A 60948-nucleotide genomic window follows, 5' to 3' on the forward strand; every position below is an offset into this window, starting at 1 on the left:
GCCCAGAGAAACGTCACCTTACTAACAAAAGCCTGATGAAAGCTGACATTTATTGAACACTTACTGAACGCCATGAGATGCTCCGAACACTTACAGGAACTAGCTCAGTGAATTCTCACCATGACTCTAAGAAGTAGACAGTATTTATTACTTTCTCTGTTCTCTGAAAGACGAAACTAAGACACAAAGAGTTTGTACAAATCGCCTAAGGTCCTCCAGTTGGTGAGGGACAGAGACAGCAACTGGGCTCAGGCAGCATGGCTCCAAGAGCAGATGCTTAAGTCAGGTCTAGGTTAGTAGCACCCCAACAACCAACGCCAAGTGCCTGCTCCGTCACCCAGCCAGAGCCCACCTGGAGTGGAGGCCTCTTGGTGGCCCTCCGGCCATATGCCTGCACCACTGTGCGCTCCTTTAAAATTCCACAAAAGATGTGGAAAGGCATTGAACTGAGAGTTGGAATAAAGTAGCTGTGAAACACTGGGGTCAGCCCAGGGCGCAGCTCAGACACCTCCCAGCACTACCATCACCAACATCTTGGAGCCCTAGGAACTCCATGGACTTCCTTCCAGAGTTGATTCAGGTCAGGATCACTTCTAGGAATGAATTTGGACAAGGACTCCCAGAGCAACATACAGCAAGGCAAGGCTGCCTGGCTGGCAAGTGGCCAGGTGCTAGACCGCCAAACGCTCCCCCAGGACCATGAGCCTGGGGGGATGGAAGCAGGGCCTGCTCCCTCCCTTGCCTGACCCTAGAGAGGAAATTCTGGAAGTTGTTCTATGCATTCTTCTCCATCCCATCAGCAGTCCTCCCTCAAGACTAGAATAACTCATATGGTCCTGTGTTATGTCTCTGATGGGGTGAAAACTTTCTAGAGAGAAAGGTTCCATGGCCATTCCCAAAAGATACATGGATGTCTAGCAGGTAGAGACATCCCTAACTAGCCCTAAGCCTCCCTCCAAATCACAACGCAAAACCACGAATCAATAAAAGTGCTCGCTTTCAACTTCTGCTCTAAACACCTGCGCCTGCTAATTACTAATTAACATAATTGCTGCTTTCTCTTTTGCATTCATATATTTTGGTGCTAAGATTTATCAACAGCTTACCTAATTTCAACCTGTTCCCCTAGGCTATCAAAACATGGCATTTACTCCATCTTCAAAGTTTCTCGGTTGCCAAAAAGGCAGATAAAGTTTGAAATACTGCTTCGTAAAATAGAAGTTACAAGAGAGTAACGGAATGACTTTCCAAAACCTGGGCTTCGAGAAACATTAGATGCTTTTATAATCTTAGTGTTCCAAACAGAGGCTATTGCACTGACAGTTAGAAGGCTGAAAGTATTACTAGCACAAAGAACAAAGTCAGCTCTCCGGACAGTAGGATTTAACAAGATGCACACCTTCGGCCATGCCTACCAACTGTATTTAAAGGGTACACACACACACACACACACGCCAGTGAAAAGGGAAGTCCCTCATTTCTTCTGCACTTAATCTTGATCTGAAACTTTAAAATTTAGTAAACCTCCATCTTCTTATATAAAGAGGGATACAGTAGTAAAAATGTATTTAACTTATGAATACTTTTTGGTTATTAAATTGGTCTCTAGTATCTTAACCAAGCAGTGAGCAAAAAGAAATAGAAGATTAACTTCAAAGGAGTATCATGGTTCTTGCTACAAGACCTATTCAGTGAAGAAACATTTCAAAAACCATAACTAACTCGGGATGATTTTTGATTAAATTAGGGATAAAATACAAGATGCCCTGCTTAACTGAGACAGTTCCTCACACAGGTGGCTAATATGGTGTGGGCTGGGGGGCAAGAATGACCTTGTCCCAGGAATGGAGAATGTGATAAGATAAAATGTTCAAAAGCTAAATTTCTACGTCAAGAAGTGACTGTATCTCATAGCTCATACTCTTTCTATTGTCCTTTATGACTTTTTCAGAAATATGCATTCAAAGCTAGTATTTACTGATAAAGGATGGGTATCAAAAAATCCATCTGAAACAATTTTCTTTCTGCACTTCCAATTTGATTTTTTTTTTAATCAGGCTACATGTCTCAACCAATACATTTGAAGTTCTAATATTACAGGACACTGTGAGCATTGAATGGTTGCTGCCTAGCCTTCAATTTTATTGGACTTGAGATGATCCGTTCTATAGGATGTCTCTGGTACTGGAGTCTGAAGACCTGGGCTTGACCCTTCTTGCATCTTTCATTAGCCCTGTGGTCTGTTTCCTCAACTGCAGAATGAAGTTGTAACACCCTCTGCGTCAGCCAGCATGGGATCAGGAGAACAGAAACCAGGGTGGGTGTGTAAGGTTGAGGGAATCGGAGCAGGTGGATTTGCTAAGCAGGTGATGGAACTCAGGCCATGCAGGGATCAGGGAGGCAAACCAGAGCTTGCAAGCCGGTAGAGGGAAGAATGGAGGGACAGAGGGAAGGGCGGTGGAGTTACTACAGGCCTTGCCAGCAGAGTTAGAGCCACCGTGATGCTGCTTGAGGCAGAGCGAGGGCAGCACACCCTGCTCCTCTCCTCCCTTGCCCGAGCCTCCCACTAACTGAGCTCAGCCAGGTCAGCAGCCTCAGGAAGTGATGTGTGCTCCTGTGACATGGCAGCGGGAGGGCAGGCAATGCACGTGACAGCAAACAGGCGAGGACCAGGCTGGTGACCCGTTCAGTGCCTTCGAGCCAGTTCTCTCTGCCACCCACGTGCAACTTGCACCGCATGGTGAGGGAGCCACCCTTCATACAAATGAGGATGCCCCCATCCCCTGCAAGGGAAGAGGACATGCAGGCCCCCTCATCAGGTCCACAGAGGCCCCTCATGGTCCAGGGACCCATCTGTTAACACTGCACCAAATCACCATCAGAAATAGCAGGGTGAAACCATAACCCAAGTGTGTGGAGCAGCTCCTGGTCTGAGCTGTACTGGTCGCCAGGCCAGAGTCAATGTGGTCAATCCTGACTGTCAAAGGTTCCCGTCTGTAAATTCATCTACTCGCTACGAGCAACCCGTAGCCCCCAAGTCGACACTCACAAAGCACATGTGGTCCTTGGTAGAGGCGAGCAGAGCTCCCAGCCGAGGGGGAGGGAACGCCCTGCCTTCCTGTTCCAGCTCTTACACTGGAGACTCGCGTCCTCTGTCCTGCTCTGGTTGCACCACATTTGTGCATTTGTGGGCTTTTTGTTGGTGGCTTCACGTTGAAAATGCCCCCAGGCACAGGCCGACCGCTGCCCAGCGGCGCGGAGCGCCGTGGGAGGAAGCACGTGCATGGGAGGGAGCTTGTTCAGGCCTGAGTCACAGAGCTGTTGGCCCTGAGGTCAGAGTATCGCATCAACAATACATATTGGACAAAGTGTCTTCAAACAGAAGCCCACGTAAGACAAGGCCACATCCCGACAGACTGATGCAGATGTTGCGGGTTTCCCAGGGGTGCAGTGCCTCAGCTTCATGACTCGTGCTGGTGGTGACTTCACGAAACATTACTGCTGCCAAGAATGAGGACCAACTGCAAGGCCACTCCTCCTCCTCCCACCCGCTCCCTCTCCCGGCCCCTGGCCCGCACCTCAGCCAGTCGAGGCTCTTTCCCTTGGGAGGGCAGGGGGTGACCTAAACCTTCCCACCTCAGGGAGGTAAGCCCCCTGTGGTCCTGTGTTTACTGAGCTGCCGAAGCTCTGCACTGGCCTGTACTGTAGGATGTGGAAATACTCGGCAGCATGCCTGTGATTCCCAGGACCCAGTCACACTCCTGCCGGTCCCCACTGGGTAATAAAAACCTAACTTTCCACTTGGAAATGGGATTAAGCAACCCGACCATGAGAGTACCCACCTCCCCCGACCCCCGACCTGTGGTTTCAATGGCACGAGGAACTCAAGACAGTCATGTGGTGATGGAGGTAACTTCCTAACCACCATCCTCGTGGTCCTTATCACCGGCACTTAGGTGGGACACCCTCTAGTTAGCATCCCAAAGCCTTGCACCCAACCACCATCCCAACTCTGACGACAGGTGGTGGTTTAGGCAGCCTGACACACACCCATGTCCTAGGTGGCCGATGCCCCTCCTCCACCTGCAGGAGGGGCACCACTGTGTGTTCAAACCTGGAAGCAGCCCAGTCCCATGAGCCCATCCTGAAGATCGGGCTCTGGCACTAATTCTGGATCCATGAAATTTATCAGTCAGGGGCCAACTTGAAAAACAGGCCATTCACAGATTTAAAATAGAGGGACTCTAAGGGGGAGGGCGTATAGCTCAAGTGGTAGAGCGCTTGCTTAGCATGCACGAGGTCCTGGGCTCAATCCCCAGTACGTCCTCTAAAAATAAACCTACTTACCCCCCCCCAAATAAAATAATTAAAAATACAATAACAAATAACATATTTTTAATAAACAGAGGGACTCTAATGAAGGGAACAGGTTATATGGGAGATGGAAAGGCAGAGAAGCCAAATCAAGGACACAACCAGAGATGAGTCACACGAGGAGCCGTGACCACGCTGGGCTGGAGGCACAGCGGGAGGAGGTGGGGCTCTCGCAGCTCAGGGAAGTGGGAACCACGGCAGCCTTGTCTGACAGGAGCCAGTACCACAGACAGAGTGCAGCCCCTGGCTGGGACACCCAGGAAACACAGAGAGGGAACCCCTGGGGCTTTTCCCTTCCTCCTGCTTGGCTGGTCTCCAACCATTGTCCCCACTGGCTGAATCAGCCGTTCTGAGAGTCTGGGAGATGGGGCCTGCTGGGGTGGCCCCCAAGTGACACAGAACCAAACAGGGGACAGGGGAGGAGTAGATCCAATAGTAAAAACTGACAAGGACCAGGACCCTGCATGGCAGGCTTGGGGTGAGAAGAACCCAAGTACGCAAAGCAGGTTGTGCTCCAAAAGATGGGCTCCAGGGCGTAGTGATCCGGAGGACAGGGGGCGATGCTTCAGCATGAACTCCCGTGACCTGTAAACAGAACTATGACTGTGAGCAAACAAGAGGAAAGAAAATATGATGTAGGAAAGAATCAAACAAACAAATATTTATGTCAGATAAGGAGTTCGCCCTCCCAGTGTGACGCTCTGGGCACAGCAGGTCCCTTCAGTGCACAACGGGGATGAGTGTGGACTTGCTCTGAGCAGAGCTGGAGTGGGGGCCGTTGCCTCGTCCACGCACCCTCAAGTTCACAGGTACTCAGAACTGTCAAAGGCAAACACAGGTCACAGATCTCAAACCCCTCCTTTGCAACCCTGTGCGTATCTTTTCAAGTCGTATCTCAAAAGATGTCAAATCATCACTACTACTAGAAGCTAGAATAGTGGGGGTCAAATTTATCAAGCTGCAGCAGGTCATAGTGGTGACCTCGTCCAGTAATGAGCCACCTGCAAGCAACACACTATCTGATTTCAGGAGAAAGAAATCTCAGATGTTACATTAAAGGGCGGGTACAGTGTTGTGATTCCTGATTTTAAAAGTGACCATTTTGTTCCTTTTTTAAAGGAGACCTGCCAACCATGTTTTCTTTAAACTGGCTCTTGCGCAGCAAGATGGGTTCATCACCATCCGTTCCTTTACAACTGGAGAAACCTGCAACCAAAGAAGCCACGTGGCCTGTTGCGCAGGGTCACACAGTGAAAGGCGAAGCCAAATTTAAAACCCCCTTCTCCCAATTCCTAATCCAGTGCTCCTTTCTGTTGCAGCCAGTGGTGGTTGCCAAGAACAAGAGCTATGCTCTCACCCTTAGCTCGGGAGATTAAATGAGGCAATAGCAACCTTGCCTGACCCAGTGACCCCAAGGTCAGCCAGATCTGTGAACTATTGCAACAGCCCAACCTATGTCACAAGATGAAATATCAATCACAGTTGTAACAGACCAGGCTTCAGATGAAAAATTTGTTTGAGAGAAGGTCAGACTTGAGACAACCCTTGGCTCTCATTTGGGAAGAAAGCACGCAATATTTTGAATGCCCAGTGTCACGTACATTTACTTGATCCTCTGTCTGCATCTCATCCTGGGCTCCCCTGGAACGTGAGCAGACACCCTTCGCCCTTCCTTCCTGGACCTCCGCTCCACCTGCGCTAGGGGCTCACAGCTCTGTGTCTCTAGTGACAGACGGTTCCAGCACATATAGCACATGAAAAAATTTGCTCAATAAATGAGTGCACAAATGAGTAAAAGGTGATGACCAGTTATCACACTTTCCAGGACCGACAATTCCTGTGGCTGTAAAGAGACTGTGTCATGCACACACGTTTTGCTGCTACTTTCCGTCAACCAGGCAGCATATGTGGAGCAGTAACAAGTTAGGTTAACACTCCTTGACACCGGTTTCTCATAAACTGAGAGCTGACATGCATAATTCCTAAAAATGTCTGTTGAAGAATATTTACACATGGTTTGTTATTATTATATAATAGTATTATATCGCATATATTAGCACCATATAAAGAGCTAATAGGAACATTCTCGCTTTTAACGCAGAAATTTTTCTTATATATATTTGTTAACATGACTTTTGAGCTCTTGTTTTTTAATTGATTAAGATTTTATTAAGGCTGATTTATTTAGAAAATTATTTCTAAAAAGGCAAATGAAAAGCTAAACTCGGTGAGCACTGGCGCAGACACAGATGTAACGGAATCCGGGCTTGTGAGCCTGGGTTGTTGCCAGAGGAGCCTGTGTGTCTCAAACTAGGTGTCCCTGGAGGCCGACTCCGGGACAAGCATACAGGTGGAAACAGTGTCTGTAGGAGGTGACCCTACAGGAGGAGTCGGGAGGTGAGGCAGGGAAGGGAGGCCAGGCAGTGAAGGTTGTGTTAGTGAGGCAGGGATGTGGTCACAGGGAACAGGGACTCAGCTAGGGCATGAAGCAGGCCTCACACTGTCCCCTGGGGAGGAGAGAGAGCAGGGTGCTCGCCCACCCACTCCTGCCCTCGCTCACTGAACTGCTCCTGCGACATCGCCTCCCTGGCTCCCCACGCCTACCCACCAGCGGGCCGGCCACGTTTCCAGGCAGAGCCAGGAGCCAACAGCTCCAAAGAGAACCAGCCTTAGGTAAGTAACTCCCCAGGTAGGCTGGGATGACACAGGCTGGATGCTGACAGCATCCGCTCTGCCCTCTGCCCTCTGCCCTCACTAGGCGTGGGAACCCGGGGCATCCACAAGACTTGGATATCATCAAGGCCTTCTCACAGCGAGTATCAGCTCCGTGCCTGGTCATCCTCCAGAACTCACAGGGTCCGAGCTTCCCTGGACGGATCTGGCCGCCCCAAGTGAGGAGTGCTGTAGCGTGGTCCAGGGATGACACTGCCATTAATGAAAACCATGGAGTCCAATTATACACACTTCTGTCAGAGAAATGCCAATTCAGAAACAAATATACTGAGAACCCAAGACACCAAAAAAGAGACCCGCTAGTACAAAACAAAACTCGCCGAAACCATGTCAGATGTGTGAGGAAACATTCCTTTCAGCTCCCCAACCGGCAGCCCACCGACCCAGTAACTAATCACGAGCGGTTCGCACCATTTGGCACTTCAGGGAAACCCAGGAGACCCGGCCTGGGCTCGGCTGAGAAGAACAGAGACACGAGGAGGGGCAGAAGTAATGAGCATGGGGGCAGGGGTGTCCTGGTCCCTGACGGGCAGCTCCTAGAGACACACGTGCAGCGGACACGGTGAACCAGCGCAGCCCCACGGCACGGCCAGGACTCCCAGCACGCACTGCAGCTGGTGAGAAACACCCAGCCCCGCCTGCACCACGCGCAGCGTGGGCACCACCTGCGTTCCGAGGCTGCCCGCCGACCCGCTGCTGCCCTCTTCCTCCATCCAGCACAGCCGGTCACCCAGGATCTGGTACTGCATCCATTCGGCTTGTCTCGTAGGCTACCTCTGCTCTGGAACATTCCTATAGCTTTCCTTTATCTGTCATGATCTTGTGCTTCTGAAGAAGAACTTCCTCCCCCCTTTTAATGGAATTGCCCTCATTTAGGGTTTGATGCACCTCTGGCCAGTAAACCACAGAAGCAACACAGTGTCCTTCTCAGGGCGTCCTGCCTGGAGATACGAGGGGTCCATCAGCCCCTCACTGGTGACACTCAGCAAGGTGTTACCAGTTTCTCCCCCGCAGGGTTACAGCTGCGTCCTGGAACGAGGACGCAGGCTACCGCGGCGCACGAGGAGGCCATGCACATCCGCCGATCCTCATGCGGCATTCCCCTTAGACCCAGCATCCATCAGCGACTCTCGCCCGAATCAGCCCTCGCTGTGATGACCGCCAGTAGTTTCCCATCCCCCTCACTCCCCGCACGTGGCCAGCCAGCACTGGGCGTTGCTGTCACAGTGCCCTCCTTTCTCTCCCTCTTACTCATCCTTTAACTGTTGTTACGGACTCGGGGACCCCTGTTTTCTCCGACGGTTTGTAAGTCTTACTGTACTTGTTTGGCTGCTGAAATCAGGCCAGATTTGGCCGAAGAGAGTCCCATCAAGCTGGCTCCTCGTCCTTCCTACACGCCCCATCACTTTCTTTTTTCTTTCCTCCTAAATCACTCTTTATTTTGCGGCATAAGGTATCCCAGGCTCATGGACCTACGCTGTCCCAGCCCTGAAGTCACCATCAGTCTGAGGACCCCTGGCTCCTTTGGGGAAAGTACTTGGCTCCAAGGTCTGGGCACAAGTGTGCTCATCGCGCCTGACGCGTACGTGCTTCTAGGCCTGTCAGCGGACACAGCACTCCACGATGTCTTGAATGACTGGACAAATGAGTGCGTTTCTATCGCAGGGGAGACCTTTCCAAGGGTCAGCTTTTATCAGGACCTGCGTTATAAAACACGGCTCTATGTTCTCTCTCAGGAACGAGGAGTCCTAGAGTTCAGGCTAAGAGAAGAAAATCAGTAAAGACACGTTGATAAAGGATTGGGTTCATTGTGCAAAAGGGCACAGCTCCGAGCGGGAGCCGCCGGGACTGAGAGCCCCGCTCAGGACTGCGCTTTCAGACCGGAGCCTGGGCGCTGCTCGTGTGAACTTCGGTCCTTCCTGCGGCTTTGGACAACAAGCCACGAGGTTATCTGAACTGGAATGTGGAGCAGCGCACTTTCTGGGGCACTCGTGGATATCACAGGGCGCTACTTGGATTCCTCATCAGCCACGGAGCTGACGGCGGGAATTCAAGGACACCTGCGCACGAATCTGGGGCAGCGCTGGCTCATGTGCCCTTTCTATGACCGCACGTTATGAACAATTTCAGACGCACACAATCGTAAAAGAACCCGTGTGGCCTCACCCACCATTCTTAGCTCATCCACCCACCCCCTGCTCCCCCATACTTTTTGGCAAGAAAATTTTAAAGCAAATTGTAAACATACTTCAATATGCATCTCTAACAGTTAAGGACAATACTAGTATCATCTCCAACAAAACTGAAAGCAATAATCTAATTACCTAAGATCATCTAATAGTACCCAGTCCATGCTTAACTTCCTGCAATTATCTCAAAAACGCCTTTTCACACTTTAAATTAAGATCTAAGCAAACAGTGCCCACACGTTGCACTTGCTGGGTAGACCCCCAAAGAGCATTTCCACCCCTAGCAGATCCCCTCTCGTTTGTAATCTCATTTACTTGTTGAAGAAAGTGGGCTCTTACAGAATTTCCCACATCCGGGACGTAGCTGATTGTTAGATCAGCTCTTAATACGTGAAGAGTGTTTAGCTCCGGAGAGATTATTCCCTGACCCAGTGAGTGGCAGACCTCGTGGGTGATGTGCTGATAAGAAGTAGGAGGGACAGGGTGCGCTCCTGGGTGCCAATTAGCAGGTGACAAACTCCAAAGGAAGAGGCACGTCTAAGGCAAACACCTCCAGGGATCACGACACAGGTTCAGCGGAAAGAAGGTGGCCTGACGGGCGGGCACGGCGAGCTGGAGTGTGTTTGCTGCAGGAGAACCAAAGCCCTCTTCTCAGTGCTGTGGGAGGGAGCCGCCGAGTCCTCGCCAGGCCCCCACGGGGCGGCCGCAGCACGGCTCTCTATAAGTCGCTCTCTCTGCTCATGTTACAGGAACACTGGATTCATTCTTATCATGAACAAACAAAAACACATCTCAGCTCATTTTACAGCCTTTCAAACAAAACAAAACGCTCCTTACAGTCGCCTTTTTATGTTCGTTTTTATTTAATTGATGACTTTACCTTAACCCTTCTTTGTTTGTGTGTTTAAAACCTGGACATGTCACGAGGCCAAGCTCCACAAGCGCATCACGTGGGGAACTGGGGGCCACTCAGCTCCTCCCGACCAGCTGTCTCAAACACGGCGCATCCCAGTTTCCTCCCCGAATTAGTTTCCTGGGGCTGCCAGAACAAAAGACCACAAGCCGGGTGCCTTAAAACCACAGAAGCTTATTCTCTCACAGTTTTGGGGGCCAAAAGTCCAAAACTGAGGTGTCGGCAGGGCTGTGCGCGCTCCGAAACCTGCAAGGGAGGGAGGTTCCTTCCTCGCCTCCGCCAGCCTGGGGGCTGCTGGCAGACTCTGTCGCTCCTTGGCTTACTGATGTGCAACTAATGCCTCCCTTCATCCTCACAGGGCGTCCTCCCTGGGTCTGTCTCCCTCCACATGGTCGTCTTCCTATAAGGACAGGAGCCATATTGGATTTAGGGGTCCGCCTACTGCAGAGACCTCGTCTGATACACCTGCAACAACCCACTTCTGAAGAAAGTCACGTCCGCAGGTACTAGGGGCTTGGACCCCAACATGTCTTTTGGGGGAGACATAATTCAAGCCATGACACTCCCCTCTCACACGTGAGTAGCTTCAAATAAAGTACCAACTACCAACCTCCTCTCCACTTAAAGCCATACGTCTGCCTCGTCCAGCCTGACGTATGGACGTCTGCAGACCACCGGCACCTGGAGGCCTTGTATGATGCTGCTGTCCTGAAGGTGGCTCGTCCACATTCCCTCACCTGCACAGAACGAGTGGATGAGCGCCCACAAGCCAGGCTGGAGGAAGACTTGTCGGGGAGGAGCCCAGAGGTGCTGGGCACCAGAGGGAAGACCAGCAGGAAGCAGAGCCAGGACCCAGAAACTGCACCTGCATGAAGCCAGGCAAAGATGTAACAGTCAGAGACACTCCCAGGTGAAGCTAAGCAACCTTCTGTAAGTCACCGAGCTTCACGGCATTTGTTTCCTTCTCTGTCAATGAGACACTAACTCGGCCAGCAGGGTTGCGCGATGGAGGAGTGAAATGATGTTTGCCTGGTGCCGAGCGCACCGTGGTCTGGACACGGCAGATGTTCCCACCTGCGTCCGTCAGGCACAGAAAGGCACAGAAGAAATGCTAGAACCTGATCCAAGGACTTGCATATCCTGGGCCCCCACTTCCTCCTCCCAGGCTTTTCAGGGTGATGAATGCACTTCAGATGTGGGTGCAGTGGGGACGCCACCCTGCAGGGGGTAGAGGGGACACAGGGCAGGGTGGCCCCATCCCGGTAGCATGGGGCTTAGAGAACAGTCGGGTTTTTTTGAACCACAGACCAACCGGAAGGAAGCTGTGGGACACCTAAGTAGAACCTCGACCAGGTGTTCATGGGGTAAACGTTGCCATTTAAACTCTGCTCTGTGGCTAGATGTGGGAAAAACAAAGATGCCCAAAGGGTCCATCTGTGGCATCCGTGGGAAGATGAGATACTCCTGACTGGCGACACGCCATGTCAGCTGGGGTCAGGAGTGGAAGAGAGTAATAACACTTCACATGTGGATGAGAACCTGGGTGTGTGGTTGTCCACTGGTGCACGTGGACAGAGGTCATTTAAAAGGGGAGACTGGTCTCAGTTCGGGGACTGAAGCACCTTGCTCCAGAGAATCACTGCCCCAAACTCACGCAGAAATGAGCAAGATTGCTCTGGGGACTGCAGAAGTGAGAATGCCACCTAGCAAAGTGACTGAATTCTGCACCAGATGCTTCATGGGCTATTCTCCAGCCCAACAGATTGCACCCATTTGAACCCCAGTTCACGACAATGCATGAGCAATGACTGTATCAAAGATCTAAATGACGGTGCAGGAATCAGGAGTAAATAACCACCACACTGATAAGAAACAGCAAAAGGCAAACGGCCTGCAGTCATTACCAAATGCTTTCTACCAAACTCTACTGAACTTGAACACACTTAACACACACTGACTCTTGCCCAGTTGAGCTCGGTAGAGTGGCTTAAAGAGGCTCACCCCACATTCCATACCTGACTTTCATCCTACGTTCATTGTGGATGAACACAGATTCATTACTTCAGCGTAGATTCTGGTGGAAGAGTCTCCCCAAAACTCTATATACGTTTTTCAAAGTTAGGGGCCAACATCTGAAACAGAAGAGAAGATGGGACCATTCTTTGGGATGAAGTAATTTATATTCATAGAATATAGAAGACATGTCAGTTACAGGTCCTCAACACTATCAGACCCCATACCCACCTTTTAAAAACTATTTTGTAATGCCATCTTAATCTGAAACAGGATTCCTAGACGGTATCACTTATACATCCTTTTGAAAAGAATCACCCTAACAACCTAAATCTAATGTAAAAGCAATTCATAATGAAATACTTACTTCAACACGTAAATGCTTGGGTACCATTGTGCTAGAGGACAAAAAGGGCCCCACACATTTCCAGAATACTCCCTAGGAGGCAGTACCACCCCCACCAAAAAGCATGAAGGCTGCACTCCGTGACCAGGGCCACCGACTGGACCACGGAGACCCCCTGGCCCAGGAGGGCTCGTCCATGTGGTGCAGAAGGCTCTAGCCAATAGTTCGCAGAGCCAAAAATGTCCTTCCAGCATCTGTACTAGAGAATGCAGAACCTGTTGGCCAGCCAGAAGTAAAGAGAAGGGGTGGGGACAAAGTCACTGGGGAAATAATGGTACAAGAGAGAACACTACAGGGAAGTGGGGAGACACTCGCCCCTGGAGATGGCTCTGATCCTGCTGGCTTCCAGATCCAGCTCCATTCCTGAGCCACCAAACACTCGTTCGCATACCTTTTCTTTAAGATGCCCTGACTCAATTTCTATGCTCTAAAATCAACATGATAAAAATTGTGGAGTGAAAAGGAAGTTCTGATGAGGTGCTTTTGTTTGCTTGTTTTAAATCTACTCCATTGCTGGCTTGAGAAGTGACTTAATGGGGAGATGAGTGCAAGCTGTGAGAGCTGCGATTTCTAATTCTCTGTCAGCCACAAATTCACTGCAGAGCTTTAGGCAAATGTACATGACATCGCATCCCTTGCAAACACCTCTTCCTCCTAGTTAAAGCCGGAAAATCTGGTACGGCTGACTACCAGTGACTTCAGGATTGGAGCTGCTGACAACCACCCATTCCCACACCTGCGAGGAGCAGGCGCCCCCACGGGCCTGCCTGCCTGACACTGCTCGTCGTGAGCCTCCCGCCGCCTTTCAGCAGAGCTCTTCTCCCAGCAGGTGCTGAGTCATCTGCATGGCAACTGCCAAGCAGGTAAGAGGTTTCCAACTTAGAAGGAAGGTGAGGGCCTGGTGAAACCACCTGCAGACCAAACCATCCATGATAAAAAGATGTAACGGCCGAGATAGGGTAGGGCTTTGTTCTGGGCTCCATTCTAATGTTAACCAAAATTTTAGAAACGAAGACTGGATAGATGTTAAAGGGTGTTTATCTGGAGTTTATAGGACTGCAGCCTGCGACACACAGATTCAAGTACTTGTGTTCTTTCAGACTCCAAAACGGGGGAGGGTTATAAAGGCAAAACCCAAAGATAACAGTTAGTTACGTAAGTTGTTTATCAAGAATGATAATTGGAGCTGCAAGAAGTGAGAGTGCTTGTTAAGTGAGGGTTGGTTGGGGACTGAAATGATTGCATAATTACAAGGGGACGGCCTTGAGACCATAAGGTTGCAACTGGCAGGTATGGCTCTGAATACAGCTGGTGGTGTCCTTGGGTCTGGTAGAGTTCATAGAAAGTTCAAGTTCTCAGTGGTGCAGAGACCAGAACCTCGATGGCCATCCGACCATTTGTCGCATGCCCAAACTGTGATTACGTTGTTATAATATCACTTTGTCATCACTGCCAAGTCCTGGTGCCTCGCAATTTGCAAAACAGCCTCGGCACACCCACTGGCACTGGAGCTGTGTTCTCCACCCCAGCTGAGGTCTATTTCATGCGCTTCACCTTTCTACCTGCCTTGCTCTCGGCTCACCTGGGTTTTAGGAGGACATCTAGGAGCAGACAGAGGCCAAGGAGCTGGGTGATCTCTAGAACCACCTGCCCTTAAACTCTGCACACGTTCCTCCACAGACAACATCCAGATCAGCCGCTCCCAGCAGCACGCCCTGAGTGAGGGGCACCAGCGTGCTGTCACAGTGCCACTCCTTCAGGAGAGACATGCCAGTTTGGATCTAGGAGCTATTTCATTTCCCTTGCTTTTCTTCCCCCCTATAAAAGGGATAACCAATTTCTGGCATGGTGCTTTTCTGCTTTAAAAAATTAATTAATTTTTAAAAATGGGCAATGGGTCACATTTTCCCTGAAAATCTGGCCCAATATTAGGTTTACTTACTGCTAGGGGTTGAATTGTTTCCCCCTACATTCATATGTTGAAGTCCTAACCCCCTCCCCCACCTTAGAATGTAACCTTATTTGGCAATAGTTACCGCAGGTGTGGTTAGTTAAGACGAAGTACTGGAGGAGGGTAGGTCCTAATCCAGTAGGACTAGTGTCCTTATCAGATGGCCTGCAAAGACACAGAAGATGAAGGCAGAGATCCAGGCGATGCTTCCACAAACCAAGAACAGCAGAGTGCCAGCAAACCACCAGAAGCTGGGAGAAAGGCATGGGTCAGATGCTTCCCCATCCCTCAGGGGAACCAGCCTGCTGACACGACACCTTAGCCGCAGTCTTCTAGCTCCAGAACTTCAAGACAATCAATTTCTGTTACTTGAGCCACTCAGGTCTGCGGTATTGTGTTACAGCAGCCTTAGCAAGCCAGTACACTTATTTCAGTTGCTTTTTGAGTTTAAACATTGGGCACCTAATAAACGACAGAAAACTACTAGTATTTACATATAAAATCCATAACGAGGGCCATTTCTCATCGCCATACTTAACAGCTTTTACTAAAAGGAAAAGATTCGTATGACAATATTTATCAGAAACTCCAACTGTGGGCCCCACTCATCAAAATCTGATCTTCTCTAAGAATACTCCTGACTTTCCCAACATGCTGATGTGGTGTGTTTTGAACAGAAGGGATTAAGGGTAGCAGTTGTACCATGAGAAATACCACCCCCCACGCACACTCTAACCCAGAGCAGCCAACGGAACAGAGTAACTGCCGGTTAACTACTTGGTGTCCAAATCAATCAACTCACCATCAGATGCTTCCCTCTCACGCCTCCTGTTCTCGGCCTTCTCTGGGAAGGTTGACAGTAACACAGGTCAACCTCACATCAGCCCCCAAAATAGCTAACCTGGAACTCTCCCAGTGTGTAGTACAGGGATCTTTATGTGTTAGTTATTTTATCAGGTTTTAAATACTGGTGATTCATGATTGTTAGAAATAGATTCCAGGTTCCAGGTTGCCAATCTAGCTTGCATGGCTTTAGAAAGGGTCATTTGGGCCTTCTAGCACATTTCCTTAAAAGAGATATCTTGATAGCAACTGGTGAGAGGGTTATGTCATAGAAAATTATACTAACATTTTGATGGTGTCATATGCAAAATTATAACACACCTTACTCGTTATTTGCTCATCTGGCTGTACTTAAGACTAACCCTCAAGGGCAGGCATCTGGGCATTAAATATATCATGTTTATTTTTCTCCTGCCCATAGAAGAATCAAAGGCAGATTAAGCAGTTCAAGGAAAGGAGCTGGTTCAGCCTTTAGCTTCCAAGGGGAAGAGGTGACAGTGAGAATACTTAATCTCATCTGAATAACAAACTCTGCCACAACTCTGGGGAATCAAATTCCACATCAGAAAGGTGAAGGCTAAGAGATATTTAGCATCTGGGTCTCACTATTAAAATCGATGCAGTTCTTTGTTTTCCACTCCTTAGGAACAAGGCGTATGGATTTTAACAGCTTCTGGAACATCGGCCCTGGCGGTGCACGTGATGGCCTCCCTGGGCATGTGTTCCACGAGTTAAGCTGTCCCCTGGGTGTTCTGGCTCAGTGAGGAGGATGTGAATTTCTTTCTGGGGACAGACTTTGGAAACAGACAACCCAGTGTGAACAACAGCAAGGTGATCATCTTTTACTAATAAACAGAGCTTAACGAAGTCTCCCTGCCCTGAGAGAAAAACCATGAACCCGAGAAGCCAAAGAACCTTTGATCCGAAAGGTCTGGGCTCTGAGGATTTGCTAACAACTGTTTCACCATGTCTCTGCGTTCAAGTTTCTCTCTGATGATTGGGAAAGCAAGAAGTGCTGGAGGCCTCTGTTAACCTTTGTTGGGCTGAGGAAAGCCGAAGATCTGCCTTCTCTGGCTCATGAAGCAAGTGTCAACCCTCCTGGAGATGAGCGCCTATCCCAGGGGGATGGGCCAGGCAGCAGTGGGTGACGAGGCCAGAGCAGTGGCCCCGACTCACCCGCCCGGAACTCCTGCAGGTTCTCCGTCAGGAGAGATGCGTAAATAGACTATTTTACGTAGGAAACTCTGATCTACGACTTCTCTTCCTCCAAGTAAGCGAATGCCTGTTACCTGACACGAGAAGTTAATACTAATTAACTATGGTTCCAGGTGAAGCTGGCAGGAAAAATCAACTGTCTAAAGGGTGCATATTCTAACCTAGAAAAACTTCCTTCAGCCCGCAAACTACATTGGTCCCACTTACCTTGCCAAATCCAAATCCCTTCTGGCTATTTCCAAATATCCAATTACAGGTAAAGAATTTGAACATCTGGGGGCACCTGGAGGTCCTGCCGTCCACCCTCAACGCACTTATGGAAAGGCGCTGGTTTTCAGGTGCGACGAGGGAACATTCACAGCACAGACAGCCGACTCTCCCCAAAGAAACGTCTCTGTCCCACCTACCCGCGGAGCCCACAGACATTCCTCACATGAGGGGGACTCCTGTGTGTGAACTCACCCCAGCTTGCTCAGCTGAGCTGGGACTTGCCCCGAATCACAGTTCTTCCAGGCTCAGGTTGATGGAAACCCAGGTTGGATAATCCAAGCCCGCCCCCACCTCTGAATTCCGTGGGCATCACCACAGAAGCCAGTGGCCGTCGCGGCAGCAGCAGCTGTTGCATCTCGTGAATCGCCTGGGTGGCAGCGACAGCACCACAGAGACGTTTGGGAACAATCAGCACCTGGGCGTTGGTGGTGAGCTTCTTTCTGGGGCATAGTTCTGAGTTCCAGCTTGTCTTGGCTGCAAGCCTTTGAGTTGCAAGTGATGAAAACCTCACCACAAACTGACTTAGACAATCATGGGGATTTATGAATTTCAACTCTCAGGTTGAACCAAAAGCTGCCGCCAATCTTATGACTCAACTTGTCGATTTACCGTAGTAGAATATGCTTCCAAACTCATAAAAAGTTCCACGATGGATCTGGAAGAAAGGTGTGATCCAGCAGCTTATCCAGTGTCTCCAAGAACTCAGATTGTCCCTCAGTCCTTCCACTCTGCCTTCCATGGGGACAGCCTTATCCCCAGACCTCATGAGTCCCCACCCCAACAGGACCCAAGATACCTCATGATGCCAAAATGGCTAGAAAGCCCCTCTGACCCTTTCTAAAGCCATGCAAGCTAGATTGGCAACCTGGAACCTGGAATCTATTTCTAACAATCATGAGTCACCAGTATATAAAACGTGATAGAGTAACTAACACATAAAGAACCCTGTACTACACACTGGGAGAGTTCCGGGTTAGCTATTTTGGGGGCTGATGTGAGGTTGACCTGTGTTACTGTCAACCTTCCCAGAGAAGGCCGAGAACAGGAGGCGTGAGAGGGAAGCATCTGATGGTGAGTTGATTGATTTGGACACCAAGTAGTTAACCGGCAGTTACTCTGTTCCGTTGGCTGCTCTGGGTTAGAGTGTGCGTGGGGGGTGGTATTTCTCATGGTACAACTGCTACCCTTAATCCCTTCTGTTCAAAACACACCACATCAGCATGTTGGGAAAGTCAGGAGTATTCTTAGAGAAGATCAGATTTTGATGAGTGGGGCCCACAGTTGGAGTTTCTGATAAATATTGTCATACGAATCTTTTCCTTTTAGTAAAAGCTGTTAAGTATGGCGATGAGAAATGGCCCTCGTTATGGATTTTATATGTAAATACTAGTAGTTTTCTGTCGTTTATTAGGTGCCCAATGTTTAAACTCAAAAAGCAACTGAAATAAGTGTACTGGCTTGCTAAGGCTGCTGTAACACAATACCGCAGACCTGAGTGGCTCAAGTAACAGAAATTGATTGTCTTGAAGTTCTGGAGCTAGAAGACTGCGGCTAAGGTGTCGTGTCAGCAGGCTGGTTCCCCTGAGGGATGGGGAAGCATCTGACCCATGCCTTTCTCCCAGCTTCTGGTGGTTTGCTGGCACTCTGCTGTTCTTGGTTTGTGGAAGCATCGCCTGGATCTCTGCCTTCATCTTCTGTGTCTTTGCAGGCCATCTGATAAGGACACTAGTCCTACTGGATTAGGACCTACCCTCCTCCAGTACTTCGTCTTAACTAACCACACCTGCGGTAACTATTGCCAAATAAGGTTACATTCTAAGGTGGGGGAGGGGGTTAGGACTTCAACATATGAATGTAGGGGGAAACAATTCAACCCCTAGCAGTAAGTAAACCTAATATTGGGCCAGATTTTCAGGGTGGAGTCTGAGATTCTGCATTTAGCAAACTCACTGGTCTGCAGAACACATGTTTAGAAGCCAGGGTGTAGGCCTTACTAACATCCCTTAAACATGAATACATGTATACTTCACTACAATAAAAAATAATAGTACATAATGGATCACGTTCAATAATGATGGAGCTTTTTGCTTTTTGATACGGACAGAGCTCTGTATTTTATTGTTAAGTGACAAAATCTTTCCAATATGATTCCACTTTTCTAAAGGAAAAATATATACATTGAAATACTAATCATAGTTACACATAGGTGTCCACCAATTTAAATTTTCTTTTTACATATTTCTGATTTATGTCTTGTTTTGTTTTACTTTTATATAAATGTATATAAAAGCAATAACTATAATTTGAAAATTCCCATTTTTGAAAAATGTATATACAAAAAAATGTATTTATAAATACATGTATTTATTCTTTGCATTGGGCACCTGCTCTTGGCCACCTATAGTCTGTAATCTCCAAACAGATCCTTCTAAATGTAAATCAGATCATGTGTGTGAAGCCAGGCAAGCTTCCTTGCTCTTCAAATGCCAGGCACACTGCTGCCTCAGGGCCTTTGCACTTGCTGTCTCAGCTCCTGGGAATGCTTTTCATGAGACATTTGCATGGCTCATTCCCTCGTTTCTTACAGGTCTCCACCTAGATGTCTCCAATTCACAGAGGATTTCCTAATCACCTACTTAAAATCACAGCCCTCTGTCCTTTATAGGGCCAGCCCCACTTTACACTATTCATAATACTTTTCACTGACTGTTGTTCATGCTCTGCTTCTTTATTTACCTGCTGTTTGCAAATCTCCTACTAGAACACAGCTTCCTGAGGGCAGGGACTGTAGCGTCCTGCTCAGGGCTGTGTCTCCAGGCTGAGATGGTTCCTGCCTCATAGCAGGCACCCAGTGATAGTTGGGGGGTGAATTTTAGGGAACAGTTGTGAACTGAAGAGGGATGCTTTCTCCCTCATTCTTACACTTATAACTAGTGGCTCTTGACCTCTGGGGAATAATAGGCCACTTAAAAATTTAAGAAAAGTTACTAACGCCTACTCAGAAAAACCATGCACATGAATAAGACGTTTCATGTAGTATCTGGGGGCTTAAAGACCCTTAGAGCTGCTTTTTGAAGTTGTAATTGGTGCCACTCATTTAAGCCTAATTGCTATTCAGCTAGGCCAGAAGTTACCAGAAAGCTTCCCTTTGGGTTTCTCCCAGTGGGAGACAGGTAACTACGGCTGTCACAGAATGGCAGCTGATTATGAGAGACTGCACATAACACCAACACACACTATACGTAGAAATTTCTAATCTCTACTTGAGATGGTGAGGTCAAAGCAACAGTCCAGATCCAGCAGAATAAATTACAGTAGGAGCCCCACCAACCCGTCTCCACTGAGTCTTGTCTCTCCCCTCGCCCTCTGAAATACTTAACAACCAAGGCCCACAACCCGCTGGTACTCAAGAGTCTGCCTGCCCCAGTACCTATCCACCCCGACTATAACTAGCTGAGTGCGTGTTTATCAGTTCAATTTGTTCCCAGTCGGCTTATTGCAGTTCTACCTGTAATTGCAATTGCAACATTTAATTGAATATTATGTAACTTGGAAAAAATGAGGTGCAAAAGGGGAGAGGTTCCTATAAAGACCACAGAGACTATGCTGAGTACTTTTGAAAGCTTCGATAAAGGGGTTGTCAAAAGGCCTGGTTAGCTGTGGACAAAATAGTTATAAAAGACCAGGTAGAGAAGTACAAAACTCTAGGAAGACTAGGGTACCAAGAAAGTGCTGGAAGTCTCTCTAGTTTCTTATTTGACTTTAAGAGAAAGCGAAGTGATAAATGATGCAGCATCGATGCAGTTAGTGGACCCGCTCTCAAAGAAAAGCACCTGACGAATGAACATCTGGATGACCTTAACAGGATGATGACTTTCCACTTTACCTGATTTTGAGTGATCAACCCTCCAACCACACAGCTAAGGGGGCTTCTAGTGCATTCTAAACATAGGGAGAGGAGGCAAGCAACCAAAATCATAAAGGAAAGAAAGGACATCCTATGAGCATTATGGAATTAATTTTTATAAAGACAGAATGCATCAGAGCTCTTGTTTTTCTCCTGGCATGACTCAGCAAACTGCGGAAGAACTGGCTTCCTGCGCCCGAGGAGAGCGCGCTTTAAGTGGAGGAGGGGCACAGGTGAAGAGTCCCGGGCCACACGCTGGCTCTGCTGAGAACAGCCTCATGAGCAGAGAAATGAAAGGGTTACGGAATCCAGTCTGAACCTGAAAAATACAGAGAACCAACTACGAATGGGTCCAGTGCTCAGCAGAGATGATTCTGGAAAACAAGAAGCCGTGAGGAGCATTGGAGAGAAGGGCAAAGACCTACTCCATGATTTCCCTAAAAGGACTGTTTTCTCTACTACATGAAAACTTCTGCCAGAAACACTGAGATGTTCCCAGCTGCATGTGCTCAGAATTCTCCTGCAAGTTACTCAGTGTCTGGGGGTAAATCAGTGACCAAGCTCACACCAAGAGGAAAAATGCCTCAGTGGTAAGACTTGAATCCTGAAATAATCACTATTTTCCCAGGAGGAGAGTGTCACTTGGGGCCCCCAAAGCAACAAGTTTTGGTTAAAAGGAAAGCTTTTAGGGACTGGGCTTATAGCCCAGTAAACTTTACTAGCCTGGAAGAGTCCACAGACTCAGGTCTGGGGCAGGTTTGCTGAAGTCAGGAGATACTGCAGCTCGGCAGAGATAAAGAGTAACTAGCAGAAGTTAATCAAACTCGGGTCCAAGAGCACAGAACTTTCCTAACCTCTGGGTGTGTAACCAGCCTTGCCCTCCTTCCTGTTTGCAGCTGATAAACTTCTACCCTCCCTCACCCTCCATCTTTTGGAAAGGCTCCAAGATCTAGGCACTGGCGTAACCTCAGCCAGCGGGATCTGGCATGTGAGACTATCACGGCTTTGACAGATAACATCTTTCTCCGCCTCTTGCCATTGCTGAGAAACTTCTGGAGTCTAAACGCACCTGTGCTCCAATATACACAGAGCCAGCCTTCTGGCTGCCCTTCTTAATGCTCACTATCCTCACAGGCTGAGGAGCAGTGGGGCACAGGCCTTCAGCACCACCTTGGACTTGCTGTCACCCCCATGGCTTTTGGGCAAGAATGATATCAAAGTAGTGTCTTAGTAAGAATAATCCGAAAATGGGGACAAGACATTAGAAATAAGAGTGGGAGGTGGGAGACGAGCCAATGGCCTTCAGTCATTTATTAGTTTAGTTATCCAGTCAACAGACACCTCCTATGTCCCAGGAATTGAACAAGGCTTAAAAGATACAGCATGAAACAGAAGTAATAGCATGGACAGACTGGGTGGGCAAAGCCAGGGAGCATTTGCAACAAAAATTCAGACGAGCTGTAAGCCTGAACTAAGGCAGTGACAGTGGAGGTGAAGGGAGATGGATCCGGGTAGACAGTAGACAGACCATTAGAGCTATTTCTTACTTTTGACTGCCAAGGTCATACAGTTTCATTCAAACAATATGTAAGAGGACAAAAATACAAAGTTAAAAAGTAAGAGTCCCCTCGCGGGTTTAACAGCATGCCGATTCTAGGAGGCGATGTCGTGAGTGGGATGTGAGGGGGTCCCATTCCGGGCATGAACTGGACAGGTGCTTCTGAGATAACAAACACGAGAAGACCTATTTCTTGGGGGTAGAGGATGTCTACTTTGCTTGTGCTCGTTTGTTTTTTTTTAATAACAGCTTTATTGAACTGTAAATCCCACACCATACAGTTCATCCAAACTGTACAATTCAGTATCTCTCAGTACGTTCACAGGTATGTGCAACCATCATCACGATTGATGCTCGGACATTTTCACCACCCCCAGAAGAAACCCCATACACATTAGCAGTCACTCCCCACTTCACCTTAACCCTCCTCCTCCCTGACCACTTTCTCGTCTTACGGAGCTGTCTATTCTGAGCATTTCATATAAATGGAATCTGACAATATGTGGCCTTTTGTGACTGGCTACTTTCACTCAGCAGTGTTTCCAAGGTTCAGCCACGTTGTAACATGCATAGTACTTTTTGTTGTCAAATAATTCTCCTTTGCGTGGATAGACCACATCTTGTCTATCCGTTCATCTGTTGATGAACAAATATCTGGGCTATTTCCACTTTGGGGCTATTAGGAATAATGATGCTATGCACATGCATGTACCAGCTTTTGTATGCACACTTGTTTTCGATTTTCTTGAGCATATCCTCGAAGCTGGATTGTTGGGTCGGAGGTAATTTCATGTTTAACTTTTTAAGGAACTGCCACGCTATTTCCCACAGTGGCTGTACCATTTTACATTCCCACCAGCAACGCACAAGGGCTCCAGTCTCTCCACGTCTTTGTCAACACTTCCTGTCATCAGATTTTTTGATTATGGCCTTCTTAGTGGATGTGAAGTCGTATCTTATTGTGGTTTTCGCTGTCATTTCCTAACGACCGATGCTGTTGAACATCAGTTCATTTGTGTCCTCACCAGCTTTGTACACCTTCTTTGGAGACGTGTATAATCAGATCTTCTGCCCCTTTTTCAACTGGTTTATTATTGTTTATCGAATTGTAAGAGTTATTTAAAAGTCCCTTATTAGATATATGATTTGCAAATATTTTCTCCCACTCTGTGTTGTCTTTTCACTTACTTGATGGTGTCCTTTAAGACACAGAAGTTGCTAATATTGATGAAGTTCAGTTTATTTCTTCTTTTTAGCTTGTGCTTTTGGTACTATTATCTAAGAAACCACTGCCTATGCCAAAATCATCAAGAACTATGCCTATGCTTTCTTCCAACATTATTATGAATCTTTTGTGTTCTTGAACTGATTAACTGAGAAAATGAATGTGAAAGTAATGCTATTACTTATAAAAATATTAAATAATTTCATCTGACAATTCTCCAATGATTTCTTTCTAAAGAGCTATTGACAAGCATAATCAAAAAAGTGAAGTAACCAGTTTAGCAATAAAATATTAGGACAATGTAATAATAGTTTTCAAAGTTGTTGAACGTTCACCACAGGATAAATGTCACTTAAAATTACCATGTGAATTTCAAATTACTTCTACCAGAATTTCTAATTGTCAGCTATTTCCAGAATTCTGCCATGGTGGCCAAGAATACTAAAGCAAATAGAATTTTTTAATCTAAAATTGACAGCATGTCATTTTAATGGTTTCTTAAATTATTTGGGCTGAAGGTGAAACTTTTGCAATTGCACCTTTTGCACCATGTTTCTGGAGGACCTACACTGCAGACAAAGCAAACTTGTTTCACTTGCTTCTTTCTTTAAAGGGAATGGTGATGGTGGGGTCCACCACAGCCCTGCCCTGGAAGTATAACTGTTTCATGGCCACCCAAAACCTTGAGTCAACTTCAGCTTGGTCCTAGAGCCTCCAAATACCACCAGATGCAGAAACCCACCTGTGGGCCCACCTTCCTTAAGACAATTTGCTTTTATGGGAAATTCTACTTCCAAAATTCACAGAAGCTTTATCTGGTCCACAGTGAATTTCATGACTTACAGGATTCTTTGCATCACCTGCCTCGGTAGGAAAAAGGAGTGACCAGGAAGACAAGGTGCCTGAAGCAAGAGCAGAGAGAAGCAGCGAAGAAGGGCTCCCTACTTCACGTTCATAGCACTTCCCCTGACAGATACATCACTCCCACCCACAACTTGGGGTTCGTTTTCTATCTTGACGGAAATGTTCATATTTTGACAATCAAAAACCAAGCGGAACTGTGGTTTATGTTTTAGAATTTACATAATGATTTTGTGACCTCAAATTCTCAAACGTCTCTTGATTGCAAAATATGCCTCCAGATGAACCCTCTCCCCACTCATTCACCGTGGGAATCCCTTGTGTCCTTTCCTGTTATTTCTGAGATTGACTCCAGGCTTCCTGCATAAAACCTCTTCCTCTCCTGTTGCCCCTGCCCCGTCGCCCAGCTCCGAGCAGCTGAACACAGCAGATACCGAAGCCCAGCCCCACCCCTCCATCAGGCCCTGCCTGCCCCTCGCAGGAACGTGGTAAGGCTCGCTGAGGGCAGGGACAACGTGAGAGCTTGCCTGTGCTAATGCTGCTGGCACAGGGGTGGACACTCATCTCGCAAGGGTGACTCTGTACTATCCCCAGCACCAGAGCTCTCCACCCTGACATGGAGCCAAACCAGACTGGGCCTCTGGATAAGGTGACACAGAACACAAATGCAAGCAGAGAAGAGGAGAAAGGAGTCAGGCCAGCCTCACAGGTTCCTGCGCACGGGCAGGATGTGGCTATTAACTGTAAACATCACAATTACGATTCTCTTTGCCCAAATTTCACACACCAAGTATCTCATCCTAACTTAAAGCAAGATTTCCTCTAGGAGATCCAGATGGGGGACATGACACATTCATTGCACGTGTAGGCTGGGCAAAGGAGTGCAACCTTGGTTGTCATGTCATTTCAAGCCTCATGAGAACCTGAACACATCTGGGGAGAGGAGGTGTGAGTACAAATGCAGGCGGAGGCACGAGTGTCCTGCCTTAATCCCTCTGGTTATACTGTTTATGTCCAGACACACCCTTCATTATAATGCTGAACCCATGTCTGGACAGTGAACCGCCAGCTCTCCCATCCTAGAGGAAGAACTGCGGAACATCCGATGGAAATCCTTGATACATAAGCATCAGAAAGCAGAACAAAGGCCTCACAAACTGTTTTCAGTGAGCTACTGACCTATCCATGATTCAATGGTCACGACAGCATGTTTATGTCAGAGCCTACTGACTTGTCTGCGGATGTGTCAAAGCTCAGAGGGATGTGCGTTGGAGCACTTTCAAGTCCAGTCCAAGAGGCATGATTCTGTTTCAGGCACACGTTTATTAAAATCTGAACAAAGGATTCCTCTGCAAGGCATTTTCCCACGTGATACGGCCACCCTGCCCCACCACCCTCCTACATCCACTCTAACGTTAGTTCAGTGACAAAAAAGGCAGAGGCTGATACATGCTATTGATTATAAAAATCTAGGCTTTAAAAAAATTCCTTTCCGATGTGTTTTAGTTATTTCTGAAGAACTCCATGGTCGTCAGTTGGCTAGCACGCCGATAGAAACTTGCAGAATCATCGCTAACTACAAAATACGTCGAGTCTATAAAATCACCTCCCAAGTTTCCACCTTTAAAGAAGGCATGGGGCAAAGAATAACAAACCGAGGTGGGATGACTGAATCGGCCCACAGGAGCCACACCAGAGTTCCCCAATTTCTCCAACAATCAGATTCCAAATGTCCCGCGATCCCTTTCAAAAGTGTTTTTACAAATCAGGGAATCAGCATGTCCTTACAGGAGCGAGCACATAGAGCATCTTCACCTCTGAAGGAGGACTCTGCAAAACCGTAGAACCTGTGTAAGTGAGAGGCTCTTTGGAATGACATTTTTAAGCTGAGAGAAGGGACAGTGGTAATTTTCCCTCATAGTTCACAGGCTTTTCTTTATGTTGTTAGTGTTTTTTAATCAAAGAAGAGATGGAGTCTCTTTTGTAGGTCCTACCGGACACTTTCTCTTTTTATCATCTATCCAATTGCTCAGGTAGAACAATTATTAGAAATCTTTAAGCTATTATTTCTGGGCCTTTCTTAATTTCCGTGGGGGGGGGGGAACTACGTTGGAAACATCCAATACCTGATTATTCAATTAGATGAAGCAACAAAAGGAGAGATCAAGGGTGCCCCTCCCCGCATCACACAGACAACTTGGGCCTGAATGATGAGCACATTCAATGACTGCCCAACAAGCCGATTCTACACGTTAGAGACACTTTTATACCAAACAGGCAGGCAAAGGCGATGGCATGGTTTAAGTGATCGTGCCCACAATAAGCAAATGACATAGTGATGTGAACATCAGAATAAAAAGGCACACTCTGAAACTTCGAAAGTAGAAATAGGAGAACAGTTCCTTTTGGTTTGTTTTTTGTCTAATGTAGGCGAAAAGCAGAACAGGTGTATTCAGATTATTTTCAGGTGAAGGGTTCTGTCAGTCAAAGCAGTTAACGGTGGCTTCTTTCTCCTGGGGCCAAAGCAATCTTTGCTTTCGTCGGCTTCTGAGAATGTGTTTAGTCTTCCGATGTGTAGAGGTGATACATCAGGGCTACGACCAGTGCCGAGGCGGCTGGGATCACCCAATTGGTCCACCAGCTGGAAAGAGACAGCAATGATGCTTGCATGGTGTTTGGAGCAGGGACTCAAAACTTTTGCTCCTCCTACCACGAAGGCCACCGTGGCACGTTTTTATTACCTTTCTAGCTTATTTGGGGGAAAAAGTAATTCTGAGCTGCAGAAAGTGACATGCATACAACACACATCCGGGAACACTGGCAACTGCTCTAGCCCCCAGCCTTGTAAGAAAACTAACAACTTCCCCGTCCACTTACATCTACTTCTGTGCACTTACACAAAGCTATGAATCACCCCCACAACAGACGCCACCTAAGACTAGTGACTTATCAAAAGGACACCAGATCTGGGTTAAGTACCACAAGTTCACAAAAGTGAATATTCTTAACAGGTTTTAGTCTAATTACATCCATTAATTAAGAATTGAAAAATGGCACACTGAACTGAGAACCAGAAGATCAAGGTTCTCATCTCGGGAGAGCCGTCAGCAAGCAAGCTCTATCAGCCAAGGGCAAATCATGTCCCTGAGCTATAAAATTTGGGAGTTTGAGGCATATGATTACTAAGGTTGCTGCTAGCATCACAGCTCTTCCCTCTGTGATTCTGTTTTGAAAATCTAATCTTCCCACGTGTGTGGCAGGTTTAAAGAGTTAAGAAACAGCACGCCCCAACTACTTAATCTGTGGTCCACAGCTGTAAAGTCACAAAAATCCCTCATTTAGTCTTCGTTCAGTCCCGGTGCACAGAATTTTTGATCTACTATAAATGACAGACTATGAATCAAATCAGGGGCAGAGCTAGGAAGACTTTCAATATAGATTTGAACCTATAATTTCTTGGAAAACAAATTAATATGTAGGTTTTAGAATTTGAATAGAGACAGGTAACACCTACATATACATAGATTTTCCGTCATAAACTTTTTATCCTTCAATACTCTTTACATGTCAACCCATTCAAAGACCAAGTTCAATATAATGATTTTAACGGCAAAAGGACTATAAGTGTAAATTTCATCTTGGTGGATTTTCAGTTTCCATTTTAGAAGGAGACATTTGAGTGAAAAGCAAGGGAAGCACTGCAGGGGACACACCAGAACACCGACAGCTGGGGGCAGTGGTATCCAAGAGGGAGAAACAGAACAGGCAGGAGTGTGGCTTTGATCTTGGGTCCAAATATATATATATGTATATTTGTTTATTTATACATATGATGGTAATAATACAAATCAGTATGATAGAGCTGCCAAAAATGTCAGTATGATCTTGGACTATAATAAATGAATCTAGTCCCTAGAACAAGAGATTCATGCTACACACTTGGATTTCTGGGTTCAACTCTAGGGCCCACTGGAGGAAGGGAAAACTGAGCCACGCTTAGGGAGATATAATCACGACAATTTAAGAAACTGACCACATATCTGGTGAGGAAGAAAACAGAATGTTGTGTCTGGAGATTAAAAGATTGCCCAGGTCACAGGACTGCCGTGCGGGAAAAGGAGAGTGGGTTTGTTCTGCTCCTTAAGGCAGATGCAGCTGGAGGGTGAGACCTGTGGTTGTTCTGAAGAGTGTCCATGGTCTGAGCTGTCTGACAGTTTAGGAGGGAAGGCCCTGTGTAGTCTGGGTGCTTAGTGGAGATGACCCTGGGGGTGTCCGCTAGAGGGGCACAGTGGGAGCCTGGGATCAGAGGCTCCTCAGATGAGGGGAGAGGCCCCCAGATCAACCCTTGTTCTAGGAGCCTTCTAATCACAATAATGCTTTGAAAGAAAACTACCACATACCTGGAATTAGAATCAACAGTAGTAATAAGAGTCTCCTGAAACCAAGAGAAAAAGTGAGTTAAAGGGAACATATGAGTACACATAAAATTGACTAAAACCTGTTTTAAAACAAGATCACAATAGGTTATTCAATTCACTTCTTATTCAGTGCAGTCCTCAAAAAACGTTGAAAGGAAAAATTGTATCATAAATGTCTTTTCATCTAAATGCCCAAAATTTCACCATTTTTTCAGAAGAAAAAAATTTAAGAATGACGTATATTTAAATTATTTATGAACATAACCTAGATAATTTGAAAGAAAATGTTAAAAATTAATGGGCTACCTAAAATATTCTGCACACAATAGACATCTAAATACTTTAATGTAGAAACTGAACACAGGTTTCATTTACACATACACAGAACCTATCATTACCTTTAAAGAGAGCAGTTCCATTCTTTGAAAGCATGAATGAAACGTTCAACAAAACATATGAGATTTAATAAAATAACTGATGAAGTAAAAGTGTACTCAGATTATAAGATATATTGGCCAAAAAGAAAAGAGTAAGTGTCATTTACATTGTAACACTCTAGACTAGTTTTCCTGGCCTTCTTTAACTATGGCAAGAAGGCTCCAGAAAGACACTGGAAGCCTCAGAGGCTTACTTCACACTGTCACCCACCAAGAAACCTCCAAATGCCAGGGTGTTTCATGATTGCAGCTTGTTTTACTTCCCAGCACTGAGGTCCCTCCTGTCAGTACTGTGAAAGTGAACTATGGATGGCTCTAGGATGTCTGCTTCCCCAAATAGCTGGATAACTAAGGTCTAGTGAGAATGGAAGCTTTTCTGGGCCTGAAAACGTGTTAAGAAGCATTCTCCTGAAGCTCCACACCAGCAAAAGTGTTAGTGCCTCAAAGGAAGGTAGCCAAAAACAAGCAGAGTTCTCTTGTTTTCCAAAGCACAAGTTAAAAAACCAGTAGCAAAACAATCAGCGGTTTGTAGTGAGGCAAAGCTACACACAGCAAGGCGCGTTAAAGACCCTCCCGTGAAAAGGCAGAAACCTTTCAGGGAGGGGCAAGCAAAGCAGTTATGAGACCCACCAACCTGGAAACATGACCTTTAAGACTCCTGACACAGGAGGAGGGAAAAAAAACAAGTCATTTCAAAAGAAAACTTCACATTTATTATCTTTTTAAGCAACATTAAATCTTAGAGACTACAAAAAGTATTTGTAACCACTACAAGATTAGTTTTCAAATTTTGTACAGATAAATAAAATTAACAAGGATTACTAGAAGTAATTGGACAATGAGAAATTATTATTTGTTAGAAGGAAGACACAATCAATTCTGAAACAAATACAACAGTTCATTCAAGGTAAAATGTTACTGTCGCACTAGAAAGTTAAGCCTGAAAAAGTCAACAGAAGGCAAACGTGGATCTGTTACTTCGTTATACTGAGCACATGCATTTCGCCAGACATGTGGATAATTCTGTACGAAAAGCAGCTGGCCTGCCATCCTCCACTGTCACTGTCACCATGAGCACTAATGTCCTGCTGGCACGTCATCACCGCCAGGCACAATTATCCCCCAGAGAGCTGAGCTTTAACAGATCATATACATTTCTGACTGCTCACTACCTGATAGGCTCTTAACCCAGGGGTGCTTCAGAGTTAAATCTGATTTACCACTTGGCACTTGGACCTCGGGTGGGTTTTGGAATGTAACTACCAAGTATGTCAATAAACAGGGAGAGAAGACTCCAGTCTTTGTTACAGGCTCTGCCTCCTGTTCACTCCGTGACCTTGAGGGTTCAATTTCAAGCAGAAAAAGGTTAACGATTAAATTATCACATAGTAAGTTCTCTATATAGGCATGCAAAGACCATCAGGCTTTTGCAAGGCAAAGTCATCTCATTTATAAGTTCATCTAACTTAGCCCATTCCTTCATTGGAGAGCTTTCCCCAAAATACTTCTGAGGCAGTGATGCCTTCCACGCAAAGGCTAGAGCCTACAGAGGCTTGAGAGACTTGCAACCACTGAGCCTAAAGTGGGTGCTCGGTGTGGTTCTGCAGTGACCTTCAACAAGGTCAAGGCTTGGAATCGGGTTGAGCTTCACTGTCTCACGTTCCCTGAAAGGACCATGGATCCCCAGGGATATCACAAGAACCAAATCAAGTCACTTATACAGCAAGGCTTTGAAAACTGCAAACATGGAAAGATACTGCCACCACTGATACTCTCCATGTAGGCAAATTTGATAGATATATATTTGCTTATTTAAACATGCATGATCTGTGTCTACAAATATCTTAAGTTGACAACTTGGCACGTTTCCCTTTAGGCAGGTTCAAGCTAAGAATCTCTGGTGCATCTTATTTCACAATTCAACTAGATCTTTTAAGCAGGCAACATTTCAAAAATTCAGACCACAGCATACATTTATCAGCCTGGGGACAGATGGTGTGGTTATACAGACACAGCAGAAGAAATAATGAAGGACATTCTCTTCTTCTGATAAACTAGAAGCACAAGAAAGATAACTCTAGAAAAGTGGTTATGTTTGTTCTTTCATTGTGATGGCTTGTGGCCTCTAAGAAAAACAGCAGGTTCTTGGCCCACATTCCTTGGCCCAGTCACATATGTTCTAAAGGAGGAAAGGGGCTGTCTTTCAGAGGTAAAGCAGTTATGTGAGAGATTTAGTCCCAATCGGTGCTTTCTGCTGACAGGAATCATGGTTTGGGACACGGTTGGATCCACATTAGTTCTAAGTTCATGTAATGAGCCTTATCAAATCCTTGCTTTACCAAAGCTGAATGATAAGCACCAAGATGATTAACATACTGAACACCTAACAGGAAAAATTACTTTTTCCCCGACAGACTGGAGAAAAAGCAAAACTTCATGTTGTGCAGAATTTCAGTTGTCCAAAAAGTAGCCTCAAAAAGGGACTCAGTCGTCTAAGTGAGTTGGTCAGCTGAGAGGAGTGCTAATGAACCAGGGCATAAAATTACCATTACTAGATTTTCCTTTCCTAAGGAAAAAATGCATCAAAAAGTTATTATTTAATTAGCATTAAATTCAACCAACAAATATTTATTGAACACCTACTATGTCCCAGAGACATGGAGATGAGAAGACATGGCTAGTGTCCTCAAAAGTTTAATTATTTAATTTTAAAAATCTTTTTATTTTTAGGGAGAAGGTAATTAGGTTTATTTATTTTTTAATGGAGGTACCGGAGATTGAACCTAGGACCTTCTGCATGCCAAGCACACACTCTACTACTGAGCTATACCCTCCCCCTGCCAAAGTATTAAGACCTCTGCTCAGATTTTCACTTCTCTGAAAAGAAGCCTTGTGTCAAATCTTTCAGTTAGAAGCACAGTACTATTTATAAAAAGTAGCTCTTCAAAAGGCATCTGTTGGTAATTATGATGAAAAAATTATTTTAAGTATTGAGAGTCTTGTGAAGAGAACATACAAACTATCCTACTGAAATATAATGATGGGTCTAAACAAATAAATTTTGTTGAGCCAACAGGTTACATCTTCATCTAACCTAGAAAGACCTGTGCTGGACTCAGGTAAGTAAATGACCTTTGCCCTCCAGTTTGATGGGTACGAAATACAGTGAAGATTAACTATAGTCACCGAGTACTGCAGAAGACCACACTTACCGGAGGCTTGGTTATCTTTGATCTGTCATCCTGCAATTAAAAAAATAAGATACATTATAGGTTACTACAAAAAGAATATAGAAATGAATATATGTATGTAAATGTATGACTGAACATTATGCTGTACACCAGAAACTGACACATTGTAAACTGACTATTAAAAAAAACAAAGGAGAAACAGGACTTGAAAAAAAAGGGCACATTATATGAAAGGAAAAACATCTGCAAAAGTACCATTTCCAAAGTGCTTGCTTTTACTGAGTTTTTTTTTAAATTACTGTTTAGTAATTAGCACTTCAGGTTCTATCTAGGTTGTTAAACACACAGTTTGATCCATTTGACTGCAAAAATTAATAGCAGATTAAGTGCCAAGAGGTATTTCGATCTAGAGTTCCAAAGTTTAGAATAGCCGTGATAGTCAAATGTGCACACTGATCTGTACACACACTTATTAGACTTAGATCCTGATTTGTAATTCAGGGAGCAGCTAAGACCTAATCAGGTTCTTCTCTTCTATCTTCTGAAATTCCCTTTGGGGTTTGTGTGTGTGTGACCTGTGTGACATCCTCAGTGAATTCCTGCAGTCTCCCAATTGGAGGGTCATAAGCTACTTAAACTTCCAGCTGAGCCAATTCAAAATAAAGTACATTTGAGGCTGACCACAGGTGAGCCCAGTCGGCAGGTGAGGCAGAGATGCTGTAGTCACAGCCTGAAAACTCACCTGCTCTACCCCAACAAGCTTTGGAATGGAAAGAATAAGGACAGGATGGAACATTTTAAGGGAAAGCCTCTCTGATAGTCTGATTACTTCATTTTGGGGAAATAGAAAGATAAAGATGAAAATATGTGGGCGAATAAACTGTCCAGATAAAGGAAGCTTACTCTCTCAAAGTACCATCTCCTACCACCAAGAAGAACCACCTCCCCACTCAAAGGAAACTGCTCTAAAACGGATTTCCTACCTTCAGGACTTCCGCAAAGAGCCTACTTCAAGCTCTCCTGCATTCATGGTCATTACAAGAAACATCAATCGCACACGATGAAACGTTTCGTACGGTGTTTTGTCTTTTCATATGGTTTCTCGTGTGCTCACCGTGGTTAAGACTATTTGCCTTCTTGTCGGAGAGCCCACTTCTGGCGGCACCGCCACCGTTTCAGTTTGGCCACTGGTAATGCGCCCCGAGCCGGGGAAGGAGAAAGGTGTTCACTGGCTCAAAGGAGAGGTCCATGCACTCTCTAGAGTTAGAAGGGACCCATCTGTCTGCTTTGGATGCTCAGAGAATTCCACTACTTCTCTCCAACTTTGCAGCTCTATCCTTGATAACTTTGGTTGATGGATAAGTGAAGTTATAAATGGTCATTTGAAAATGCCACAGAAGATTCTAAACTCCTATTATAGCCCTGGGTTTACATAAAAGCTGAAACAGGCTTGTGTTTTCCCAAAGTCAGTCCATAGACTGGCACCAAAGATGATATCCTCAAAGGTCTGAGGGAGAGTGAGAAGAATGAGGAGGACCATGTGTGGGCTGTGCAGGAGTCAGAGCCTTTTCATTTAACACAGCTGATTTTTTTTTTCTAAATCATTTTTTAGAATTAAAATATCCTCACACTAATGAAAGCAGAAAATTAGAAAGGGTTATTTTTTTTTTTTAAGAAAAATACTTTGGTCAAAAAAAAATTAAAAATAGAACTATTCTGGGTCTATACTTCTACCTTCTAAGATCTGCTGCTCAGGGATACTTCAGACTCTGAGATGCCCTGTCCCCAGGACATGACCCTGGGATGAGAAGATCCTAAGTGCTGGTGAAAAATGCAACCATAGGATGCAAAGAAATTTCTGGTCAATGTATTTATGACAAAAATGGTATTCTAAAGTTTTTTGCTTTACTCCTTTTAAAATTTTGTAATATGCAAGTCTACAGATTTGAGTAAGGTCAACCCATAGCCTTAAAGAGAAACAAGGCCCCACAAAGGTGCTTACCGGGTGCAGCTCCCCAATGATAAATGTTTTGGACAATTCTCTAGCATCTGTAGAGTGCCCGACATCCTCAAAGTTTTCAGTAGCATCACCTCCAGCTTGTTCCCTTAAGACTTCTTCCCCACCAGGATGCTGTTCAGAGGACAGATAGATAAAAAATTAAATATTTTTCTAGGCAAATGAGTTAAGAGAAAATGGCCAGTTTACTGAACCAAATAGGCTACTTTAGAAGTCACAGATGACAATGTGGAAGTATAACTCGCTCATAACATAGGTGAAAACCACTCTTTTGTATTCAATTTCCTTCTTGAAAGTTCAGAAGACCCTTTCTCCAATAGTAAAATGCTCATTTCCTGGTTATTCACATGGTAATAAAAGCAGAGGGCACACATTTTTAATCCTTTGGGAATGTCCTCTTTGCTTTTTTCATAAAGCTCTCAAAATCTCAGTACAAGCTTTTCTCAATCTTTACCCAATCTATTTTTAATTGGGTCTTATACTTTGACCTTTGACTTCTTCCATCTAAGCGTGGACATATCATGCCTGAGGTGATAATTCATCTTTGAAAAGCTCTCTGTGTGCCTGCCAAGTTTAGCAGCACCCAGCCTGTTGGACAGGCAGGTGAGTTCCTTTGCAGATCTTACTCTCCAGTAGGAAGAGAAAGTGAAGCAAGCAAGTGTGGTAGTCACTTGCTCAAGATGCTGCCATAGGACATGTTATGGATAGGGAACAGAGGCAAAGAAAGAATCCAATCCTACACGGGGGAGTTGGGTGGAAAGAGCCTCCTGTGGAATTAAAGCATTCCAGGGCTCTTAGCTGCTTTAATTGGTGCAACAAAGGATGCGCTATGCTGGGACAGAGGACTGATGAGCACGGCCCAGTCACAGATACAGATGAAGATGTTTAGAGACTGAGGGAAGGGGTTCTCAGACAAGTAAAAAGAAAGTAAGTGCTTGCTTATATCATCCTAAATACTTCTGTAGGGGGAAAAAAAAAACCTCGTCTTAGGTCAAATTCACCCTGTCCTTGCAAATCACCTACAAGTGTCCAGTAATGGAACAAAACAATTCTCCCCTAATAACTGACTGCAAGCTTGATCTCTCGGTTAATGGAGTACACAGAGGCACCTAAGACTACAGAAGAGTGAACAAGCATTCTGTTTTGAAACCCGTTTCTCCTTCTACCTTGTTTAAACATATCTAGCACTAAAGGAATCTACTTATTTTTTTCTCTACTATTTGCAAAAGTTATCCATAAATATTGGAAAGCACAAAAAAGAACATAAAGATCACCTAAATCATCCACAGTCTTACCATCTAGAGAAAGCTGGTTATACATGTATGTAAACGTGTAACTAATTTTTAAAAGAAAATTGTGATCATTACCTAAGGCATGTGGTTTTGTTAGATGAAAAGCAGATTATAATACATAGTCTGGGGACAGTATTGCCTAGTGGTTACTACTACCGTGAGAACTTGGGAAAACAATGGTACTTATCATTTAGTTTTTGAGGATTAAATGTGTTACTGTATGTGTTAAAATGACCAGTAAATATTATCCAGCACTTTTATTAAATATTTTCCAATGTCACTGAGTATCTTTCCTCAATACGACTTTTTACATGGCTACATAACGTTTCATCCTGTAGGCATTTCCAAACTTCTTTGCAAGTCTTCCACTAGGGGCACGGAATATTACAGTCCACTTAAACACGGGAAGCCACCCTGGAGGTGCACTGTGAGAGCCCACCTGAAGCTGCCTGGTGCATCTCCAAGGCTGTGGCAATGACAAACATGGTTTGCTGATTCTCAAACAGTCTGTTTATTCTCAGGCACAGCCTGAGATGCACAGACACGACAACGTGGGAGACACAAAATGACTAACTTACTCGGCACCCACAACTTACACAGATTCACAGACTGTCGTTCCTTCTGTGTGGGTGGCTTCACTCATGAGTTCCTTAACTTTTGGTTCCTGTTAAGAATATGGGATCACAGACAAATCTCCCAAAATAAATCATTATTTTCCAATTACAGCCTTAACCTTAAACAAGGTTAAAAACACAGATTGGCCTTTTATAAACAATCATAAAACTAGACAAGTTTTTAAAATATAGAGTTTGATCTTTAAAGTCCTATACCAGAGAAAATAAACATTCTGCTTCATAGAAAGTAACACAACAGCCTTCACCTAAAACAAAAAACAACTCCTCAACTTAATTTCTAATCAGGCACAGGAAACAAAAAAGTATGTGTCTATATGTACGTATGCATGCATGTATGTATCTGTTTATGATTTACACCTGGCCTAAGCCACTTATAAGGCAGTTTTCTAAGGGAAAAAAAAATGAGAGAAATATCTCAGGTTATATTGGTTTCAATGACCACTGTTTAAGAAAAAATACAGTATAGAATGAACGAATTGATGCTAAAATACTTTGGCCCTACCCTGAGGATTTTTTAAACAATTAGTAAGAAAAAGCCTAAAAATTGATTTTTTGGAGCAAAATAATTCAAGTCTTGATAAGACAGTAAGAAATATGGGACTGGCTTGTTACGTGCAGTGAGAGGGAGACAGACAAAAACACATCAAGGAAACCAACTCTAAATCATGATGGTGTGGCACTCAGCCATTTACCCCGTCACTGTCCGCACTCTCGTGAGCAAGTTCATGCTGCAGTTGAATAAGCACCCATCACATCTGAAGACTAAAGGAAATGCTCTTCCTTACCTGCCAGCACTCAAAAGCGACAAAGAAACTGGGAACGCTGCTGTTGGCACCATCTTAGTCTTTCCGAGATGGTCTGTGTCTGCTATGTCTGTCCAGAAACTCTCACAGGACACATACTCCCATCTTCAGGGCAGGTTATAGAATTTAGGGGAGCCAAAGAAAAAGTCAAGGCCTTGAAAAAGGAAAGTAGTAGAAGAATAGGCAAGTGAGATTATCTGAGGATTTTCTGAAAGATTAAAGAAAAGACCAAAATGCCTAGTCAGAGGGAGGCAAGATTACAGGTAACAAGAAGAGGTGAACTTCTCCTAAAGAGTCTGAGCCAAACTGGTGCAGCTGGTACCAGAAAACCGTCCCAGTAAAGCACCACTAGCCAGAACCTCCACTTATCGCACCATATGCAGGCAGACAGCCGTAGAGCCCAAGAGAGAGAAAAAACGTCAGGAGTGACTGCAAGGAGGACGCAACAAGGACAGAGCTGGGGGCAGTCATGGCCAAATTCCCACCAGAGCCATACCTGTAACGTAAAATCTCCCATTTTTCCGGAGGAAGATTCCATTTTCCACTTGCCTTACTATGTGCTAAAGTTAATTCACTCCAAACACACATACTAAGTGTCTCCATGTGCCAGACACCAAGGTGTGCCAGATGCAATAGTGAGCAAAGGAGGTCACGGCTCCTGGGGGATTTACAACCCACTAGGGATCCAACAAAAATACTCCCAGGCTGCACGACTGCAAGTGAAAATCAACATTCTGACCCTAAAGAGCACAGTGCTGTGAAGAGTGTAACACGGAGAAAGGGCAGGCTGGAGGGCCGAGCAGGCTCACGGGCTCACAGCCTCTTCAAGGATTCCTCCAGCCTTTATCCTGCGAAGCCATCGGGTGGATCCAAGAAGGAAGATGACAAAATCAGACTTAGTTTTAAAACTATAACCTGGTCTTCGGAGTGGACAACAGCTGTGAGAGCAGGAGAGGACCTGGGAAGACTCTTCGCTAAGGCCAGTACAGTAATCCAGGCAAGAGATGACGGTAGCCCACCATAGGCTGGGAGCAACGTGGAAATGAGGAGGTGTGGACGGGTGTCGGATAGAGCAGTCAGCAGGATCCTGTAGGCGTGAAGGTGATTGATGGGAGATGAGACAGCATGATGACTCAGATTTCTGGCTTGCAGCATCGAATGGACGATGGTGCCAGTTGCTGGGAACGGGCTGGAAGGAGACCAGGTTTAGGGGATAGATAGTTCCTCCCACACACTGTGTCCACATATCTGGTGAGCCAATAATTCCCTGTCGCTTCTGTGAAACCTTCACTTATTGTAAGTTCCCCCAATACACTTGCACTGGCAGCATGTGAGAATCTCTAGATACAAACCAAGGAATATCAATAAAAGAACTAGAAAGAGCCTTCACTTTTTGCACCTTTTTGCATTTAAGGGTTATTTCAGGAAAATAAACAGGAAATATATTTTAAAAGATGAAAGACTGGCATAGTCCGTAATTCAGAAGACATTTAACTGTCACAACCTCCACCCATTCCTAAGGACACTTTCAGAAAGACGAGGTAAATTCTTACGGTACAAACAGTAACGCTGGCTACCAAGTCCTGAATTACAACTGGCTTTCTACCACTCAAGCCATCAGTGCTTCCAGCAGCGCTGGCAGAGTAGATCTCTTCTCCTTGAAGTACTTTCCTCACATGGCTGCCAGTACAACAGGCTCTCCTAGTTTCCCTTCAGCCTTACTGGCCACTCCTGATCTTCTCCAAGTCTCAACACAGGAGCACCCCAGCACCCAGTCTTTGGGGGCTCTCCCACTGTCTAGCTCCCCTGATGACCTTACCTAGCCTCCGACTCAGAATATCACCTGTTCTCTAATGAGTGCAGTTCGCCAGGCTTCCCCTGAACTCCAGGCTCCTTCCACAGGCAACAGCCTACTCACCTGTTCACCCGATGTCTAATGCACAACCCGAATGAAACGTAACCAAAATCGAATGTTTTAGTTTCCCTCAAAGTACGCTCCATCCGAGTCTTTCCATCCTCAGTGAATGTTGCCACCATGCATCCAGTTGCTACAGCCAAAAACTAGAAGCCCAGCTTCATTCCTTTTCACTCTGATCCATCAGCAAATCCAGCTGGCTACCCTCAAAACATATCCAGAATCTGCAGAATCTAACCACCTCTCCCCACTTCATGGCTACCACCTTAGAATAAACCACCACCATCTCTTGCATGGACAACTACAATCATCCCTTAACTGGTCTCCTGCCTCCTGTCAATCCTTCCACAGTCAACCCCACAATGCCAGGAGGATTTTCAGAAGTTAGCTTAGTCCAGGGTAGCTGGTCATAGCAGAATTAAGAGAGGTAACAGGTAATGGAGAAAAGCGAAACAGACATGCTTCAGTGACAGGCTGAAGGTGATGGGTCCCCCCACACTTGCAAATATCCAAAGTCTTCCCACTTCCTACAAGGGCCCCATGTGAATCCTTGCCACACAGGCTTCTGACAGGCCCGAAGACCTGTCACACTAGTTCCCCATCTCTGCACCCTCACACTTGCCTCTGCTTGGAATGTTCTTCTCTCAAACTTTGGTAAGATTTCATCCAACCCCTCATTTATACTTTGCTCAAATGTCAGCTTTTCAGAGCCCTTTGCTGAGCCGCCTGTCCAGAAGAGCCCGCCCTGCCCCCACACCATGGTCTCCACCCTCTCCTTGCTTCTTCCTTCACAGCACTCAGCACTCCTGTAGTTCTATTTAAATCGATTTATATGTAAGATTCGTGAGCACAGAGACTTTGGTCTGTCTTGCTCATCACTGTTGCCCAGTACCTAGTTCAACGCCTGGCACATGGCAGATACAAAGAACTGCTTTAAGTAATCTGGGCCAAAGAAGTGGGATAAGCACGGATGATCACACATTGGTCTTAGAACTAGTACACACAACCAGTTAAGTGCCTGATGACAACTTTCTCATTCCATCTACTCCAGTTCACGCCCTGCTCCTTCTCCTAAACTATAATAGTCCTCACCATTCAGAAACCATATAATTTCACATTCAATTGCTGTTTAATTCATTTAATCAAAATATTTACTGAGTATCTACTACGTGCAAGGCATTGTGTGGGACATGCAAAGTACAGGGAAAAAATCAACATGACTGGATCCTGAAGAAGCACGCAAATAATTTGAGATTAACGAAATAATGCAGAAAAGACCTTGGCTTTCACTGATACAGCCTCATGGTTTTGACTACTCATGAGTGAAGCAATAAGTCCTAAACACACAGTAGTACACACCACCAGTAAAGTAAGAATCTGAACCACTCTCCCTGAGAGGCAGGAGTGAATGGTCACTGAGCTACTGAGAGTGCTGCCCCAGCCGCCCCAGCGTTCATATCACAGAGCACTTTGATGATCTCAACTTCTTCTTCACCATGCAGCGTCTTTTGTTACTATTGTGATAAAAGCTTTGATTTTCTTGTGACAAATGACTCTTTAAAAAGCCACCTGTTGGTGACAGAAGTGAAAAGAAAACCAGGAAATACAGTTTTGCTGCCAGACATTAGAAATTTGGTTTCCAGTAAGATGTGAATTCACAAATGGCTTAGAATTGTGATGTAAACGATTCCACCAAGTGCCCTATCTGAATAGAAACTAACAAAAATATGACACCTTCGCAAACGCTGCTCTAGCGAGTACTCCAGACCGGTGCTGTCCTAGAACTTTTTGCAATGATGGAAGTATTTCTATATTTAAACTGTCCAACATGGTGGCCAGTAATGACAAGTGGCCTCTGAACACTTGAAATGGAGCTGAAAAACAGAATGTGAATTTTATTTAATTTATTTAAATTTAACTAGCCATTTTTGTCTACTAGCTACTGGATTAGAAAGTGTAGCTATATGCAACACATTTTTCAAGAGACAGAGACAATCTAGGTGAAAACTGAAAAGGCATTTCATTTGCAGTGAAACACATGAACATTTATTTTCTGTGTGTGTGTGAATAAAGGTGAGCTCACACGTTGAAAGGAGCACTTCTCTATGTGGTGTGATGATAAAAGAAGCAGTGGCGTCAGGTGACCCCATAGCTTCGGCAGAGCCTCCTCTCAAGGCAAGGAGACCCGCAGTCAAGGGTCATTGGTTAGAACAAGAAAGAGTTCAGCACAAACCAAAGTGCCTTGGAAGAAAAAGCTTTTGTCAATTGATTCATCCAAGGAGAGGCTACCATGAAAGCTGAAGATGGCTGCAGATCAAATGACTCCTTTCTGTGGCAGGTTTTAGGATCAAGCCTGACCTGTTTTACCATTTTATCAACCGCAGGGCATCACAAGGTGAGAATAGGTTCTCACCTGTAACATGACAACGCAATAAATGCCTGCGTGGCATACACTAGTTTACTTTGGTTTACATTAACTTAATATAAATTGTTTCATGACTTTAGTCCTCCTTTTACAATCATTAAAGGTTTGAAGTGGTGTCTTAGGCTTTTCAGTTATACTTTATTTAATGTGGGGAGCACAGTTATAACTGTGCTTGTGAATTTGAGGATTTGTCAAAGTCAAGGGTCTGCCAAAAACATACAAAAATGAGAGGAATACAAATAAGGCAGAAAAGGAAAAGTGCTAAATGAATATCAAAATTCAAGGAAAGGACAGATCATTTCAGCTGGAGGGCAGGCAACAAAGAAACCCTCAATATGCCAATCATGCAGGATGACTGATAGGAAGAAGGAGGTCACCCTCCCCTAGCAAGGGGTCACCCCAATTAATGAAACTCACAGAGCCTGTGTAGTACTTAATGATCAAAATCCTCAAAGGTGTATCCTGTTTTTAAAAAAATGTAAAAGCTCAAAAAGGAAGAAAATAATACAAACGATAAATTCTTCTTCACTGGGCTCCAAATATCCACAATGAATTAGGCAATATTTAGTCCTTCGGTCAATGCTAACAAACAGAAAGAAGCTCAGATTCTCACTTCATCTTTAATTAATAGTGCCTACTATTAATGCCAGTGTTTTCAGGTAAACACTGATGAGTTACCTGCTATGAAAAATCCACACACTTAAAACCAATGACGAACATGTTAGTCTTGGTTTACAAAGCTGGCCTAGCCATGATCCCACCCACCCTTCTCTTTCCAAATATGACCTACTGGTAAGAATTTGCTTTAATCTGAATAAACACGCAGTGCAGGTGGCGCTCAAGTGCTCTTGGGATTGCTTCCTTCAGGAGAGATAGCAAAGCTATCAGGGTTAACCTCATACTCAGAGCCTCCCCTTCGAGACCTTATGATAAGCGTCATTCACAACCACAGTTCCAAGAATCTCACCAAGAAGACACATGGCCCATTTAAAGCTATGGAGCTCAATGGTTTATCTCCTAGGTCATTACAAAGAAAGGTGTGACCCAAACCCGATGGGCAATGCTCTTGTGGTCCATCAGTGCCACACCACACTATTCAAGAGGCAAAGGTCAGTCTCTAGAAGGTCTTCTCATTGCACCTTATCCTCTAACTACCAAATATTCTCCACTGCAGTGATACCTAGTAGTGAGAGAGACCACACACAACATGTAACTTCTTTCCAACAAAAATAAGAGTCTAATTTCCTATACACAGGGGGAAAAAAAAAACAAAAAGAATATCAGAGTAAAACAGCAGAAGGTGCTTTACCAGTGCAAATACATCAGGGGTCGGGTACAGAATAAGCACAGTCAATGAAGAAGGCAAGGTCTTGGATCACTTCTGTATGCTAAAAGGCCAAGAATTCTAAAATCAACATAAGAAGAGTGATGCTTCAAATCCTTTTTACAATGAGGCCAAGGGAAATGCTAAATAAAGGAATAAACACATTATTAGCGATTCCATAGGATGAAGGATTTTTTTTTTCATTATAGGAAAATTCTACTTCAGAGTTAATAGTATGTTAAATAATAAATAGTAGTAATAATACACAAAAAATGGATACATAAAAACTGGCAAGATAAAAAAAGATAAACAGGGGGAAGAAAGAACAAAGGGGATTGAAAAGGTATTGGAAGAAATCATGACTGAAAACTTCCCAAACCTAAAGGAATCAGATATCCAAGTACAGGAGGCTCAGAGGGTCCCAAACAGGAAGAACCCAGACAGACCCACACCAAGACATATCATAATCAGGATGGCCAGAGTCAAGGATAAAGAAATGATCCTAAAGGCAGCAAGAGAAAAACAAAGAGTGAGTTACAAGGGAACCCCCATAAGGCCCTCAGCTGATTTCTCTACACAAACACTACAGGCCAGAAGGGAACGGCAAGATATATTCAAAGTCCTGAATGAAAAAAAGATGCAGCCTAGGATACTCTATCCAGCAAGGCTATCCTTTAGAATAGAAGAAGAGACAAAGAACTTCATAGACAAGCAAAAACTAAGAGTTTAGCAACACTAAACCCATGCTAAAAGAAATATTCACAGGTCTACTCTAAATAGAAAAGAAGCAGGATGCTACAAAAATGAGAAACTCATAACTGGAAAGGAGATAGCTGCCACGAATTACAAAAAGAATAAACACAAAATTGTAAAAGAAGACATCTAAGTCATTAAGAGTGGGAGAGGGAAGCAAGGAAAACCACTGTGGAAAACAGTATGGAGATTCCTCAAAATACTAGGAATAGACTTACCCTATGACCCAGGAATCCCGCTTCTGGGAATATATCCAGAAGGAACCCTACTTCAAAATGACAGCTGCACCCCAAAATCATAGCAGCACTATTTACAATAACCAAGACATGGAAGCAGCCTAGATGTCCATCAACAGATGACTAAATAAAGAGATGGTATATTTATACAATGGAATACTATTCAGCCATAAAAACGACAACATAATGCCATTTGCAGCAACATGGATCATTCTAAGTGAAGTAAGTCAGAAAGAGAAAGAAAAATACCATATGAGATCGCTTATACGAGGAATCTAAAAAAGAAAGAAAGAAAGAAAGAAAGAAAACAAACAAAATATAAATACAAAACAGAAACAGACTCATAGACATAAAATACAAACTGGTGGTTGCCAAGGGGGGGGGGGGGGTGGGAAGGGACAGACTGGGATTTTAAAATGCAGAATAGATAAACAAGATTATACTGTATAGCACAGAGAAATATATACAAGATCTTGTGGTAGCTCACAGAGAAAAAAAAAAGTGACAATGAATATATATGGGTTCATGTATGACTGAAAAATTGTGCTGTACACTAGAATTTGACACAACATTGTAAAATAACTATTACTCAATAAAAAATGTAAAAAAAACTAAAAACTCAGTAGAAAAGAAATAAAAAAAAAAAGATAAACAGATGCCACCCCTGATACAGATTATTTCCAATAAATAAATTCTCAATATGAAGGCCATAATCTTAATCAGAGAGAAGATGTTGTGGTTAAAGTCAAAGTCATTCTAGATTCAAATTCACAGCCTGCAACTACTATTAATTCAGAAACTGATAATCAAGTGAAAATACCCTCCAGGCCCATTCTGCACTCCTGCTGTTTGTTTTTATGGCCATTTATAGTTTCTTGGATTATAAAATGGGTATATATTATCTTTCTGAAATTATCTTTGCTAGATATATTCCTCCCTGACACAAATAATTTCATAAATGAGATACTCTTAGGCTTGATACAGAACTATATGTTTTGCTTAGTCTTTGAATTTAACTGCTAGAATTCCTACATTTTAGCAGCTTTGGAAAGACAAGTTATAAAATTTCAAAATCAGAGGTTAGAAGGTTTTGTTCTGTGAAAGGAAAGCCTTACATTCTTGTAACTAAAACCAGGAGTGCATCTAATCAAGTGCATAGCTCCAGTCCCTCAGCCCATTCTTAACCATCTTATACACCACTGCTAGAATGTTCATCCTCAAATACCACTTGACACCCCCTACCCCCAACACAAACTTTTAGCTGGGAAATTCAGAATAGAGATTTTCCCAGATGCCCCTGCAGCTGGGTATGCCATGTGATTAAATTCTGGCTAATGAAATGAGCTGAAGTGTCAGGAGAACCTTCCAGAAGTCTTCCCTTCAGAGTGGAGTGCCCCTTTTTCCTTGCTCTTCATCCCCTCCTTCATCTTGCTGCTAGAATGGGAATGCTGCCTTTGAACACAGAGGTGAGGGCCAGACCCTGGGGATGGGTGGGAAGTGAGCTGGAAGGGTAGCCCCCTGAGGGCCTGACGGAACACAGCTAACACACCAGACCTGGATCGCAGAGCCCATTTCTTCATGACATATGAATAAACTTCTAATCTGTTCAAGTACAGTTATTTGAGGGTTCTCCTGAGATGAACTCTAATTACTACATGAATCATTTTGTCAAAAAAAAAATACCAGGTGGTAGGCACAGTTCTAAAGTCCTGAACACATAAAAGACGTGGATAAACATAGCTCCGAGTGTCAAGAAACTTAAAACCAAATTAGGACAATGCTTTCCACAGACATTACAATTAAGGGACCATCTTAACTGTCGACTGAACTGAGTAGATGTCTAGAAAAGTAGAAGCTTTTTTAAAAAAGTAGTCTAGGCTGCTTTAGTCGAGTTGGAATTGGAATAAGCAGAGTAGATAAGGAGGAATAAGCTCAAGGAAATTCGAGCAGGAATGAAGGCTTACTGGTGACACATGCACGGCTCGGGGTGAGTGAGGAGAGAAGTGTGAATACAGCCAAACAGCAGAGGCTGTGTGATGGCTCATTTTACATGTCAGCTCAACTCGGGTCCAGGGATGCCCAGGTGAGACATTATCTCCGGGTGTGTCTAGGAGGACGCTTCTGGAAGAGATTAGCATTCGAATCAGTGGACTCAGCAGAGTAGATGGGTGGGCACCATCCAATCCATCCAGGGCGGGAACAGAACAAAAGGTGGAGGAAGGAGGAATTCACCTGTTTCTCCGTTTCACTACTTGAGCTGGGACATCTCATCTCTTCTCCTGCCCTCAGACTGGGATTTATGTCACTGGCTCCTCTGGTTCTCAGGCCTTCAGACTCAGACACCTACTCCACCGGCTTTCCTGGGTCTCCAGCTTGCAGATGACAGACTGGGGGTACTTCTCAGCCTCCATAATCCTGAGAGCCAACTTCTTACAATGAATCTTTTCATATATATGAAGTGCATGTGAGTGTCTCCTATTGGTTCTGTTTCTCTGGAGAACCCTAATAAAGGCTGGATGGTTAGAGTGGCCCAAATTATGTAGGGCCTTGAGAGCTAGGGTGAAGTGGAAGATAACAAGGCCCACTATGGGTCCCCAAAGAGCAGACTGACATGACAAAACGCTGGGTAAGCCTGTCATCGTTAGAACAGAGAGGCTCAAAGTCCAGATACACTGAACAGCACACTGGCGTGGGGGATCTGACAGTGCGCAGCACAGCGTGGCCCCTCCAAACCCCTCTCTTCCCCTCTACCTGTCCACAGGCTCCAGCCTTATTTTTAGACTTTTTTTCAACTTTTTATTTCTTTTAGGACTTTAAAAAAATTTTTTTATTATTTTGGGGGGAGGTAATTAGGTGATTTTTTGCTTTTTTGTTTTAGTGGAGGTACTGGGGATTGAACCCAGGACCTTGTGCATGCTAGGCACGCACTCTACCACTGAGCTATACCCTCCCCCGCAAAGGTTCCAGCCTTAATAAGCCACTCTCAGCTTCCTGAAAGTCAGGCCATCCTCTACCTCATGTGTGAACACAGCATCAAAAGCATAAAAGTCAGGAGATCTTAACTCAAAAGGGGAGGCTGAAGGTTTAAATCACAGAAGTTCAGAGTTTAAAAAAACCTTCAGAGACCCAACAGCCTTAAATTCATAGGTGGAGAAACTTGGGCCCCGAGATGCTAAGCCCAATGTCACACTGCCAGTTCATGGAGGAGCAGGACCAGAACACCGGGCTTTGAGGTATAGTTCAATCTCCCCGCCCTTTTTTCTGTTTCAAACATGCAAGCGGCCATTTTCACGTTTCTGTACAAAGTGACTTTAGATAAGATGCCTTAAAGTTTCTTCGTACATCTCCCTTTTGGGACTTTGTGTGGAAATCTCTGTCACTTCTAGACCCCAAGAAATGTTGTCATTTGCCCTGCGTTCCTGGGCCTTACCAGCTAAGGAAGATCCAGAGGACACCCATGTTTCTATCTCAGGACTCTGTCTGTCTACAAGGCTGTCCCTATAAAATAACCCAGAAGGGTATACAGAACTACACTGCAGTATGAGGCCACGTCAGGTCAAAGTCATCCCCTCCAAGGGCTTGCTTAACTGAGCAAAAACAAATAACATGATATGATAACAATAGAAAAACTCCTTGTAATTAAACGTAATATAATGTGGACCCAAAGTCCACCAGTTCTGGAGTTTTAAATAGGATCTTTCAATCCAAACACTTACCACTGCCAAAAAGGTAGCACAAACACTGTCCACAGACAATGACTAGGCAAAAACTTTATTTAAAGAGAGTATCTTCAGTAGTTAAGCCAAAAATGAAAGCCATTGCTTGAAGCATGAACAGTTTACGTAAGATTTAGAAAAAAATAACAAGATAGTCGAATGTGAACTAGATAGCCGAATGTTTCCTATCACTTGTAGATGCTGTTTTTCTGAGAAGGCCAAGGGTGATGGCCTTGAAGCTGGTTGGGTTCCTCAGACCTCTTCCTGCCCTGCCTCTAGGTGGATTCAGTGAAGGAGCTGGTACCAGTGTCTGCCCTGCCCTGGGGTTTTCTGTGCACCTTCTCACTGAACCCTTAAAGCTCAGGGGCCAGAGGCTCACGGGCACCATCTGAACCACTTCTCCCTGTTCACTCTGAAGATGATGGATGAAATGTAAAATCAGGCCATCTGTGCACTCCTCCAGCTGGCTCATGAGACCCACCCACCCACCCACACATCTGCCCAGTGCTAAGGCAAGCTCTGTGTTTCCAAGATGCGTAAGTCATGGCCCCTGCCCCCAGAGTGTCACAGTCCAGTGACATGCAGACAAGTAGGAGCTAAGCATAGTAAGCACCGGGGGCAGATTCATGGCACGACAGAGGGAGGGATGAGCATCCTGGGAGCCGGAGGTGACAAGGGGCCAGGGAGGGGTCCCTAAGGAGGGGATGACTAGACTCCTGTGTGAAAGGTTCAGTGGCTGCTCAACAAGCGAAAAGGGGTGAGGGGATGTTCTATGCAAAGAAAATGCACAACAAAAAGGTCCAGAGACAGAAACACAATGGCACCCTGGCAGTACTGCAGGCACTGTGAATAACCAGGTTTCATGGAAATAAAAATGCAGTGTCTGATAGTTTTTCTCATTTGTTTTTGTTATTGAATTGGGGAAGGCAATTAGAAAGGAGAATTAAGCACATGCCACCTTCCAATTACTTTATAAATAACCCTTTCCCACATCACTTGTCAAAATGTTAAATTAGAACCCTCAGTAGTCACGTATTTGGCTACAAGCCCCTTCACCTTTGTAATGGTTTGTTCTCAAGTTGTCAGGGCTTCTACATCCAGATGGTACTGTGTTAAGGAAAAACCTCAGGTTTGGAAGCAGAGGCACCTGAATTCAAGGTCAGCTTTGCCACGTCTTAGCAGAGTGACCCAAGAAGGTCCCAGATCTTCCTGAGCTTCCATTTCCCCATCTTAAATACCTCTGCCATCTTGAACTGCAGAGAAGACTAAATGATACAATTAGTAGAATGGCATGTAATAGGCGTTCAAGTAATATCAGTTTAGTTCCCCTTCTTCACCACCCCCATTCAATATTGCCAGAAAGAACCTTGCACAGAACCTCACACAGCACCTAGACCTGTAAACTGCTGAGGCCAAGTCCAGCACCAAACCCCCAGCCCCAGGTGATCCCTTCTTTCCTGCTCTTCATCTTCAAGAGGTTTCTGTGGATTAAATCAACTGGCTTGATGTTACGAAGCCACAGAACCAAATGGCAAGAGGTAACAGAAACAACATATTGTGAGGGCAGAGAGCATTTTCCTTGTGAAATAATTCTTAAAGGTCATTAGGGTGCGAGTGGATAAGTGATGCAGCTGTAAGCTTGCAGCGCTCTTGCAGAGTGCTGTTATAATTTTCTGTCCTTGAAAAAAAGAAAAGCAAAATTCTGCTTGGTTACTTTCAGAACTGAGACAGTGAATGTGTGGCCTAAAATATACCATGAACAATCAAAGGCAATTTTGCATTTAGTCAGTTTTCGCTGACCAGTATTTCTAACTCTACCATTACTAAACTTGCCTCATTAGGTAAAATAAAACGAGTAACCTGAAGACATAATTACTCTTCTGATCTCCGGAGGGAATAGAAGTGCCCAATTCTGAGGTAATGACCTGGGGGTAGAGGAAAGGGGCAGGAGCAGGCCTGCCTCGGAGGGACGAGAGCAGGGACACTGAGGCCAAGAAAGGAGCTGGAATACACACCGCTTACCTTGCGACCCAGCCTAACCCAATGCTCCTCGTAAGAACGAGCAAAGCCCCAAAATCGAGGGCCAGTGGCAGATGGGTTATGGTCTAAGAGGGGCTACTCCTCTCTCTACTCTCCAGGGTGCATCCTGAGTTAGAATGGCCATGAGAGGACAGGACAAACTAGAGGGGAAAGGACAGGAGGACTGAGGATGGAACCAGTCTTGTCTTTTCTTTTTTCTCCCTCAATACCAAATTATTAAGTATATTTTCCCTTTTCTGTCTAGTGTTAAAAATTTTAAAAAGGGCTGAAACAGGCAACTGGAGGCAAGAGAGAAATAAAACAAGCTGTCAGGAAATTATTCAAGCTGGCGCCACAGCCATTCTGCATTGATTTTCTAACTTTACACTACAAACTTTTACTTATTCATTCAACAAATAACTAACTGTTGAGCCTTTTCTATGAGCCAGCACTGATCTAGTTGCTGGGACATACTTGAGAATAAAGCAGAAGAAAATTCCTGCACTCACAGAGCACACATTCTAGAGGAGGGGGACAGATGAGCAATAAAAATGATAAGCAGGTTATATGGTATGTTAGAAGGTGATACGTGCTACGGGAAAAAGAAAAACCAGGGCAGGGTGGTGGGGTCAGGAGAGTGGGGGGACAGGAGAGGCCTCATTGCGAAGGTGAAGGAGTGAACATGCCAGTATCTGGGGGATTACCTTCAGCACAAAGGGCTTGTGCTGGGAGGATTCCTGGCATGTTCGTAGAAGAGCAAGGGCATCAGCATGCCTGAAGCAGGACGTGCCAGAAGGCAGTAGGGATGCAGTATCAGCTGGAGCTAGGCGCCAAGTGACGCAGGGCCTTGTAGCCGTCTTACACACTTGGCTTTAGCCATGAAAGAGAGGGAACCAATGAAGGTTTTGATTCTTTATACTGAAAATAGGTCCAGAGAGGTGCCATGTGCCCATCACTCAGATTCCCCCAATGGACGCTACACACCTTCCGTAACTAGTGCATCATCAGAACCAGCAAATATCTTGGCACAACACGGTTCACTCAGAGAGATGACTTTGCACACCTGTGTGTGTGTTTGCTATCTTTGTGTCCTGGTCTGTGGCACTTTCCCACGTGTCAATTCACATAACGCAGGACCGTTCTGTCATCGCAAAGGAGCTCCCCCTGCTGCCCCTTTGCAATCACCCTCCCTTTTCCTCTCTCCCCGGTCACCACTCATCTGTTCTTGGCCGCTGTAATCTTGTCATTCTAAGAATGTCACAGAAATGGAATCACATTGTGTGCAATCCTTTGAAACTCTTTTTTCATCTTGGGTAATACGTTTGACACCCATTCAGGTCACTTTGTTCCATTTTCACTGCTGAGTCACATTCCACTCTGTCCACATACTAGTCTAACCACTGGCCCACTGAATAACAGGGGAGTTGTTTCCAGCTTGGGGCCATATTACAAATAAAGCTGCTAGCCCAACAGCCATTCTCCATCAGCTGTCTGATACTTAACACTTACACACGTTTAATTATTCATTCAATCAATATTGAGTCTTCTCTCTGTACCAGCATTGCTGGAATTTGCATAGTCTTTCATGTGGACATAAGCTCTCATTTCTGTAGTACAAATGCCAAGGAGTGCTGCTGCTGGGTCATGTAGTAAGTGTATGGTTAGCTTTTTTTAGTGGACAGGTTGATTTCCAGAGTGTCTGTACCATTCTGCATTCTCACCAGCAACACATGACCGATTCAGTATCACCACATCCTCACCAGCATTTGGGGTACCCGTACTTTTTTTTAATCGTAGTCATTCTAACAGGTGTGTTGCAGTACCTCACTGTGGTTTTAATTTGCATTTCCCTAGTGGCTAATGATGTTGGATATCTTCTCATGCGCTTACTTGCATCTATATATCTTCTTGGAGGAAACTGCTGTTCAAATCTTTTTCCCTTTTTCTGTTTGGATTAGTTCCTTATTGTTGAAGTTAGAGATTTTTTTTACATATTCTAGATAGAAGTCCTTTGTCAGATATAAGATTAGAGAAAGCTCTCTCCCAGTCAGTGGCTCTGTCATTTCATTTCCTTAACAGGGTCTTTTAAAGAATGAAAGTTTTTAGTTTTCATGAAGTCCAATTTATCTGTTTTTTCTTATGTGGATCACGTTTTCACTAACTTGTTTGAAAGACAGAAAGGCCCCAAGTGACTCGGTATGGAGGGCGAGGGGACAGGGCTGCCAGCTGAGGTGGGAGAGGGAAAAAGAGGCCAGATCACGCAGAGTTTATTAAACCAGGATGGAGAGATGGCCTCTTATTCTAAGTGTAATGGGAAGCCATGGAAAGGAACTAAGCAGAGAAATGACAGTCTGTTTCTACAAAATGAAGTTTTTATGCTCTTCTAGAACTTATATTTAATGATAACAATATACATTACCTAAGCCGAAAACTCAAAGGAACAACCAATGTGATTGAATCAGTGAAATTCTGAAGACTGTGAGGACAGATGCTCTGAAGAGAAAGACTCTCTAACAACTCCTGCAATAAGAAAGGAAGGTGAACACGAAACAGCAGCGTGAAGGGAGGAGGAAGAGGCCTTTTCCAAGGACCCCCCGTCCCCCCAGAAGCCACTGTAAGTGGGATGGGGACACTGGCAGCCAAGGGAACACCCTAGGAAACAGTACCACCCACAACTCAGAGGTCAGGACTGCATCAGCGAGGGGGTGGGAAGTGGGGGGCAGAGGATCAGCTGAACCCACGGAGGGATTTTATCAGAGCAGAAACCTCATCAGATTTCCACTCAGAACAAGTCCTTCCAGCCCAGTTATTCAACAGGCCTTTCGAAAACAACATGTAACCCCTTCACACGTGCCCAACAATCTCATCGTTGACCAAAACAACGCGGATTCTTAAAGAGCATCCAGATGCCATCTGTGTTAGGAACAAGGGGCATCCTTGAAGACTCCTCCAGAATGCTCTCAGCGTATGAACTTCCCCAGGGGCAAGTGCAATAGCTATTTCCTTCACCTTCCAGGACGTGACACAGTAAAATGACAGCAGATGGAAAGAAAGGCACATTTCTGCCCTTTGACCTTCCAAAGGTTTTCCTCTAATTCGTTCACGATTTCCCTTTGCTTTCTCCCTGGTTCCTGCAGAGAACTCCGGATACAGAGGGGGAGGGGGAGGTTCTCAAAGCAAATAACAGCAGCCGTGTACCGACTGGATGCCTGTTTTCTTTTGAAGCCGTACTAGCTGGCTTGGGGCCCGTGCCCTAGTCACAGAGTTAGCAGAAGCGCTGGGGCTGGGGGTCCTGGCCCCGCATTCAGTCTTAGCTCGGGTCCTCGCCGGCTGTGGGACTTGAGCAAGCTACTGAACCTCCCAAGTGACTTTTTTCTTACCTTTAAAAAGGTGAATACCACCATCACCACCCACCTAAAAGGACTGTTTCCAGAATTAAAAGTAAAAATGCAAAGGAGGGTTTTACACACAAAGAGCATTTAGCATTCTATCAAGTACATACTGAACGTCAACCAGCGTTCAGTGAGTGTCCACTGCTATCACTTGAAGTCTTAGCCCACCAGAGACTTCCACCAGGGGAGGGAGTGTTAATGACATTTATTTAACACTTCCTGAAGATGACGGAAAAAGGGGAAAGTAGGCTGGATATACTTTGTGTCCTGACCAGTTTCTGACACACCTGTGCGAAGCTCAGTGAACAGCAGGCCCTCAAAGAAACAGGGAGAAACGGACACTCCCAAGGTCTTCACCGCAGAAGGGCCACGGGCTGCACTCCCAGCACAGCAGGCACACGTGACCCCCGCCCAAGCCTGGAGGCGGTTAATGTTGCCCACCTCCTTCTGCCTGTCCACTCTGCCGCAGTATCCCCACGCCACATCAGTGTCAGTTCAGTGTCACCGTGGGGCATGACGAACTCATGGGCTTGACTAGAGATGCAGTTCTGTGGGTGTAAGAAAGTGACTTCCTGCCGTTGTTCACGAGACAACAGCTCTCCCCAGCCTGAGGTCCCTTCCCAACAGGCGACACAGGCCACATTCTACTCTCCCAGGGTGAACTGAGTCACACGTCTTCAGCCTGCTCTCCTGGTCCCCACACTTAGTGGACTTAGTGAAAGACACAGCAGCCAGTTAAGGAGCACATGTAAGCGGATGTTCCTAAGAAAACCAAAGTCAAAACTTTACGGCTTTGAGTCACTGCTGCTAAAACCCTCAACTATGCTGTTGCTACCTCAGGCCACTCTTCTGAATGCCTTGAAATGGACTAGGACTGACAACTAAGGCTAGTTTTAGGTAAACAAGGTATTACTTGCTGCAGCTGAATTTTTAGAAGAATTTATATGCTGAATGGGCTGAAAAAGAAATTCCCATACATTTCTCCTACTGACAAAAAAACACAACCAAATAATCCAGGAGAGGAGGCGGTAATCAACCAATCTCTCAGTTACTAAAGGGAACTAAGAACTCACTAAAGAGAACTTGCACCTGAGGAAGACCAGCTTTGCCTGGGGTGTAAGCCCGTGTCACTGTAGTCACTTAGAACAGCCACCGTGGGCACCTTGGGACATGCATCTACGTGTAAAAAGTATACAAGCTTTCACCCAACAATCCCACTTGTAAAGATCTACCTAAGGAGATAGTCACAGGTGGGAAATTAACAACAAAGTGTGCAGAAGAGAGGAGTGGTTACGTACATTATGACACATGTGTATAATAAGGAGGCAGACGGGAAAAATATGATTTACTGAATGGGATGTTTCCCTCAGCATATAGAGGCAGGGGGCAGATTACAAAACAGCATGTAGAATATGCTACTGTTTATATAAAACAATCAGTGTACAATGGTGAATGAATACAGAGCTGTCTGGAGAATGTTTATCAAAACACTCACAGCCATCACCTCTGGGTAGTGGAATCCCAGGCGGCTTTGATTTTCTTCCTTGCACTTTTCCACATTATTCAGTTCCTTACAATAATCATGTGTTCTTTCCCCCCAAAACAATAAAGTTGTGTTTTTTAAAAGCTCCAGAGAAGAGATGATAATATCTCATTACGCATAGCATATAATCCTGAAAAATTATACTTCAAGTGAATATTTGTATTTTAAACCATTTTTGTTTACTGGCTAACATTATAATTTCTGAGATGTGCTCCTACTAAAATATTGGACCTATACTACATAACAAAAATTATAACCATTTATAAGAAAACTTTAATCAAAACAGTAACATACTTTTCCAAGTTTTCACATATGCTATTCTTGCAGTGTTTACAAACCTGAAATAGATGCAGAATACTCCCCAATGAAGAATGAAGAAAACAATTTAGAGAATTTACCTGCCTTGCCTCAGGTCATCTCAATAACAGCTTTAGGACTAGATCTAGTTTCATTACTCCCAGGCAATATTTCTATGGTTTTGGAGGGCTTTTAAAAAAGAATGATAGATATCTGCATTAAGTAGAAATGAGTGTGACTTATTCCTTGATTTAGCCAAACTGGCCTGAATAATCTGTTCTCTCTTCCTTAGCCAGAATTTCTATTCACCTTAAAGATAAATAAAAGGCGAAAGTCAACAATGTACAGTGGTTAATTTTTTTTTTTTAACTGTTTCAAAACAAAGTAGCCTCACAATCACTCTTGGACTCTTGGAACCTCTTCTGAAAAGTAGCAAAAAGTTACCACACACATAAAAGTGACAATGTATAAATGAGGCCCTGCCCACAGGCTCCCATTCCCCATGTGGCCTAGTGAGAATGGCCCTGACACCTATTTACCCAAGATACCTGAACCACCTTTACCACCAAGGGTCCCTTTATATTTTCCTCCTATGGATTTCACATTTTCTGAGTTTTCTTCACCAAACTACGTATGTTAAATAATAGTAACTTACCCCTTTTATACTCATCAAAAACATATTTGCAACTGCAGCTTTTTACTAGCATAAAACTCAGAATATTTTCAAACTTCCTTGAAAAAAGCAAAGGCATTTAGGATCTCAACGCTAAATATGCCCGCCATATCAAGAGTAAAGATATAGTGTCCTCCGTGTTTTCACAACTAAGTACAATGAATCCCTGGATCCCCAGAGCACTGAGGTCCCCCAGGCTTGGAACCACTGGTCTCTGCAAAGTAGGCAGCCATGTTCAAGGAAAACAACAACAAAAAATTAGCCCCTACAACAAAACCCGCTATAAAGAACACTGCATAAGATTCCAAAAGCAAAAGTGAGTCAGGAGCCAACAGCTTTGTAAGGCAGAATGCTATTAAAGAACATCTAAGATGCAGGTACAGAGTATCAGAATCCCAGGATCACCAGAAAATATTCTATAGAAACAAGTTACCATTTTGATCGTGTAAAGGAGGAGGACAACTTGACACAAAGGCATTATGCTTTATAATATTTTTCTTCACAAACTAAATGTTAATGAATTGAACTGAAAGAAAGTTAATATTGCTGCCATCAATTATGTGATACTTTCTTCTATATACTCCACAGCACTTGTAAAAACTGAATAAATGCTACTGGCCAAATCACAGAATGGGAAAAGCAAACGATTCTTTCCTGGCCCTAAATGCCTACATTTTCATTCAAAATTCTATAATCATTAATTTTCCTAATAATATAAGCAGAAATGACAAGACTCAACTTCACAAATATAAATTCAAAAACTAGAAGTCACAATTGAATAAATACCTACTTCAAAGTAAGGAGGCAACAAGCTCATAATCTCAAAGGCCTGTACGAGCTAGTATCTAAACACCTGCTGCTATTTAAGTTGCCAGCAGTAAGGAGCCAGTCCTTCTTCTCAGGTGTCTAGGCTCCTCTAGAAAACAAAACAGCTCTAAAAGGCTATTACATCAGGGGACAGAGCTTAATGAACAACTTAGAAACTTCACCTATGTTCTTGACCAGAAGAATATAATTTTTATAATATTCTCCTGTTTCAACATCACCTGCCAGTTTACATCTTTACCTAAAATCTCATATCAGCACTCAGTTACATACGATGGTACAGAAAGCAAGCCACAACCAACCCTAACCTATACTGGTATAGCAGTTTGCATTTGCCAGTGCCTGTGTGTTATACGTTTAACCAGTATTATTTTGCTTAATTTTTATCTTAATCCCTCAAAGTTGGCACTATTATCACCCTCCCATTTTATGTTAAATAAAGCACATGAGTGTAGGCACAGACCGAGACCCCCTTCCATCCATCACAGTATATACTTTCCCAACACGAATACAGACATGCATATAAATCTATGATGTATGAGATCTGACCCATAATGACTAAGCAATCACTTTAGAGGTAGGAAAGCAAAAAACAAAACAACAACAACAACGAAACCCAAGAAACTCCTTTTATGTTTGGGTAAGTTAGGGAAAGTGGAATATTCCTTAGCTACCATGCAAAGGATACACAAATTTCCAGGGCTTTTAAATGACAGAAGAAAGAGGGTAGGGCAGGTGGGGAGAGACAGATCTTCTGAGCTCCTTTCTCTGTTTCAAAAGAAGGTATGAGAGAAACAGCACTGGCCTAACAAAGTAATGGAACAGGAGGCATCCAGGAAGAAGAAAAACATTCTGGCAGAGCATGCTGCAGATCTCTGAATGGGATGGGTGTTTAAGATGCATGAAGCAGCTGGCAGGGAAGCCCAGGAAGGCTGGGCTGGCAGCAGGAAGCCAAAGGCTAGGACACTGCATTAAACAGAAATGGTCTCAGAAAGAGAAAACAAAAGAGCAAAAACACAAATGGAAAATATGTCCCCCCAAAAATAGAACTGGATGTTCTGGGAAAGTTGGAACCCCGATGGCCAGCCAGAACAGGCTGGCGGGCCTCCTCCTCACTGTGTACCTCCATCATTTTGATGGGTTCAATTTCACAGTGTCAGCCACTGTCCTCTTCTACCTTAATCCAGACCCGCCCTAGGAGCCGGTCCATCACCACTGATTTTAGGCCCTACTTACCTGGGCCGATGCCTGACGCCTCACACAGCCACTCCAGGTCTACCTCCCACTGCTGAACTAGACTACAGCCAGTACAGCACAGCTTTCTGGGTTATAATTCCTGTCCATATCATTGTTTTCTGTGTTATTCCTGCTTCCTCAAATGGAAGCTTCTGAGAACAGAAATGGTATCTCTTCCTCTCGGGTTCCACAGTCCACACTGTAAGAACTCAGCAGGTACTGGATCGACTGATCAAAGCGTAGAGCGTGAATATCAGAGAGCAGTGGTGTCACGGGGTAGCTATTCTAGGGAGCATTTTACTAAGTACCAACTGAGAAAAGTAAAGTACATAGGAACCGCTGTAAAACTGTTTTTATTTATTTCACTATAGAGTTGTTTTCAGTTACCTCACTACAAGTATTAGTTATCAAGTTTTAGGGATAAATGCATTTCATCACATTTTACTTGAGAGGCATTCTCCCCAAGCTACTTTCAAAGAGAGAGTATTGAAAACTAAGAAATAAAGGAATTTGTTGTTCGCCAATTCACCCACTAAACAGCTAGCTTGCATCTCTTTCAGTTTCGCTTAGAAAACTGCAGGTCCCTTTTCTGCCTCATAAGAATGAAATGTTAAAAATCTTTTCTTCCTTATCTCCTCCTGAGAAATATAGCCATAAAAGTTATTCAAGATATATCTTAAGGCAGTGATTATTGACTAGGAGTGATTTTTTTTTGGGTCCCCGAGGGGACATTTCACAATAGGGGGACATTTTTGGTTGTCACAACTGGGGAAGTAGATGATACTGACATCTGGTGGGGGGAGGCCAAGGAGGTTCCCTGTACAACACAGTGAACAGGACAGAACCCACAGAAATAGAAAAAAATGACAAATACTTCATAATATAAAATATCCTATCAATCTTTTGTAAGTGCTTTTTTTTTTTTTTTTATAGACACAAAGAAAGCACACACCAGGTCTTAAAATCCCACAATTACATATACCACAGGAAGGGTGAAAAGTCCCAAGTAGACATTTGGGGTCAATTAGACCTGATGTTACCACACAGGATTATTGGTTGAAGAAACTCTAATAGCAAATGAGCTCTGTAGCTCAGCAAAAGGGACAGGACAGAGCAGATCTGATCCCCTACCACAAACCACTCTTAACTAGTTTGGGACACTGTTTTAGCTACTGGCACATCACCAAATGACAATTTAATAGTAAAATATCTTACTAAAAAACATCATCTTCAACCTTAAAAACTTTTCTTAATATTCTCTGCAAAGCAAATGTTCTTCGATATACATTGTGATCCAGCTCAGACCTGGCCTCTATCTTCATTTTCCTCACAAACTATGTAAAGATTTTTCATCACTAAACATTCCATTTATTGTCCGGGGGGATGAAGGAGAGTGTCACACTGAGATTTATGATTCATACTCCCCCACAACAATAAAACACACCCAGCGGTAGCAAAGAGAATAGCCCCTTAGAATTTACTGCAAAAAAATTTTTAATCCAATGCAAAGTATCTTACCAAAAGAAAGCTCCTCTAAGTTAAGCAAAATTATTTTACAATTTCCAAGGTTACTTAAGGATCAAGCCCCAATGGCAGTCTTTATGTCTCTGTCTGTCCCTCTCCCTTCCTTCTTAATCAAAGCCACACACAACAGCCACACTCATTCGCAGGAAACCAGCACTGTACCTCACTGAAATCATCACTGGGTAAGTTAACAATTATTGGGCGCCTTCTAGGTGAACGGTGGGCATGTGGAGGCCCAGAAGAGCGGGTGCGGACCACTCCTGGACCTCTGAGCTCAGGGTCCCCTGACTATCGGGGTGGGTGGGCTCCAACCGGCTCCAGGAATAACAAATGGGACAATCATTGTCCTAAGCAAACTCAACGATAAAAGGGATTTTCAAAGTCCTTCGTAGCTGCGCCCCTCCGGAAGGCAGCTCCAAAGGCGATGTTGTTTCCCACTAAGTGCTAAGTGGGACTTCCCTACACGCCCGCGCAGGGTCTCGGGGGACATTTCCTGCCCTACAAGGGCGCGCCGCGGGCTGCTAAAACGGCTCACCCAGCCGGGGCGCTGGCCTATGCATCTCCGGTCGCCCCCTAGGTGTGCACACACAGGGGTGCAGCCTCTGGGGGCACACAGAAGCGGAGCGCGCTCTTAGGTGTGCACACGCGGGTACTCAGACTCAGGTGTTCAGATTTAGGGGGCGCTCCCAGGTGTGCACACACAAGTGTGCAGACTGGGGCGCACATGCAGGTATGCAGACAGGGGAAGTGTCGCCAGTTGAGCACACAGAGCCTCGCAGGTCAATCCCGCCACTCAGAGAACGAAAAGTCTCGGCAGGAAATCCCCAAACCTCGGGCGGCATCCTGCCTCACCAACTCACCTCCTCCAAAAATTTAGTCAAATCATACACCTTGTGGTGCAGGATCAGCCAGATGCTCTTGCTGTCGTTGTGCTTCTGGATCTCTTCCAGGGTATAGTACTTCACGGGTTTGTCCGGCTGCTCGGCCATTTCGGAAAGCGGCGAGCCTCAAGCCCTGGAGACAGCAGTGGAGCCGGGTAGAGGAGAGCGAGCTTCTCAGCGAACTCCGCCTGGGACATTCCCCGCGACCGGGGCCCTGAGCCTGGCCAGGGGGGCCGACACGATGGAGAGGGTGGGGCCGAAGCATGACCTCCGATGATTGGTTAGAACTCACGTCACTCACGGGACCCGCCCTCGACAGACACCCTCCACCAACTCCAGCGCGCCCCGCCCAGCGCGCGGGTGTTGATTGGCTGCAGAAGGTATTCTTCACAATCACGGCGGTCAGAGCGCGCGGAGGGCGGGGCTCCCGTTGCGTTTGCGCAGAAGGCGGTGGCGGGGGGGAGGAGTCCGGTGTGCGCGGACCCGACTGGCCAGGCCCCGGGGGCCGGAGGGGCCGGGTCGCGAGGGTCCGAGGGGGCCGGCGCAGAGTCCACTCTGTGCAGGGCCGCGGCCGCACATCAAAATCTCCGCGATTTCCCAATCAGGTCAGATCAGCCCAACCTGGACGTTAATGTGTAACAAAGTCGTTCCATTGCGAGTGTTAGGGTGACCTGTTAGCGTGACAGGACACGTAAACGAGCCTCCTGGACGTTAAAATACTCAGAGTCCTCACTTGGCCTCGGCAAACAAGTGTGCTGCTCAGAGCAGTGCTCTCTAACTGCCTGACCCATCCCCCTCCCGCCCAGAACGACCCCGTTGTCACCGGAGAAACAAATCTAGGCAAATTATTTGTTCTATGAAAGCAAAAAACGTCCCCAAGTACTTAGGACATCTTTCGCTCTGAAGTACTTTGCTGTTGACTCCTGACTAAGCAAGTA

General features: G+C 44.9%; 1 protein-coding gene and 1 long non-coding RNA gene across 2 annotated transcripts; both read right to left on the bottom strand.

The window, feature by feature from the left end:
- Positions 1 to 9324: 9324 nt before the first annotated feature.
- Positions 9325 to 12336, bottom strand: LOC135319515 (uncharacterized). The gene is made up of 3 exons (XR_010378163.1): positions 12225 to 12336; positions 10820 to 11074; positions 9325 to 10061 (listed from the first exon to the last, which is right to left on the bottom strand). It is a non-coding gene; the product is annotated as an uncharacterized LOC135319515 (long non-coding RNA).
- Positions 12337 to 25761: 13425 nt separating this feature from the next.
- Positions 25762 to 60239, bottom strand: LOC105105128 (cytochrome b5). Its single transcript, XM_010998899.3, has 5 exons — positions 59990 to 60239; positions 34507 to 34635; positions 32526 to 32555; positions 28859 to 28893; positions 25762 to 27099 (listed from the first exon to the last, which is right to left on the bottom strand). The coding sequence occupies exons 1-5, from the start codon at positions 60116 to 60118 to the stop codon at positions 27018 to 27020; spliced, it is 405 nt and encodes a 134-aa protein (XP_010997201.1). The 5' UTR covers positions 60119 to 60239; the 3' UTR covers positions 25762 to 27017.
- Positions 60240 to 60948: the final 709 nt, after the last annotated feature.

The sequence above is a fragment of the Camelus dromedarius genome, chromosome 28, assembly GCF_036321535.1.
Source record: "Camelus dromedarius isolate mCamDro1 chromosome 28, mCamDro1.pat, whole genome shotgun sequence".
Lineage (NCBI taxonomy): Eukaryota > Metazoa > Chordata > Mammalia > Artiodactyla > Camelidae > Camelus > Camelus dromedarius.

Bases quoted from the DNA above. Each gene is read 5' to 3' on its own strand.
- LOC105105128 (XM_010998899.3), bottom strand. From the start codon at position 60,118: ATGGCCGAGCAGCCGGACAAACCCGTGAAGTACTATACCCTGGAAGAG. The intron at 34,636-59,989 runs GTGAGTTGGTGA...TCCTCTGAACAG, and splicing joins TGACTAAATTTTTGGAGGAG to CATCCTGGTGGGGAAGAAGT. The intron at 32,556-34,506 runs GTAAGCACCTTT...TTTTAATTGCAG, and splicing joins TCATTGGGGAGCTGCACCCG to GATGACAGATCAAAGATAAC.